Source organism: Pleurodeles waltl, chromosome 1_2 (assembly GCF_031143425.1).
Source record: "Pleurodeles waltl isolate 20211129_DDA chromosome 1_2, aPleWal1.hap1.20221129, whole genome shotgun sequence".
NCBI classification, from domain to species: domain Eukaryota; kingdom Metazoa; phylum Chordata; class Amphibia; order Caudata; family Salamandridae; genus Pleurodeles; species Pleurodeles waltl.
Window position 1 is genome coordinate 337,137,080 of NC_090437.1, and position 71,887 is coordinate 337,208,966.

The following is a 71,887-nucleotide window of genomic DNA, read 5'->3' on the forward strand; positions in this document are numbered from 1 at the left end:
TTGTCATGTAGTCTTGCTGTTTGAGCAGTGGGATTACGTCTTGTAATGTGACCATGTGAAAGTGGTCTGATTTGATGTAGGTATTTAGGGGGTCATTCTGACCCTGGCGGCCACCGACCACGGGAGCACCGCCAACAGGCTGGCGGTGCTCCAACGAGCATTCTGACCGCGGCGGTTCAGCTGCGGTCAGAAGCGGAAAGTCAGCGGTCTCCCGCTGACTTTCCGCTGCTCGTTTGAATCCTCCATGGCGGCGGAGCGCGCTCCGCAGCCATGAGGATTCTGACCCCCCCTACCGCCATCCTGTTCATGGCGGGAAAGCCGCCATGAACAGGATGGCGGTAGGGGGGGTCGCGGGGCCCCTGGGGGCCCCTGCCATGCCCATGCCAATGGCATGGGCACGGCAGGGGCCCCCGTAAGAGGGCCCCGCAAAGTATTTCAGTGTCTGCCTTGCAGACACTAATATACGCGACGGGTGCCACTGCACCCGTCGCACCTTCCCACTCCGCCGGCTCGATTACGAGCCGGCATCCTCGTGGGAAGGGAGTTTTTCCCTGGGCTGCGGGCGGTCTTTTGGAGACCGCCCGCCAGCCCAGGGAAAAACTCATAATACCCTCCGCGGTCTTCTGACCGCGGAGCGGTATAATGGGGGCGGAATTCTGGCGGGCGGCCTCCGCCGCCCGCCAGAATCAGAATCACCCCCTTAGTGTTCTGAGATCTAGTATTGGTCTAGAGTTTTGTCCTTCTTTGGTATTAGAAAATACAGTGAGTAAACTCCTGTGTTTTTCTGTAGGTTTGGTACTAATTCTATTGCGTCCTTTTGTAGTAATGCTTGAACTTCTAGTCCTAGAAGATCTATATGCTGTTTTGACATATTGTGTGTTTTCGGTGGGACGTTTGGAGGGAATTTGTGAAATTCTATGCAATAGCCATGTTGGATAATTGCTAAGACCTAAGTGTCTGTTGTTATTTCTTCCCAAGATTCATAGAATTGGCTTAGTCTTCCCCCCACTGGTGTTGTGTGATGGGGTTGTGTGACTTGGCGTGGTATCTCGGTGCCGAACATCTTCGGTGCCGCTGTCTCTGCGCCGAATTGTCTTGGAGCCGGTGTCTCGGCTCCGAGGTTGCTGTGTGGCAGTATCACGACTGGAGTCGGATGACTTCGACACCAGCATGCCCTTTTTCGGTGCCTTGGCTCGGTCACCTAGTTTTTGGGTTAAGCCATGGCCTGTTGGCAGTGGCGTCCCCTGGGCTTTTGTGGACTTTGTGAGTCCTAATTTTCGACGTCTTACTCACGGTTGTTATGTCTTCGGCGTCGGATTCCCCCGAATCCGACTCGTGGATTGAGAACGCTTCCTCTTCGTCCTCGAACCGATGTTGTCCTGTCGGCGTGGACGCCATTTGCAATCTTCTGGCTTTTCAGTCTCTGAGCGTCTTCCTCGACCGAAACGCTCGACAGGCTTCACACGTATCCTCCATGTGCTCCGGGGACAGGCACAAGTTACAGACCAGATGCTGATCCGTATACGAATATTTGTTATGGCATTTAGGACAGAAGCGGAACGGGGTCCGTTCCATCAGTCTTGAAGTCGCACGCGGTCGGGCCGACCAGGCCCCGACGGGGGACCGAAATTACCCCAAAGGGCCACCGGAGCTCTTCAAGATTCGGTGTCGATTTGTTCTAACTAACCCGATACCGAACGAAACAATACCGATGATTTTTTCCGAGATTCTAACTAACTTTCCGACCCGAAACACGGAGCGAAAAGGAACACGTCCGAACCCGATGGCGGAAAAAAAACAATCTAAGATGGAGTCGACGCCCATGCGCAATGGAACCGAAAGGGGAGGAGTCCCTCGGTCTCGTGACTCGAAAAGACTTCTTCGAAGAAAAACAACTTGTAACACTCCGAGCCCAACACGAGACGGCGGACTGTGCACAGCATGTGTATCTGCAGCTACACATGCCATCGAACATATATATATATATATATATATACATATATATATATATATATATATACACCCCCCCCCCCCCCCCCAGGTATGTAAAAATACTTTTCTATTCCAATAATAGACATTGTGCAATTTTCGGAGTCTTCAATATTAACCTACAGGAGGAAAAAAAGGATGCAGTTACACAGGTAAGTACTTGACTTACAGTCCCAGTGTTTTAGACTAGCAATGCGCAAGAATCATGTTGGTACAAAACGTGCACCCACTGTAGCACGTGGACAGCTGGGTGCAGAGCTCAAGAGAGAGTCAGTGCCCAATATTAATCAATGGAGTCTGGAGGGGATGAAGACGCGCTGTTCCCAGGTAAGTAAAAGCAATGTCAGACATTTGTCTCGGTGGGTTGATGTAGAAACTGGGTTTAGGGGTGTGGAAAATTTGAAGGAAGAGGAGGAGTGGGGGCAAAAGGCAGCACCAAACATACAACCTCAGTGGCAAAGGGGCGGTCCGGCTCCCAATGCTATCCAAAGGAGACTGGGTATCTGCTGAAGAGCTACTTACAAGTGACTAGAGGGAGGTCATGGGTCGATCTGCTGCAGTTGAGTTAAGTACTGGTGGGGGAGGGGGGTGGCACAAGGTAGCACCAAACCTTCACCCTCAGTGGCAATGGTGTGGAGAGGAGCAAAGTGCCAACACACGGTCTGGCTCCAATGTTATTCAAGGGAGGAGATGACTTCCAGTAACAGGCTGCAGGCTCTGGCCAGGAGCCCAGAAAGAGGTCAACCCACAGCTGCTTAGGTAAGTTGAGATGCCAGGGGTTGTAGGGACATCACTGGTCCTGCTCCCTAAAGTCCAAGGACTACGAATGCAGGTGTGCTTTCTTCTGGGGGCACATTTTTTGAAGGTACAGACCAGTAGGACTGGGACCAAGTTTGTTGTCTTCAGACTTCTCTGCTGGGAGACTTGCGTGTTGTCCAGCTCTTCTTAGGTCAACTTAAATCATGAGTTCTAGAGTTCATGGTTGCACTTAAATATAAAATTTTGCAGCATTTCAGGGGTACCAGGTGGTAGCCAAGGGCTGCTCACCTTTAGGGCGACTACACTCCATCCTATGACAAATTTCTTTGGGAAGTGTGAATAACACAAACCTGATTGGCCTAATTCCTTCCATCCAAGAGGGAGGAATCTGAAAGAAGTGTCCACTTCAGCTCGTCCACTTTAGGGGTGGGCCTTGCCTGAAGTGGGCACTCCTCCTAAGCTGCCTAATTGTCCTGCCTCCAAAAGAGGGTCAGGACTGGGGGAAGGAGGGGGTCGCCCAGGCTTGGGGGAACAGCCTCCTCCTCTACTTGGAGAGGCCTGGGTCGTATTTCGAAGACAGCAAGGACTTTGAAGCTCCCCACCCTAGAATGTCCATCCGGCCTGGATGAGGTGTTATCACCTCCACACAGAGCAGGCCTTTGTTTTGTTCCCTCAAGAGCGTACTCACTCACCATAGGGGGCCATAACTCTGTCTAAGGTGTTGCACTGTTGTTGCAAGTGTTGATGCTAGCTTTGATTAGCAGTGTGCTGGGATCCTGCTAACCAGGCCCCAGCAACAGTGTTCTTTCCCTAAAACTGTACCTTTGTTTCCACCATTGGCACAGCCCTGGCACACAGTTAAGTCCCTTGTAAAAGGTACTCCTGGTACCAAGGGCCCTGTGGCCAGGGAAGGTCACTAAGGGATGCAGCACGTATTATGCCACCCTCAGGGACCCCTCACTCAGAGCATGCACACTGCTCTGCAAAGACAAAGTCGACATAGCACTCCCTGTGACATAGTAAGACACCCCTCTAGCAGGCCTTACATCCCTAAGGCAGGGTGCACTATACAATAGGAGAGGGAATAGCTGCATGAGCACTATGCCCCTACAGTGTCTAAGTCAATTCTTAGACATTAAGTGCAGGGTAGCCATACTGAGTATATTGTCTGGGAGTCTGTCATTGCGAACTCCACAGCGCCATAATGGCTACACTGAATACTGGGAAGTTTGGTGTCAAACTTCTCAGCACAATAAATGCACACTGATGCCAGTGTGGGATTTGAGAAATACACACAGAGGGCATATTATAGATTCCCTCTGAATGTTAGCTCAACTACTAGTGCAAGGCTGACCGGTCTGTGCCAGCCCGCCACTTCCAGATGACCACAAGGGGTGAGTGCCTTGTACACTCTGGTCAGAAACTAAGCCTGTCCTGGGTGGAGGTGCTTCACATCTCCCTCTGCAGGAACTGTAAACACCTGGCGGTGAACCTCAAGCCTGGTGTTGCAATGTCCCAGGGCACTCCAGCTAGTAGAGATGACCCCCCCCCCCCCCCCCCCCCAGAGCCAGCTCTGGACCCCCTTGTGGTCCAGTGGTTCTCGACTGGGCGCACAGGGCCCGGGTGGCGCCGCCGTCTGGCACCCTCGACCAATGGGTCTCTCCTCCGAACCTGGCTGCCCAGAGAGCAAACCGCCGTCCTCTTCCCCCCGGGTCCAGCCAGCACCATACACCGATCAATTGGGCACACTTGGTCTGTTTGGGGATGGACTGCTTGGCCAGCCTCGGCTGTTGTTTCAAGCAAAGAGCTTCCACCCAGCCAGGGACCGTCCAACTCGTGGGCCTGCCGTTTCTCGGAGGCCCTTCCTGGCAGACCGAAGGCCAAGCAGCCCGCCAGTTTGCGCCCCCTCCAGTGGTCCGACCAGAGTGGAATGGGGTCGGGTGGCGCCAGGTCCAAGGAAGCCGCCCCCGGCGGTCCGAGCACCCGAGTGCCATCGCCCGCCTCATCCACCCAGCGCATTTTCCCCAGCAGGTCAGAACGACCGCTCCGTGGGGTGTCCCCGCCGGCAGGCACCCCTGTGTCCCCCGCTCAGGCTGCACTTCGGCCCGGCCGTCTCCCTCCCGCGGAGGCGGCCGGTTCCCGTGCGACCGCCCTGTCCTCCCCCTCCGGTGGGGTGCGAAGGACGGTCCGAGACGGGCACGCGGCTACCCCCTCCCCTCAGCAGGTGCGGCTACCTGGTTGATCCTGCCAGTAGCATATGCTTGTCTCAAAGATTAAGCCATGCACGTGTAAGTGCACACAGCCGGTACAGTGAAACTGCGAATGGCTCATTAAATCAGTTATGGTTCCTTTGATCGCTCCATCTGTTACTTGGATAACTGTGGTAATTCTAGAGCTAATACATGTCGACGAGCGCTGACCTCCCGGGATGCGTGCATTTATCAGACCAAGACCAATCCGGGCTCGCCCGGCCGCTTTGGTGACTCTAGATAACCTCGGGCCGATCGCACAAGATATATGTACACAAACCAACATTAGGTAAGTAATAGTAATGCAAATAGTGTAGAATTACAATAGGAACACAGAGGTATAGGGGCAACACAAACCATATACTCCAAAAGTGGAATGCGAATCACAAATGGACCCCAGACCTATGTGAGCTTGTAGAGGGTCGCTGTGACTGTAAGAAAACAGTGAGGGTTAGAAAAATAGCCCACCCCAAGACCCTGAAAGGTAGGTGTGAAGTGCACCTACTACCCCCAGAGAGCACAGAAGTAGTGATAGAGGGTTTCTACAGGAAGAACAAACACCAGCAATGCAACATCAGTGGATTTCCGGACCTGAGTACCTGTAAGACAAGGGGACCAAGCCCAATAGTCGTAACAGTGTTAAGAGTGGGCAGGAGCCCAGGAAATGCTAGCTGAGGGTGCAAGGAAGCTGCCACCTGTTGGAAGAAGCTTGGAGTTCTGAAGACAGACAGAAGAGCACTAGGAACTTCGCCTTTGGAAGATGGATGTCCCACGTCGCGATGAAGCTTGCAGAGGTGTTCCCATGCAGAAAGACCGTAAACAAGCCTTGCTAGCTGCAAGGGTCACAGTAGAGGTTTTTGGGTGCTGCTGTGGCCCAGGAGGGAACAGGATGTTGCCACTTGGAGGAGGAGACAGAGGGGGCACCCAGCAACTCAGGGAGCCCTCACAGAAGCAGGCAGCATCCGCAGAAGTACCCGAACAGGCACTTGGAAGGAAAGTGAACCGGAGTCCACGAAAGTCACAAAAGGGAGTCCCACGACGCCAGAGGACAACTCAGAAGGTTGTGCACTGCCGGAAGGAGTGTTGGGGACCCAGGCTTGGCTGTGCACGAAGGAAATCCTGGAGGAGTGCACAGGAGCCGGAGCTGCTGCAAATCATGCAGTACCCAGCAATGCAGTCTAGCGTAGGGAGGCAAGGACTTACCTCCACCACACTTGGACTGAAGAGTCACTGGACTGTGGGAGTCACTTGGACAGAGTTGCTGAGTTTCAGGGACCACGCTCGTTGTGCTGAGAGGGGACCCAGAGGACCAGTGATGCAATCTTTCGGTGCCTGCAGTTGCAGGGGGAAGATTCCATCGACCCACAGGAGATTTCTTCAGAGCTCCTGGTGCAGGGAGGAGGCAGGCTACCCCCAGAGCATGCACCACCTGGCAACAGTCGAGAAAGCCGGCAGGATGAGACGATACAAGGTTGCTAGTAGTCGTCTTTGCTACTTTGTTGCGGTTTTGCAGGCGTCCTGAGCAGTCAGCGGTCGATCCTTTGGCAGAAGGGGAAGAGGGAGATGCAGAGGAACTCTGATGAGCTCTTGCATTCGTTATCTAAAGAATTCCCCGAAGCAGAGACCCTAAATAGCCAGAGAAAAGGAGGTTTGGCTACCAAGTTAGGAGGATTGGCTACCAAGAGAGGTAAGAGCCTATCAGAAAGAGCCTCTGACGTCACCTGCTGGCACTGGCCACTCAGAGCAGTCCAGTGTGCCAGCAACACCTTTGAATCCAAGATGGCAGAGGTCTGGGGCACACTGGAGGAGCTCTGGACACCTACCCTGGGAGGTGCAGGTCAGGGGAGTGGTCACTCCCCTTTCCTTTGTCCAGTTTCGCACCAGAGCAGGGCTGGGGGATCCCTGAACCGGTGTAGACCAGCTTATGCAGAGATGGGCAGCATCTGTGCCCATCAAAGCATTTCCAGAGGCTGGGGGAGGCTACTCCTCCCCAGCCTTTCTCACGTGTAACACCCTCTCTCTGAGGAAGTCCTTTGTTCTGCCTTCCTGGGCTAGGGCTGCCTGGGCCCCAAAGGGGCAGAAGCCTGTCTGAGGGGTTGGCAGCGGCGGCGGCGGCAGCAGCAGATGCAGTGAAACCCCAGAAAGGCAGTTTGGCAGTACCCGGGTTCTGTGCTAGAGACCCGGGGGGATCATGGAATTGTCTCCATGATCTTAGACATGTTACATGGCCATGTTCGGAGTTACCATTGTGACGCTACACATAGGTGGTGCCCTATGTGTAGGGCACACGTGTAATGGTGTCCCCGCACTCACAAAGTCCAGGGAATTTGCCCTGAACAATGTTGGGGCATTTGCACCCAACCTTCACCAGGTGAAGGTTAGACATATAGGTGACTTATAAGTTACTTATGTGCAGTGGTAAATGGCTGTGAAATAACGTGGACGTTATTTCACTCAGGCTGCAGTGGCAGGCATGTGTAAGAATTTTCCGAGCTCCCTATGGGTGGCAAAAGAAATGCTGCAGCCCATAGGGATCTACTGGAACCCCAATACCCTGGGTACCTCAGTACCATATACAAGGGAATTATATGGGTGTACCAGTATGCCAATGTCAATTGGTAAATTTAGTCACTAGCCTGTTAGTGACAAATTTGGAAAGCAGAGAGAGCATAACCATTGAGGTTCTGGTTAGCAGAGCCTCAGTAAGACAGTTAGGCATCACACAGGGAACACATACATATGAGCACTGGGGCCCTGCCTTGCAGGGTCCCAGTGACACATGGACCAAAACAACATACATACAGTGAAATATGGGGGTAACATGCCAGGCAAGATGGTACTTTCCTACATGCTGGTACTGGGTGCTAGGGGTTGCCTTAAACCCCCAATGGTGGGCTACCTATGCCCCGGAGATTGAACCGGTAAGTGTGTTACTTACCTTTGAAACTGTACTGTACTTACCTCCCCCAGGAACTGTTGAAAATTGCACTGTGTCCACTTTTAAAATAGCTTTTTGCCATTTTAATGAAAACTGTGTATAATATTGAATCTATTCAAAAGCTCACCTATTACCATGCAAAGTACCTTTCATTTAATGTACTTACCTGCTAAATAAATCTTGTGGCTATAAAAATAAATTAAAATAATATTTTTCTATATAAAAACCTATTGGCCTTGAGTTAAGTCACTGAGTGTGTGTTTTCACTTAGTGCTTGTGGGTGTACAACAAATGCTTAACACTATCATCTGATAAGCCGAACTGCTCGACCACACCACAAATAGAGCATTAGTATTATCTATTATTGCCTCTGTCAAGCCTCTTGGGGAACCCCTGGACTCTGTGCACAGTGTATCTCATTTTGATATAGTACAGACAGAGCCAGCTTCCTACAGTAGGTTTGCAGGGGGCACTCCGAAGGCTCCCTCTGGGTGCATTTATTATTACATTCATCACAGGATTCAATGAGGGTTTATCAATACAAGATGTTTGATATCAAACATCCCTGTCTTCATTGAAGCCATCGTGTAGCTGGGGAACTCGTAATTACCGGTGTAAAGCACATGTACCTAAAACGGCTTCCCTGGTCACGTGCTATGTCCGAGAATCAACGACATAATTGGGGCATATCTGCTCATGCAATCAAGCGGTCACATTCTATATAATGCACCCTCCCTAGGGATATAAAGGATGCTGGAGGGGTGGCTTAGATATAGTGCATGCAGTGTTAGGGGACATGGCACATAGGCTGTGTGCCATGTCATCTTCTCATTTTAATTCCTCACCAAGCCACCAACCTGCAATGGCAGTGCAGTGTGCACTTGGTGAGAGGGTCCTCGAGGGTGGCACAATCTGTGCTGCAGCCGTCAGGGGCCGTGCTTTAGGAACCCATGCCCAAGGTTCCAGAGGTAACGTTTACTAGGGGTTTAGAGTGATAGTGAAAGGTTCTGACAATTTCAAAAACAACTGTGCAGTTTTATGACAAAGAACACTGGCACCGAGGATCTTCTTAGCAGGAACATAGAGCACGTCAGTCTAAGTTGCATCTAAAAACCAGGCAAAAATTTGGGAGGGGTGGGACGGAGAATACAGCAAACAGAACACAGCATGGTAGTCCCAGCCTCTACTTTACCAGGTGCATTCCCTTCTGCATCCCCGGACAGGGAATCCAAGATGTTGGACCAGCTTGTGAACCAGATGTTTACTTACATCAGCCTGGCATTGAGGTCAGTGCACACCTCATACTTATTGGCCAGTTTTTAAGATACCTTACAGGATATGGTGGCGCAAGGACTGCCACAGGTCACAGAGGCGGCCAGGGCCAACCTCCCACAAGCAGTGAAAGACTGGAGAGATGCAGCAAAGTTCAAGATTAGGTGTGGCCTAGATACGACTGACTCTCTGGGAAGAGCAGTTTCAATGCTGGACTTAAGGTGCAATGCCAGGCTGACAACATCTGGGTTTCCGAGGGATGTTCAAGCAAACCTTATGAACATGCCCTTCGACTGGACTTGCTTGTTTGGCGAGAAGGCTGACTCAGCGCTGGAGCGCTTCGAGGACTCTCGGGCTGCGTCCAAGTCCTTGGGCCTCTCAGTAACCCCTCATGCACAGTCTGCCTTTCATCCCTCATGGAAGGGGCGTACCACCGCACCAGACCTATGCCAGCCATCATCCTGCGCAGGCTCTACATGCTAAGGGTGGACGTTGGTGCTGTTTGTTCAGAACGAGGAGGTCTGGAAGACAGAAGCTGTCTGCCACCATGCCCCTGGCACCTGCAACCTCCAAGTCCTCCTAGTTTGATTCTGCATAACCATGCTTGTCCAGTTCGAGGTAGAATTCAGCATAATCTGCTCCACTGGCAGTCTGTTACATGGGACGCTTGGGTTCTGCAGATCATTCGGAAGAGATATACCCTGCCTTTTCAAGCCTTCCCTCAGCAATAAAACTGGCAGATGAAGGATCATTTGTCTATGCTCGGACATGAAGTTACAGGTTTTAGCCAAGGGATCTAAGGAAAGGGCCCCATATCAGAAGTAGGCAGTGGTTGTTATTCACGCTCCTTTATGATACCCAAAAATAACAAGGGTCTTCGCCTTATTCTAGACCTACTAATCGTCAATCTCTTCCTCAAGAAGGAGAAGTTAAAGATGCTCACCTTGGCTCAGGTCTTGTCTGCCCTAGACCATGAAGACAGATTGGTAGCACTGGACTATTGGGATGCATACTTTTTTACATTCCTATCCTGCCTGCCCACAGACGTTAACTGTGGTTTACGGTAGCTCCTCAGGTGTTCACCAAGGTGATAGCGGCTGTCGCAGCTCATCTGCGCAGGTCAGGGGTTTCAGTCCACCCCTACCTTGATGACTGCCTGTTGTAGGCATCTTGCCGCAGACTGTCCTCTCCCACTTACAGACTACGGCAGGCCTCCATGCAGTCACTGGAGTTCACTATAAACATACAAAAGTCACACCTGACTCCCTCTCAAATACTCGTTCATTAGAGGTGTGCTGGACACAGTGCAGTTTCGGCCTAATCCTCCTGAGCAGCACGTCCAGGATATTCAGGTTATTATACCGATGTTTTGGCCTCTATCTTGGGTTCGGTGAGACTGACTTTGAGGCTGCTGGGCCCCATGCATCCTGCTGATAAATCATGCAAGAAGGCATATGTGGTCTCTGCAGTGAGACCTGAAGTTCCAGTAGGTGCAGCATCAGGGGAATCTCTTGTATGTGGTCCGGATCTCGGAGGGAACTGCTTAAGACCTGCAGTGGTGGATTATGAACTATGATTGGCTCAAAGGCACACTCTTCTCCCTTCACCAAACAGACCTCACAGTAGTGATAGATGCGCCACTTCTGGGATGGGGCGGCCATCTCAGATAGGTGGAGATCAGAGGACTCTAGTGCCTGGCAGTATCCAGACTCCATATCAATTTCCTGGAGCTCCAGGCAATCCGGCTAGCATTTAAATCACATTTTCCCTCTGTAAAGGGGAAGTTAGTGCAGGTGTTCATGGACAACACCACCGCCATGTGGCACTGCAACAAGCAAGGCGGGGTGGGGGTCATGGAACATGTCAAAAGGCCCTGCGTCTCTGAACATGGCTGGAACAGTAGGGCATAACCCTGGTGGTTCAACAATTGGCAGGTTCCCTGAAAGCCATGGCAGACAACTCGGCCATTGATGCCTAGCGGATTATGAGTGACATATCCATTCGGAGGTGGCGCAAGAACTCTTTCTGCAATGGTGAGAGCCATGGTTAGAGCTGTTCAACTTCAAACAGAACGCGCAATAACAGTATTGCGCATTGGAGTTTGCAAGACCGCAATCATTCAGCGATGCAAGCGGAGATCAGGCCGTCTGTATGTCTTTGTGCCCATTTCACTTCTGACCAGATGTTTCAAGAAGATCAGGGACGACCAGACACAAGTAATCCATGTTGCTCCAGACTACACAGAGTCTGGTATCCTGATCTTCTGAAAATGAGCATCCATCCTCCGATCAAGCTGCTCCTACGGGAGGATCTTCTGTCTCAGCAGCAGGGGAGGGGTCTCCACCTGAACCAGTCAACTCTGCACCTTTATGTGCAGAGATGGAGGGAGGACAGTTGACAATCTTCCTCCCAAAGTCTGAGATGTTGTTTCAGCAGCCAGGCGTTCTTCCATAAAAGTGGTATATAACTGCGGTTGGCAAAGCTTTGTAAAATATTGTACAGAGAAGTTACTAGATACTCTTTCTGCTCTTATGTTTGATGTTCTTTTCATTCTTTCCCTTGCCCAGCAGGGCTCGGGTCTGGGCACTCTTTATCAATCAATCAATTTCTTAAGCGCACTACTCACCCGGTAGGGTCTCAAGGTGCTACGGGAGGGGTGGGGGGGGTGGAGTAGTGGCCAGTTACTGCTCGAAAAGCCATGTTTTTAGGTGCTTTCTGAAAATTAGTAGGTCCTGGGTCTTGCATAGGTTGGTGGGGAGGGAGTTCCAGGTCTTGGTGGCGAAGTGGAAGAAGGATCTGCCGACGGAGGTGGTGCATTGGATGCGGGGGGACTGTGGCGAGGTCGGCTGAGCGGAGTTGGCGAGTAGGTGTGTGGAATTGTACTCCTCCGTTGAGGTAGGCCAGTCCGGTGTCGTGGAGGGCCTTGTGAGCGTGGACGAGGACATTGAAAATGATCCTTTTGTTGATGGGAAACCAGTGTAGTGATCTGAGGGGGTTTGTGGCCGGGGAGGTTGAGGATGAGTCGTTCGGCTGCATTCTGGATTCGCTGGAGTTTTCTTTGAAGTTTGGCTGTGGTCCCAGCATAGAGGGCGTTGCCGTAGTCCAGTCTGCTGCTGATGAGGGCATGGGTGACTGTTTTTCTTGTTTCTAGGGGTATCCATTTGAAAGTCTTGCGTAGCATGCGAAGGGTGTTGAAGCAGGAGTATGATTTGGCGTTGATTCACTGTGTCATGGAGAGGGATGAGTCCAGTATGATGCTAAGGTTGCGTGCATGGGTGGTGGGTGCTGGGGTTGGTGGGCCACCAGGAGGGCTATCAGTCTGCTTTATCTACTTTTCTGCAGCCGCCTGATCAACCCTCTTTGGTTAAGTCCCCTATTGTAAATATGTTTTTAAAATGGCTTGTACAAGTTTTCCCCCTACACCCCGTTTGAGCCACTCAAAAACCAAGCAAGATCCAATAAGCCAGTGAAGGTCACTTCTCTGGCTGGCCGGTATGTCCACAACCGGAAGTTGAAGCCGGTTCCCACAATACACTAACAACCATCCGGACGTGCCCTTCAAGTGTGCCAAGATTGGTGGCACTGTGCCCTCCAGTGGCTGAGTTATGCCAATACCCTCGGTACTAGCTAGCGGACTTCAGACAACCACAAAACCAGCTCCCCAAGAGCTGAAAAAGGATCAGGAGGAAGCCCCCTTCAAGGGACTTTAATAACACCCTGGACCTGCCACCAGAGTGCTCACAGTGTCCCGTAAGCAGCCATCAAAGAGCCTCACACCTCCAGCTCCAAAAGGACTCAGTTGCGCACAGCCCCTGGATCTCCAACTCACCCTGCATCCGGCCGCTCAACAAGGAACCAGCTGTGATCTGCAGATCCCCAAATCATAACGGCCTCGACAGCCCAAGGAGACCCCCAGAAACCATCTTTTCCAAGTGGCCCCTACAGGTGGCCCTGTGCCAAAAGTGTTTCCAACACTGCTCCAGCCAGAAACGGGAGCCGCACAAGGCTCTCCAGCTGCCACAAGGTGCACACTGACTGCGGCGACCACCCAGAAAGAAAAAAAAAATAAATAAAACCTGGTAACTTAATTGTACTATTTTGAATGGTGACTGTACATTGATTCCAATGATGCGTAATTACGTGCAGAAAGACAAATTTTATTAAAACTTTTAAAAGTAATATCTAAAAAAGTTCTTCAAAGATCTTGGTCTTAAAAATTAAATAAAACTAAAGTATTTTTATAAACTCTGGTCTCGAGTTATTCATTAAGTGCATGTGCTGCATGATTGGATTTGCGAGCACACCAAATTCTTAGCACATCTCCTGGATTAGCCTAACTGCTCGACCAGCTACCTTAAAAATTGTAGCATTAGGTTGTCTAATTTTTGCTAATGGAAACCAAATTGTGGTCGCCTGGACCCACTGCCTAGTTTTGCACAATGTATAGAACGCCAGCCTCCTACAGATGCCTAAAAGACCACTGCACCCGCAGCCCCCAGAGAACCACGACCTCCGGCACAGATACATTCAGCAGGCAGCCCTCCTCCCTGTCCAGCTTGTGGTTTTCTCCAGGCGACCCCGTGGTCCTCACATGCAGCATGTGTGTGACCCCCGGGGTCTCCTCATAGAGATCCATTGGAAACCCAATGTCTTGTTTGCAACCTGCACCCAGCTGCCATAGTGCCACTGAGGGTGTGCGTTTGATGCCTCCTTGTGGCCCCACCAGTGCCCCTCTAGCCCCCCCACACCCCCCACCTCCCAGGTCTGCCCACCAAAGAACAGGTACTTATCTGCTGGCAGATCTGATTCAGAGTGCACCCTGTCTCCGTAGGAGCCCACTTTAAAATTGCTCAACTTTGACCTCTGCACTGACCAGCCCAGTGTTGCTGGTGGTGGGTGCTTGGGGTTCACTTGAACCCCCGCTGGGGACTTCCTAAGCCCCCGAGACTGAAACTGTAAGTCAAGTACTTACCTCTAAAACTGTGCTTTAGTTCCTTTCCCCAGGAAGTGTCCTGAAATTTACAGTGTCAACTTTTAAAACAGCTTTATTGGCATTTATTCAAAAACTGTATGCTTTATGAATTTCATTCAAAGTATTATTATTGATATGTCTGTACAGGAGGTCTGCTGTGATTCCAACATAGAGCGTGTTTCCATAGTCCAGGCTGCTGGTGATGAGGGCCTGCATGACGGTTCTTCTGGGGTCTGTTGAGAGCCACCTAAAGATCTGGCAGAGAACATGAAGGGTGTGGAAGCAAGCAGATGAGACAGCGTCAACTTGTTTCTTCATGGATAGCTCGCTATCCAGGTTGGTGCTGAGGTTACGGGTGTGGTCCGTAGTGTGTGTGCTGAGCTCTAAGGACCATCATATGTCAGTCCATGGAGAGGTGTTGTTCCCAAACATGAGGAGTTCCATTTTCTCAGTGTTGAGTTCTAGACAGTTGTCCTTCTTCCAGCCCGCTACGTTCATTATGCATCTGTGAAGTTAGATTTTGTGGGGAAGAGATCTTCAGAAGGTGAGAGGATGAGTTGTTTGCCATCAGCATAGAAGAGGATGTTGAGTCCGTGTGCTCTGAAGGTGCTGGCCGGGGGGGGTCTCATGCAGGTGTGGAAAAGGGTCGGGACGAGAGACAATCGTTGGAGGACTCCACAGATCTTCCTGGTCTCCGAGTGACCAGTGGGAGACTGATCCTTTGGGTTCTGCTGGTGAGGTACGAGGCAATCCATCTGAGGATGTTTCCCTGAATCCTGATGTGGTGAAATCTGTTGATCGGGATGTGGTGGGAGACGGGGTGAAAACGCAGCAGACAGGTCCAGGAGGGTGAGCACTGCTGTCTTCCCACAGTCCAGAAGGGCTCTAATGTCATCTGTGGCTGCAATCAAGGCTATCTTGGTGCTGTGGTTAGCTCGATAGCCAGACTGGGAGGGGTCCAGGAGGTTGTGGTCTTCTAGGTGTTGGGCGAGTTAATGGTTGACCTCGTAGCTGATGGTGTTGCTTCCAAGATTTCGGGTGTGGTGGGGGCAAGGGTCTATTGGTTCTCCCAAGTGGACAGAGCACATGAAGATGACAGCTTCTTACGTGGTGAGGAGTTCACATTGAGTGAGAAGGTTTTCTAGGTTGGTGTTTGTGCATGTGAGCTGGTTGATGCTGTCTGCTGTATGCATTGGAGGGATGGCATATGAACGTTTTGTCTGCTAGTGCGCTCTTATTGGTTTCTTTCATGAGGCAGTGGTATTGGTTAAGGGTGGTCCTGAATGCGGTGCAGTCTTCTGTGGTTTTTTTTTGCCGATGAGCCTCTTCCTTTCATGTAGTCAGCAATTACATTTGAAGGAGTGCAGTTCCTCTGTGAACCAGCTTGCTCTTTTGCTGTACGCTTTGACCTTGGCTGTCTTGGTGGGGGCGATGGTGTACGCGCATTCTGTGATCCACTGCGAGAAGCTCTTTGCTGCTTGTTCCAGGTCGTGTGTAGAGTCTGGTTGGTGAGAGCTGAGAGTGTTGTTCCACTGTCCTGCGATGTGGGTAGGGTTTCCAGGAGGTCCCTGGAGTTAGCATCGTTGAGGTGGAAGTCGATGTTCCCTAGGGCTCAGAGTAGTGTTTGCACTGTCATGAGCTCTGGGATGGCGTTGCAGAAACTGGGGTGCGGTCTTGGTGGTCTGTAAGCAAGGGTGCCTCGGATGTTGCTTTTTCTGTCTGGGTGGAATTGGAAGTTGAGGTGTTTGGTTACCGATGGTGGGTCATCAGGGGATGTTGTGCAGCAGATGGTCTTCCTGTAGATAATGGTGTTTCCGCCTCCATGCTTGACAAATCAGTTGTGGTGTGTTACCTTGTTATCTTCAGGGATGGCAGTGGCGATGTCTTTTGCAGAGGCAGGGTTGAGACAGGTTTCAGTGAGGAAGATGACACCCAGAGTGAGGGATGAAGATCGAGTCCCAGACCTCGGTGGCGTGTTTAACTATTGAACGTGCATCGAGTAGGATACACTGCAAAAACCCACTTTACCACACTATACATGCATCATAATTTCCTAACACGTTCAAGCAAACACTACCTTTAACACACTTGAACCACAAGAACAGGATATTCAAACACAGAGATAACATACCTAAGAACATAGGGAAGCTAGACGATCTGGAAAGTTTTGAAAGCAATTCTAAGAAACCTGCACATTTGCAAGAACGAAATTGAGTAGGGCTGCTGAAGGCATACAATTTTACTCTCAGCACAGAACAAATGGAACTGAAAGTTTGACAAATTGAAGCCCTCACGCCAAGTTAAGAAATCCATTTTTCACATGCATGAGGTAGGGGCCCTAGCACTGACCCTGGTCCAGACACGGACAGGCTTCCCTTCAGCACGCCAGTGGTGCACCAGCTCTACACATCCGCTGTGCGGCCTCCATTAAGTAGGTCCTCGGAGGAGTGCTAGGAGGCGGTGGACGAGGCTAGACAGGAGGTGAGAAAGCAGGCAAAAATGGGGGACAAAAGGAATAAACAGAAATTGGATTGGTTAGTGTGAACTGAGTGGCCTGGAATGGATTGAGTTGAACTGGACTAAGGTGGAGTGGATTTGGTCAGATTGGAGCAGGAAGATTGATTTGGATTGGTGCAGATTATTTGGGATTGGATTTGGGCATGCAATTTTGGATAGAAGCGGGGCAGATTGTTGCTGAGCTAATTCAGTTTAATAGAAGAGGGCATATACAAACCATTGCATGCCTGCACACGGAGTGTTTCTGCTTTATTAACTGGTCTGTCCACGGGTAGACAAACAGCTAAAGTCATAGCCTGTCCATATGTCATACTCAGCTCAATACTGGGAAGAGTATGCATTCTTGCACTTACCAGAGGCTCCAATGTGTTGATGTCCTTTATTTTGTTGCCACTCAGGTTAAAACGTGCAAGGCATGCCATCTGCTCTGCCAAGACTTCAAGACCCCAGGAGGTCCCATTATCACTTAGTTCCAACTAGTAAATAAAAAATACACCACAGTATAACAGCCTTGCTACATCCACATTACAGAAATAAAAAGTTGCAGGTACTTGTAAATTGCAAATTAGGATAACCTAACATTTCAACGCAAATTATACAGGTTAGCACTGCAGAACCCATATGCCATTACAGGCGTTGCACCACCCATCACCGAAAACCTAATGTTCATTGTACCCCTGTATTTACATTCTGCAGGTTGGGGAGTATGGAGAGGTCCGCTACTGACACCAGATTAATGTTAATCATGCTGAGGAACTCCAATTTTTTCAAAGTCTGAAGTGAGCTATGTGATCTTTCTGTCATCTGCTGACAGTTGTCCAGCACCAGGCGTTTAACCTGATAGTTTTTTTTTTTGGAGGGGTGGAGCTGGCAGAAAAGATAAAGAGAACATGCCCTGAATGCCCCTAACTTTACTCACATTGGTAGCTGGTTAAATTAATTGCTGGCCAAACGTACTCTTGTAATTCATTGAGAGGAACGTGCAGGGGGCGAGCGCATACACGGGTCTAACATAAATTGCCATGAGCAATAGGGTAAAACAATATGGAATTGATGGACACAGTAAACAACCGGACACCCCAGGTGAGGTGCAAATGATTAAAGCAGTCCCGGCATTATGCAAATAACAGTTTTTTTTTTTTAAGTAGAAAAATAATTATTGCATTCTTTAAAAAGGTAACAGAACTTAACTGCAATGTTTAAATAAATCTAGACATATTTAAACATTGCACACTTAATAGATTAATTGTAAAAAAAAATTGGGGGAGGCGGGCTGATTAGCTGTCGGAGAGAGAGTGCATGTGCTGCCCAGGCGTGACCGGAAAATGGGGAGAAAGCAGTGAAAATGAGGCAGAAAGCACTAAGAAAACAAGGGGAAAGGAGGGAGAAAGCAGTGAAAACAAGGCAGAACGCAGTTGAAAGCATTAGAAACATGGGGAGAGGTGGTCTAGGACCTGCCTAGAATGTGTTCACTGAATCTACTACCTACAGGGTAGTCTCAGACTTTTCTGCCATTTTGTGTATTCCTAACAGGTGTTTTAATACCATGCTCCATTTTTTTTTGCAGAAAACAGAACAGCTTGGTTGGTACTGTTCATAATGAAGGCTGTGGGTTACATCCATGCACAATGAATTATGCTATTTTACAGCTGTGGCATGCTTATGCATATAGATTTGCTGTATTTTCCACATAATCCATTATCAGCAGCATAATCCACAGATTTCATTTTAAAAATGTTGCTTCTAACACAAACGATTCGCAAGTTACCTAAAAAGCAGCAACACATCTTGCTGCACAGTATATGGCCCTTTTAATGCTTAAGTTAAAAAAAAAAAAAAAGTAAACGCATTACACCACATAATCTACTTTTCTTCCCTCATTTCCTCATAATTTACTCAGCGATGCAGCAATTTGGGGCCCTCCACTGAAACATATCTCCTGTGGCCCTGGTTATATCAGAACACCACATAGCAGACAACACATTAACAAAAGTGCTGTCTTAATTAAACAAAAGGTGCGCGGACAGTGCTTAATTTGAGCTTGTTGTTTCCGGTGCTTAACACCAGCACTTATTTTTCAGGGCCAGGGCTTATACTTTTGCCTCAAGCATTTGCTGCGAGCAAAAGACACACGTGGGAAAGACGGAGGAAGGGAAAAACGAAAAAGCGCCACAAAGGGAGAAAGTAGAAAACTGCCAGAGTGAGCTGAAGGGGCAGGGAGAGGCTTTATATGGATTGAAGAGGCCCAATATGGCTTCAGGATTACACTGCCTCACTATTCAGTGCTGGCAGATTTAATTACAGCAGCCTCGTGTTTTAAAGACGGGCTTTGAGCACCAGCACCTCTTTGTTACAAATTAAGCACTGTGCGTGGATGTTTGTTTAGGGCAGGTGAGAGGGTTAACGGTATCTACAGTTACAGCATAAGGTAGCTGGAGTAAAATATAGTCCTGGGCTGGATGGGAAAGGGTATTGTGGTGGCTTTGAGGGCCGATTGCCCCAGGTGAGGGCTAATGCCCCGCAAAGCATGATGTTTGGTTCAGTGCTAACGTAATGAGCTCGTTCAGACTTAAAGTGTTTGTTAGAGTGGAGCATCATATGCATGAACGGGAAGTACCAGTCCCAGTGCTGTTCCCCTGCATCAACCAACTGCAGACTGAAATGGATAAAGGCTACATCCGATCAGGAAATGCTTGCAAACTCTGAAAATGCTGCCTGCAGCTCCCTTTATACTAATTTTCACGTAGCAAAAGGGGCTGTAGTGTGCCCTTCAGAAAGTAAATGCACTTTTTTTTACTAGTTTTAATGCCATCGCCATCTGCTGCCTTCCAGTACTGTGAACAGCTTTTTCTCTATCACTTATAAAAAGTCCCACAGTACCATAAGAAACCATATTACTGCTTAGGCGACCCTTATTTGTTAAGAAAGGCCCTCATTTTTAGTGCAAGCAGCAGGGTTCCTTGTGCGACAGGGTCTCTCCACTGTATGCAGCCTAAGGCGGTTGACTGTAAGGTTCTAGTTGCAGCAACATATGCGCAGCATTAATGAGCAATTCAGCGCAGTCACGTTCTACCCCCATAAAAATGAAAACCCGAAGAGGTTTGTCTCACCGAAGGAGATGGCGACGTCTATTCATTCGAATCGGGAGGACTTCGGCTGCTGCTGCTCCCACTGGGAGAGGAGGACGACGAGCCTGGGCAGTGGGCCGCACAGACCGAGAACCCTGGCCGGGTCCTGGTCAGGATCTGGCAGTTTTTATTTAATTTATTTTATTTAATGCGTTTTTATATAGCGCGGACTTTACCCGAAGGTGTCAGAGCGCTTCACAATAGGCAAAGTAAAGATACAAGAGGAGAAGAATTACAAGTGAGCCTGTTACAAAAACAAGCGTTATATTACAAGAGGCAATCGTGATAATTGTGCACGTATCAAGAGCAAAAAATAAACGAGGTAGCAAACGATACGTTATGAGAGGAAAAAGTGACGTGTGCAGGTTACAAGAGCAAATAGAGTACGAATAGAGGTAAAAAAGTTGCAATCAATGGTAGACACTCAAAACACTAAAACTATAGTTACGTTACATGAGGCAGTGGTGGCCGTTGTGCATGTATCAAAAGCAAACAAGATATAAGAGGTAGCAAATGATACGTTGAAAAGGAAAGGTGCCGTGTGCATGTTACAAACGAGTACAAGATACAGGTAGAGGTAAAATACTGCACTACATGGCAGACACTCAAAACACAAAAACACCCTGGGAAGGCACTTCTATAGGCATGGAGAACAGAATATCCTATAATGGAAGGACTTCCTTCTGAAAACAGAGGGCTTGAATTAACTTTGGAAGTGTCTTTGAAGGAGGAGAGCTTTGAGGTCAGCTTTGAAGGCCTGGGAAGAGGTGGTGGTCCGAAGCTGAGGCGGAAGTGAGTTCCAGATTCTCACCGCGTTGCCTGAAAAGGATTGGGCCATCAATCTTTCCTTCTTGAAAATGGGAGGTTCAAGCAATAACTTTTCTGCATTACGTGATGGTCTGGAGCCCCCAGAGAGTTTCAGTTTATTCACCAGGTAGCGAGGGGAGGAGGAGTGCACGGCTTTGTGGGTGATACATGCAGTTTTGTAGATAGATCTTGCCTCTATGGGAAGCCAACGGAGGGTGGATAAAATGGGTGTGATGTGGTCGCTTCTTTTGGCCCCATATATGAAACGAGCTGCTGAATGGAGAATAGACTTCAGGGGGGAAAGGTGGGATTTGGGAAGGCCAGTAAGAAGAGAGTTGCAGTAGTCCAATCTGGAGAGAACCAGCGCTTGGACCAGGGTTTTAAGGTCGTGCTCCGGGAAGAAGCGACGAATCCCCCAAAGAAGGCGCAGTTGGTGTCGAGCAGACTTTGTAATGGAGTTAATGTGGGAGAGTAGATTGAGTTTTTTGTCGAGAATGACACCAAGGGATTTTGCGCTCTCGACAATGATGGGCTTATTGTTCATTAGATTGATCTGATCCATCCATGTTTGCACTGGGGGGTGAGAAAGGGAGGAGGAAAGGAGGAGGAATTCTGTTTTGGAGGGATTCAGGATCAGTTGATGAGTTACCATCCAGTTTTGAATGGAGTCGAGAGTAGAGCTAAGGAAGGAGAGATCGTGAATGGAGGCCACCTTAAGGTAAATCTGAGTGTCATCCGCATATAGATGATAGTGGATCCCGGATTTACTCAGCAGATTTCCCAATGGTTCTAAATAGAGATTGAACAGTGTGGGTGAAAGTATGGAGCCTTGAGGAACACCTTGACTGACTGCTACAGGAGCTGAAAGACTGTTCGCTATTTTGATCATTTGGGATCTATCAGAGAGGAAGGAGGCAAACCATTTGAGCACAGTGCCCTCCATGCCCATTCTCTGTTGAAGTGTTAAGGAGAGTGTTGTGATTGACAGTGTCAAAGGCTGCAGAAAGGTCAAGAAGAATTAGAAGACAAGACTCCCCTGAATCGAGTATCCGCAGCGCGTCAATCACTAGCAGCAGGGCTGTTTCAGTGCTGCAGTTTTGAATGAAGCCAGACTGGAAATTGTCAAGAAGATCATTTTCCTTGATATGGCGAGAGAGTTGTTTCGCTACACATTTTCCTGTGATTTTCGCAAGAAAGGGTAGGTTAGTGATGGGACGGTAGTTGTTGATGTCGTTCGCATCAGCAGTGGGTTTTTTTAGCAGAGGGGTGACCTGCCCAGTTTTGAAGGACACAGGAAGGGAGCCTTGACTGAGGGAGAGGTTGACCAGAGTGGTCCAGTAGGAAAGAGAATTAGTATAGAAGTCAATGGCAATGGCACTAGGGATGGGGTCAAGAGAATGGTTAGAGGGCTTTGTATCGAGGATGCATTTAAGGAGAGCATCGTCAGAGATGGGGTCAAAGTTTTGCCAAGTGGTTAAGGATTTGCACTCCTCTGTGGGGGTAGGATGAATGACCTGATCTACAAGTGATTTTACCTTTTCGTCAAAGAATATAGCGAATTCCGCTGCTTTCTTTGTGGAATCTTCCAATTTGGAGGTTGGGGGAGAGCTGTTAGGGTTCTTGATGAGGTCGAATAGTTTTTTGGGTCTATTTTTGGCTGAGTCAAGGAGGGATTTGTAGTGCGACGCTTTTCCAAGGAAGATGAGATTGTGGTACTTGGATCTTGCTGAACGAAGCGTGGCCAAATTTTCAGTGGAGGGTGCTTGTCTCCATTGTTTCTCAAGGGCTCTTATGAACTTCCTTTCTTCATAGAGGGATTTGTTGAACCAAGGTGCTGAGGGAGTGGGCCTTTTCTTTTTGCTTTGGAGAGGAGCGACATTATTGATTTCGGCTGCAAGGACTGTGAGGCATTGGGAGGTGAGTTCGTTGACATCTAGGTCCGGGTCTAGCCTTGGAAGTGATAGCAAGGCAGAATTACAGAGGGTACTGAGGTCAATATTTTTAGTGTCACGGAACCAGGAAGTAGCCCTCTTAGGCTGGCCCAGAGTTATAGAGTGTGATAGGTGAAGAGAGAATGGGATGAGGAGGTGGTCCGACCAGTCTACATGAATAGGGGTAGCGATAGTCAGCAAGCCTGCTTTAGAAATGACAAGGTCTAGGATTGAGCCTTTAGAGTGTGTTGTTTCTGTGCAGTGTTGGATAAGATTGTTTGCAGAGAGGAAGGTGGCCAGCAAATTCGCATTTGTGTCTTGAGGCGAGCCCCAGTGGACATTGAAGTCACCCACGAAGATCTGATTGTCACTTTGCGTGAATTGGTCGCTGATGCAGTCCGTGAGTTCCTCCATAAACGAAGGGCTGCTACCAGGCGGGTGGTAAATAGCATGGAGTCTGAGAGGTGAGCGGTGGTGCAATTGAAGCTCAAGTGATAGGCATTCAAAAGTGTGGCAGGAGCTGTTAGGAAGAGCCTTAAGTTGAAGGGAGTTTCTAAAGATGACCGCAACACCTCCCCCCACTTTGTCAATTCTGTCATTTCTAAGTATAGAATAGCCTGTGGGTACAAGGAGATCAAACATAGAGTGAGAGGTATCGTTGAACCAGGTCTCTGTGAGGAAGAGCATGTCAATATTGTGCAGGTTGATGGTATCGGAGATTTCAAGTTTGTGTTTTATTGCAGATCTGCAGTTGTGGAGCAGACAGCGCAGCTCTGACGCAACTGTTTTGGTGACGGGGCACTTGGGCTATGAGGGGTGATAGGGATATTGTGCTTATATGAGGGCGCTCGGGAGCATTTAGGTGGGCGAGTGGTTCTGACAGAGGAGATGGTCGGAATAGTGTAGATTACAGGGTTACTGGGAAGTGGAAGTGAAGGAAGGGTGGCGTTCGAGCGCTTGTGTGGATTTGCAGACGACTGGCTATGTTTAGCTATAGTGGGGTGTGGTGGTGAGGTGCATCTCGTGGAAGGGTGAGTGTTAGCCAAAGGAATTGAGGTGTGTGGAAAAGTCGAGATCTTGGAGCTTAAAACTAAAATGGTAGCTTCAAGTTGGGAGATGGCGGTGATTAGAGAGCCTAGCTTTTTTTCCAGAGAGAGTAAGGAAGAGCACGGCGTAATGGGTGGCTCGATGGAAACAGGAGGGGGTGCACTAGGCAGTGTACGGCAGGAAGAGGTGGGGGAACGGGAGGGGAGTAGGGGTATAGGGTTCAGAGGTGGGGAAAGGTTTAGGGTGAGAGCAGGAGTTGGTGCACCAGGGGTGAGAGGAGAGTTGTTGTTGTTGGCGTTGCAAGAAGGATAGGAATTAAGGGCAGAACTAGGGGGCGATAGTAGAGGAGTGGGGCGGTGGGGCGATAGGAGCGGGGAGGAGTGTGAGGAGTCATAGGGATTAGGGAGGTATGAAAGGAAGGGGGGGGAGGGAGTTGGATAGGTCCTGGCAGCTAAGTGAGGTGGCTGTGATGGAGCGGGTATCGGGCAGAATGGGGGGGGATTGGGAGAAAGGGAAGTTGAAGAAAGGAAGTGATTCTGCTCGGTCCGAGGGATGGAAGGGGTTACCAGGGGAGGAAAGGGGGTAGCACAGCAGTGCTGGAGGAGAGTGGGGAGGGAGAGAGATGGAATGTATTTGCGGGGAAATCGGGGTACATAGTGAGGGGAGGAGTGGGCGGAAAAGCAGAGCGGAGGAGGGAACAAGGGGAGCGTAGGGAACATAGACAGGGGTAGAGGGCTGGAGGAGAGGTAGTCTAAGGAGGGGGGTGGCCGGAAGGGATAGGGGGGAGGAGATGAGAATGGAGTGCCGGGACGGTGCGGAATGGACGAGGAGCGTGTTAGCTAGAGGTAAGGCTGATGTGAAGAGGGGAGGGGCAAACTGTGAGGGGGGAAGAATGCGAGGGGAGGTCCGAGGGGAGAGAAGAGGGTCGACCTGTGCCTCCCCAGGGTGCAGCCTGTTGGAGAGTGGGGGGGTCAGGGGAGGAGAAAGGGAGTAATTGGTGGAGCTAGAAGGAGAGTCAAGGGATAGCCCGGTAGCAGAGGAGGGGAGTAGGGAAGGGAAGAGGCGGTCAAAGAGAGAGAGACAGGTGTCTTTGGCTTGGATCATTGCAGTACCGTTGTTATAGAGTGAGATAGTGAGGGAGCCGTTAAAACACGCAGAGGGGGAAATTTTTAGCTGTTTCCCATGAGGGATAGAGGAGGAGGAGGTGACGTTAAAGGAATTGTAAAAACTGGTAGACCAAGAGGGTATGTCGTGCGTGAAAAAAATTAGATCGTTTTTGAGCCCCCCATATCGACCATTGTAAAACTGATCGACAAAAAGGGAATCGGGGAAATATTCAATGGTGTTATGTTTGAAACGTTTTGTTGCAGCTTTAGACAGGTTAGAAGGGTAGATGATTTTGTAGCAATTAATTCCAGACTTAATTCGAGCGGTGGCCATGTTGGGAAATTGTGGAGGAGGAGGGTAGTGGGGAAAAGGGAAGGGTGTTACTAGGACGGTGGTGGTGAGGAGAAGTATGAGGGCAAGAAGGGGGCACGTAATCCAGACATCGGGTGAAGGAACCAGAGTTATTGTGGAGACAGGAAAGTGAGGCGATTAGGGATAGGTTGTTACTTCAGAACAGGGCTGATTCAACAAGGTAGGACTGAAGATGGAGTGGTGTAAGAGGAAAATCACTGTACTTATCATCCTGAGATATAAACCACATAAAGCACAGCATCACAATAGGTATCAAAGACATTGTACGCCCAAAATCTCAACAGTCTAATATTAGATACTTATCTCCTAAGTATCGGCAGCATTATGGGCAAAAAGCACAGGGTGGAACATAATTCCACTAGCATAACCCAAAGTATGCCAGAACCTCAAAATCATAAAACACAATTTAGAGGTAGCCAGAACAGGGTCTGAGAATCAAACTACCAGAAATACATTTCCTAGCACCACAAATACACAATGGGGCTTGGCGCCCTACAAACCACCAGGAACCCCTAGTCAGCTGGCCAACCCAAAGGGGCTCAAATGCCCTGTGTCCAGAATGTTGGGGCTGCTGCCAATACAGCGAAAGACCAGCGTGCGTACTTGCGCAAACCTAAACGTTGCAACTGGCACTAAGTGCTGCACAGCTGTGAAGAAATGGTGCAAGGAGTGCATCTCACTCCTACCTCAGACAGAACTACTTCCAAAAGCCCTAAGAGTCTAGAGGACTGTACTGCACGGCGTTGGCCCATTTTACCCATTTTGCGGTGATGTGCATGTGCCAAATGTAGGTGGTTTCCCTACAGATCGTTGTAGTTTGCTCGAGTGATGGGGCAAGGTGTGGAGTTACTCTCAGAGCCCGCAATCCATAGTTGGGGTCAGAAAGAGACTGGGTGGATCGCTTTTACTCTTGCTTTGGTCTTGATACCCCCCTCTTAGTGCAGAGTCTTGGAAATAGTCCCTGCTGGGATCTGGTTCAATTCAACTCCCCAGGTGATTCCCAGGACCAGGGGTGTTTCCATTATATTCCCAGAGGCTCTCACCTTAATGCTGCGTTTGTACAATCTTGTCTTCAGGTGCCTCCAGTGGTGCTCTGTCGGACCTCCGAGTAGGGGTCTCTAGAGTTAGTTTTCCAGGGGCCCCAAGTCAAGGGGCCTCGCCAGTTTTGTTCCTTGACCCCGATCAGGTCACCGGTGTTCCGCTTTCCTTCTCTCCGCAGGGTGTCAGAGGCAAGCACGGCTCAGCTCAGCGGAGTGGGGCCAGCCGCTTCGGGTCCTCCCTGGGGACTCGTCTATTTTACGGGCTCCGTAGTCCCCGGGTGACGGCTCCAGCGCAGGAGGCTGGAGATGCGCCGGGGATCCAGCACCGAGCGCGGTGCAGGCAGCCCTTTCACTTCGCTCTATGCTTGCAACAAGTTCGCATGCAAAATGGCGGCCGCCATCTTGCGTCCTTCCATAGAACCGCTTTTCACTGATTCGGGGCTTGCTGTAGAGAAGTTAAATCCAGGAGGGCCTTAGTGCTTTCTTAGTATGCTGTTGCTGGTACTTACAAATCGCAGAAACTGACCGTCATGAAGGACATCGTTTCTTCTGTTTGTCAAAAAATTAGCTCTTCGGCGATTTTCATAATGAATATTCCATTTCGTCCCCTCTTCGCCCGTCAGTGATTACAGAGAGCAACGTGTAGCCCCGGCACAGGGACCTCAACCTGCAGCATTCAATGCAGCCCCGTCCGCAGCTCGGCAGACTCCTGGTGTATATTTAGCGGGCCCCTTGGCGTCTCAGGTGCACGGAAAGAGGTGCTCCCGTACCCCAGCTACATGAAAGAACACCTGCTTTGCGGGATGGTCGACAGGCTCGGGTAGGGAGAGCCTGGGGAGACAGACTCCGAGGAGAAGGCACTATTATTAGTGGGACGGCAGTCTCCGAGGCATGGGCAGTGTTTGGATGATAGTCTGAAGGGCATGTTCCCGTTTTGCGGGCGGTGAGCTGTGAGTGAACCGGGCAGCAGAGTTTGTGGCGACAAGGGGTCCTTAGTAATGGAGGCCGATGGCAGGCAGGCCCAGGAGGCTCTCCTCTGTGGCAGCCTCCCGCCGCTCGTCGTTCTCATCCCCAAGCCGTCCGTCTGTGCCCTAGCAGGCGGGGCGGGCGGAAGGATGCCGTGGAGGAGAGCCTTCTGGAGGAAAAGGGGGCTTCTGCTATGGTGGCGGAAGGTGTCCAGGACCCAGCCTCTGCGACATCCTCCCGTCCGCCCGCGCTGCTCCGTCGTCCGCATACCCGCCACAGGAGGCTCACCTCTGCGGCATCCGCACGCCCGCTGCTTCTCGTCCCCTTCGTTCGTCAGTTTGTGTCCTATTAGCGGTGCGTGCGTGCGGATGCCGCAGGGCACCCTCCTGGGGTGAGACGGGGTTCTGCTTTGAAAGCAATTCCTCTGCAGTACCCGTCCGTTGCGAGGCAGCCTCTTGGGGTGAGACGGGGTTCTGCAGGCGGACTAATGGGGATGGCGCGCTTGAAATGGCTGAAAGTGCGCATGCGCACAATTTTGCATGTGCGCATGCGCACAAGCGCATAAACCGCAGGCGGACTAGCGCGCTCGAAATGTCTGAAAGTGCGCTTGCGTACAATGTTACGCATGCGCACAAAGTACCTGCGGACTGCCACGGACGGAATCCTGGCACATACGGTACACCGGCTACAGTGACGCCATGCACTGTCACAGAGTGGGTTGTACTTGAGTAGAAGTCTCGCGAGAAGCACGGGATCATAAATAGCGGTCGCGCAGCGTACGCTCCAGCAGAAGTTTGTTCCTTGTTTGTGCTGTCGGTAAGGTTAGTTTTTGGGAGGGAGTGTTTGGTTTCGAAAGTCTGCAGTTGTTATATGCATCTGCTGGTTACATATTGTGAGTGTGTGAACTTCGTCTTCTTCGGAAAGTGTTTTTTTTTTTCTTCTTATGTATGAGCTGTCGCTCTTTCTCTTTTTTTTTTTTTCTTCTGCTGGGAGGTGGTGGGTGCGATCGTTTAACTGTAAGCAGATAGTAGTTGCATTCTATGGGTTTTTTAAGTGTATGTGGAGTGACAAAGGTCTCCACATGGCTTCTTGGTCTTGATTTCCAGCGGTTTTCGATCTTCGGTCAGATAGTGTAAAGCGTATATGCCGTTGTGGAGGGGCTTGTGCTCCTTTTGAAAATGATTGAGGGGCTAACGCTGCTTGGCACATCTATAGCTATAGAAAACGTAACATACCACGAAAGCGCTGTTTTACTGGCGTATGTTGAAAATGTGACTTCTTTAAAATCAGTTTAAGTAGTAAACTTCGGCTTTTAATTTTGCTGTACACCTTAATTTTCAAAGCTGGGTGCTTTCTTGTAAGGGTGTTGCGTTGTTTCACGCCGCTCCAATATATATTCTTGCTCTGTTCTGGGATCAGATGTGGAAGATCCTTGTTCTGAATAATTAATTTTAACCGAGTAGAATATTTTTCAGTGACCCAAGGGCATGTTTTTTTTGTTGCCTGGTTTCTTTCGTTCCTTTGCTAATGTTTATTAGTTGTAATAAGTAGTAGTTGATTTATTACTTTGTGATTCTTCTTACTTTAATAATTCTTATCTGTCCAGTAGGATTTTCCAAACCACGATGTCTTCGGTGGCAGTTGAGCATCCACAGGTAATTTCTGTGCGGTCTTTTGTGAATGAGCTTATTTTATGTATCCTGTGAAACTCGCGATTTTTATTTGTTTCCTCATATGACAATAAGTGTTTACTTCTTAAACAGAATGTGGTCTCACGCGTGATCAGCCTCCCCCTTATTAGCTCCACCTATGGCATGGTTTTCTCTGTCTACGCCAACACGAAGGAGAACCATCCCTACCTGAGGTCTGTCTGTGAAGTGGCAGAAAAGGGAGTATTGACCGTCACTAGTGTGGCCATCACCAGCGCCAAACCAATACTCCAAAAGATGGAGCCTCAAAGTAAGTTAAGCTTAATGTTGATTAGATGGGGGTGTGTGTGGCTCTTTAAGTAGCGATCATATACTTAAGAGATGGGTGTAACACGGCCATCAATATTCCTCTTGCCATTATTAAATTAAAGTTGTTAAAATGTTGCCAATATGATGCATGATGCTACAAAGTTAAAACTTTTGTTAAAAGCGACTTTTTTTTCTTTCTTTTTTGGGCGGAGGGTGGGGGGGGATACTCTGCTCGTTGCCAGTAGCAGACTGGTTAGGTTGAGGTGTCTGCTTCACTGACTGCAGTGCGTTAGTGAAGCCTTAACTTTAAGCCTTCCTGGATACCTGGATTGCAGTATTTAAGGGGAATAACTTGGTTGGTGGTGGGAATGGCTTGAGTCCATAAGCGTTAGTTAGCTCAGCATTAACTGAGTGCTAGAAAGTTACTACTTCATTAAAATGGGAAAGATTTAGTTTCTCTGAATCTTAATTTCTAATATTGGTGAGATCAGAAAAATTCCAAATCGCGTACCATCCCCAATCTTAGTAATTTGAGTAGAGGCTGGCTGTTGCATGTAACTGAGTGTTCATTGATACTGTGTACACGGAGTGATTTACACTGCATCAAATTTAAACATTTATTTTTTTCAGTTGCATTTGCGAACGACTATGCATGTATGGGTCTGGATAAAATTGAAGAGAAACTACCAATACTTTATCAGCCGTCAGACAAGGTAATAGCTTCAATAGAGATGCATTGTGGTAGATAAATGTATGGTTAGCAGTTTTGACTGTGCGACCTACAGAAGTTATCTGGGTCTGTACTGAACCTCTGCAACTTTTGCTTTGGATACTAAACTTCCATGCTGTACAGCTTTGGTTATTTTTGTCCTTATTGTCCATAATGTTGTAATTGAGCGCATTTACCTTTCATATGCAACTTCATTTCATGCTTAAACTGTACTTTGAATGTCGTCTTTCCTTTTTTTGTAAATTTATGCTGTTCTAATTTTCAATAGATTGTGTCCATAGCTTCCGATATGGTGGTTGGTGCCAAAGAAGCTTTATCCATTACAGTAACTGGTGCCAAAGATACTATGGCTCATACAATCACTGGAGTGGTTGACAAGACCAAAGAAGCTGTTCATGAGAGTGTGGAAATGACCATGGCTGTTGTACATGGCAGTATTAACACTGTGCTGGGCAGCCATGTGGTGCAAATCGTGAATAATGGTGTGGACACAGCACTCACCAAATCGGAGACTCTAATAGATCAGTTTCTCCCACTGACTGAGGAAGAGTTGGGTAAGTACAACTGAATTTTTTTCATTAGTCTGCCTTAACTTTTTATTATAAGTAGGCTGTATTGCTGGTATTTGACGAACTTGGGTCCTATCCTGTTTGTAGTAGCAAAGGCCCTAATGGGCAGGGCATGGGATGGATATAGCTCCTTAACGCTGGCTGCTGCTCACCTTACCATCACAGGAAATCTATTGGATCTCATGGGGCCCTCGGCTAGTACTCACTGCCACAGTTCATCTGGGAGAAAAGTATCTTCTGACGCATAGACTACTCCTGATCTAAATAGTCTGCTGGTCTTACTACTGTGCTAGTGCTTAATTGATAGACTCTCTGCTGGGCCTCAGTTTTCCTGGACCTCGACTTGCTCTTGTCCCTTATGTCAACCTACCAGTCCTCTGCTTGCCCTAATCTATAAGAAGCCACGAATCACCTCTGCAAGCCCAAGTTAAATGGTCTTAATTGAACCCCACTCCTTTGTGGTAGCACAATCCATGGTTTCCCGTCACTCCAGTTAAAATCCCAGATGTGTGCAGCAAGACGTTTCCTTAATCTGAAGCTCCTAGGGTGCCACCCAGCAGCATAGTATTGTAGGCTCCCTCTGCAAAATGGAGGCCTTGGAGTGTTCAATTTCCCCCACCCAACTCTTCTCCCAGAGGTCTACATTACACTGCTGGGCGCACCATTGCTTTAAGAAAAACTGATTTTAACTATAGACCTTGAGTGGTGGAGTCCTTGTAGCGCTGTGCATTACACTTTGCAAGCTGCCCTGTGGTAACCAGGTACATGTTAAATAGTGTGTATAAACTTGTACATCTTGAGTCTCGCGGCTTAGGAGCCATGTTAAAATCTCCTGCACTAAATGACAACCTGCGTTTTCCATGTTCCGACTGTAGTAAGTTAGTGGTGTTTTCATGTGGCTATTGCGGAAAGCTGTGTAGCTTGCAGATTGTACTTTCTGGTCCTGGGTGGAAAAATGTGGGATATGGCTGCAACTAAGATGCCCTTGTGAAGTACCTCCCGTATGCTTGACCTTTTGTGATTAATGCAGACCATAATTAAGACACTTCTAAAATGGCTCTGCCAACACTTCACAGAACTTGGTCAAGTTAACAATAGTCTGGGTATTTTATTAAAGGGATGTGAAGCTAGTGTTCGTTTCCTAATCGTGCTATACTACACTCAGCTTCACTGAGAGGAGCTGGAGGGGCAGGTACATAGTTTCCTTCCCAGTTAGTAAGGGATGCTGGAATAGTTGGAAATTCATCTTTTCACTTCTCTTAATGCAAAAGTGTGGACTATTTTAGATCTAGTTGGTTGTGGGTGAGGGCGGTGGTGTCAGGTCGAGGTGCCAATTGAACTAAATAGTTTTTTTTTTTTTGCAGCTGCCGAAGCTGCATGTGTACAAGGCTTTGAAGATGGGGCTCAGAAGCCAAACTACTATAATCGAATAGGATCTTTGTCTAGAAAAGTTCAGAAGCGTGCCTACCAGCAAGCCATAGCCCGGCTGAGGGATGCGAAATCCAGGAGTCACGAAGCGATTTCTCATCTACACCATGCAGTTGCCCTGGTAAGAAAAGAATGGTCACTGCTCTTAATCCATCCTGTAGATGTGTACTCGTATCTGCTGTTAGGAGATGAGTTTGTACTTTTTTTTTTTTTTAAATATATGTATCTACCGCTTCTGCTCGATCTCGGTGGGATTTGCAATGTCTGTTAAACATTTGTAGTATTTAATGCCGGTTGGGGTTTCCTTGTTAATCTGACCTGTTTGGATTAATAGCATTCATAATAGAGTAAACCTGACTCCTATTAAGGGGATTTCTGTGCTGTTGCAGTAGTAAACTGATTGAATGCACTCAGGTTACTTTACTGGTTATCTATTAGCTACTTAACTGATTCGGCATCAACACTTTGTTTTTTTTCTTGTAGATGGAATACGCACAGAAGAACATGGATAGTGCCAACCAGAAGCTGCATGATGCTCAAGAAAAGCTTTACCAGTCTTGGTTGGAATGGAGCAAAAGCACGGGCCAAAACGCTGGCGAGGAATGTAACAGCACAGAGGTAGATTTGGACTTGTCTGACATACATTTTTCCAGATTACTGCCTAGTGTTTAAGAAAACTAAAGCAGAAATGTGGTGATAAAGCTTGTGTGGATGCCTGCTGCAACCATATAACCAGCCTTTAAGATTTCATCTTATTTTAGCATCACTTACGATGTTGCTTTGGCCTGATTGCTGTGCTTAAATTCCTTGCATAGGCGGCGTGTCCGTTCTGAAAACTTATTGCCTGGTAGCCTTGCTGTCAGTTCAAGTAATCATATATATATTTTTTTTTTCCCTCAACAGGATGTTGAATTTCGCACCCTGACGATTGCTCGTAACCTTACAAAACATCTTCAGACCACCTGCATCACTCTGGTGTCTAGTATACACGGCCTGCCTCACAACATCCAGGAACAGGCTCACCACATGAGTACAATGGCTGGTGATTTGTACCAGAACTTCCACTTAGTCTCCTCTGTAAGAGAGATCTCCGACCACGTTCTTGGCACTACTAAAGGACAATTGGACAAAATGAAGGGTTCCCTGGATAATATGGTGGACTATGTTGTTAACAACACGCCACTCAACTGGTTGGTGGGTCCGTTTTATCCACAGTTGGGTGGTTCTCCACATACTGAGGATCAGGATGAGACAGATAGCCAGCATGCATGCAGAAGTTAGGTTGTAGAATATACACTGCAGCACTCAAATCTGCATATTTATGACCAGTTCTCTGCCTCCTGTGCAGCATGGTTTAATCCAGTTGTGATGGATAAGTTGAACATGAAAGGCTAAATGCTCACAAGCTTGCATAGTGCACTTTAGTTGTAGCTTTAATTGTTTACATTGAAGGTAAAGGACTGATCTTACCAGTCACTGGTCTTTATTGGGCACTTTTCGTATTGCACAAGTTTCTGGTGAACATTCTTCTGTAGTCCAGTGCTAGGGTGATCTAAATCCTACTTGGTTGCGAAAGATTTCATACTGTGGCAACATGTATTGCATTTCTACTAATAAACACTTCTAGCATCATAACTGTCTCCAGTGAGCTTTGTGTCATGTTTGCTCAAAAGTCCTTGAGTTAGCAGGGGTGGGAGGCAGTGGATGGCACACCTATGAAGTTCTGATAGAATGACTCGGTGTACATTCTTATAACTGGTAATCGAGGGATGATTGGATTTAACCAACCCTCCAGTCTCACCCGTGAAACCTAACTGGTTTAGTATGTGCCTCCTCACGTTTGTAAATGCCTGAAACCATTTGTTGGCCTGTGCTTGGATTGTAAGTGTTGGGGTGACATGGCTAATATTAAGCACACCAGGCAGAGCAGAGACCACCACAATCTACGCCTCTACTAACCATAAACGGTTTTTCACAAACGCTCACTTTGCTAGTCTAGTTTTGAAGATAGATAGATAGTGATAGAATATGGCAACATTTCTTCCAAGAAGGCTGGGCACTCTTTTAGCTACTGTGCAACAGTCTCATTAGAAGCAAGACAATCAAGGAAAATTGCTTCAGTGCAAGCAGACCAACAGGACCCGAACTCAAATTGGAGGTTGGAGACCAGCCTAGATGTCCTATTTAAAAAAATAAAATAAAAAATAAAATCACAATCTACGGCCTTGCAGAAGGGCACAAATCACAACGCTTGAGTGGTACACTACAGCCCTAAAGATAAGCTGAGAACGCTGTCCCGGCTGATAAATATTGAGGGCTACAGCAGCACTGACCGCCACGCTGCACAATCAGTGGCCTACCATGTAAAGGGTTAAAGGCACAATTGCTCATGGCCCTTATACTATTCTTCCCACTGTTGCTTGACAAACCACACCCTTCAAAATAAATCAACTTGGCCGTGATCTTGACAGTACCCAGAATTGCAAACAAAACGCCAATTAGTAACTGCTTTATATAGAAAAGTTTCCTGGTGAATGATTGGTAATGGTGCTATAATTCTGACAAGTGGTTTCAATATTTGTATTATGAATTTTAGTACGGTGCCAAGCTTGATCACTTAAGACCTGCATAGCTGGGCTGGTACAGTTTTCAGTATATTGCCATCGCTCTCAAGCACTAATCCTATCGCAAGTACGATTTTTCTTTTATCTTAATCGGTACTGGTACCGAAAAATGGCAATTGAGTTTATGGTAACAGCATTTGTGCGGAGCATTCCTAACACTATTGTGGTCTCAAATCACTTTTGGAATCTGTGGACCCTTTTGGTTAATTGGAGCCAGTGGCCTATTGAGCTTGCATTTGTTTTGTGATTTCCTATTTGATTAGGACCCATATTGCCGGGTATACGGTTTGGAGATGAATTACTTGGCAGTGGAGCAGCTAGAACCTATTATGTTAGTTTCTGGGGGATAGTGTTGCTTGGCTGTAGGTGGGCATCGGGTATGTGCCTTTGGTGAATAAGCAGGCTATGTTGTTTAGGTCTCCGTTGAGCGATTTAGTTTCGTGTTTTTATTTTTATGTAATCTACGTATAGACCTATGGAGTTTGGTTTTTGTCTGCCCTATTCATCCTTTGTCATGTTCACCTGTTTAGTCCACCCACCACAGTGTAAAGCTTGTGGCAGTGGTTGAGTCTGCTTCACCCATTGCTTTGCTAGTACAGTAAATGGTGTTTTACCTGCTCACTTCTGGCTAAAACGTGCATTTCAGTGCTATCCTTTTTTTTTTTTTCATTTTTTTTTTTTTTTTTTTTTTTTTTTTTTTTTTTTTTTTATCCTCCCGTCTTTAAACGATGCCCTCATGTTGCAGTAATTCAAGCACATTTGTTTTTCACTATTAAGAATCCTTGTTAATGGGCATACCTAAGGGTATGTGCAGCATTGGATTTGTTCATTTTGTGGGGCCCTTGTAATGGAAGGTAAGCAGGGACCCAGGTCAGAGGACCGATTCCCTGGGACCTTGTGCGAGAGCTGATGGATGTCACAGGCACACAAGGCAGTGGATGCATTTGGACATTAAGAGGTCATAACACTCTGGGCACCACAGAGACTGAAAGCGACATGTAGATCATGAAAACTGGCAAAGGCAAGGACAGCACTTGTAAGATTGTCTAGAACGGGGACGCAAAGGTAAAGAGCAGTCAATCTTACACAGCCCAGAGATTGTCAATTGCAGTAGGAGGGTGCCTCATTGGAGGCTAGGGTGACTACCTGCCATCGAGGCAAAATGTGGACGGTGGGTGTGCTGAAGTTACACAATATATTAAATGGATGCCTAACAAGTACAGTTCAAAATAGGTTTATTTGGTCTGTATAGTACTTAACTATTGAATGCACATTTATATGTAATTGTACATATTTAAAGCTTTAGAAAGAATCCAACCTGGACACTAATGAAGGTTTGACCACTGATATAAACGGCAACCTTTTTGTTAAACATGGACTGATGTGGAGTGCTTCATTCGATGTACTCTAGGGTGGAAGTACAATGTGAAGAATAAGCAAACGGTGGCTTTCAAGTGCTGGTTGAAATGCTTATTTAAATAGAATATCCATCCTATATACCATATTTCTTACTCCAGATTGGTTTTTAGTAGCTTAGACTCGAGCTATACCGCATTGGTGGCCATGTTATGGGTGTATTAAGTGATGGATTTTTAGCATTACCATAATGCATAGGGTCTTGAACTGTACATGTTCCACTGGGATCCAGTCTCTCACGACCTGGCATACGCTTTGCAATATTCATAGTAAGTATGCAGCAGCGTTTTGTACTGTCTGCAGCTTCCTGGTGAAATAAGAGAGCCTAAGAACCGGGCATTACCGTAGTTAAGCCGGGCTAACGCCAGGGCCCGCCCGGCTACTTGTCTGACTGGAAGAAGGTGGACCTTCCGCAGCACTTTCAGCTTGCCATAACAGCTGGCGACGAGCTTCGTTGCGTACTGACCCTTGGTTAGACCTCCATCGGCCTATGGCCGAAATGCACTTTATACATCCCTACATAAAAGCACTCCGCACACTTTCTGTGCGTCTTTATTTTTAGTTCTACTGTCTAGAAAAATGCTGTAGGAGCACTTTCAGGACTCGCACAACTCTTCTGGGCACACTGTTTTAGGAAACTAACAAACGACTTAAAACTTTTCCAATATCTAAATAAGTTAAGAGCACACAATGTGTGTTTTGAAGTGATTCCCCCATTAAATTAACTACTCATTGCAGAATCTCTAAAATAATTAGATGTACAAGGTGTAACAAAATAATATGTGAAGGGGAAATACAGGCTCTGGCTCAGCTAAAGGTCCATGTGTAACATCGAGCCCAAAACAATCCGGGCTTTCATGTGGATTCTGCCTTCCTTCCACCCACATTCTTCTCAACTAAGAGCTAAAATCAAACCATTAATGTTTCGAGAGGCAAATAAATGCCGTTTAATGCCTGATTTTCAAATTTAAACCAGAAATCTAAGAATTAATCCTGGCTTTCCGCTCAACCAAATGGTGTGACATTAGGCTGCAGAACCTTAAGTGTCCCGGTTACCCTTTCTTTTAGCAGAAAGGCTAAAATTACAGACCAATGCTGTCTGTTTAAACATGAGACACTGACAGTGGACAAGCACGCTAATTTATGGATAGTGTAAATTACGAACGGGTGGTCACCCTGTTGGAGGCCTGCATAACATGCTTATTGATGGAAGAACATTTTCGAGGTCTGCAGAGCAGGAGTTGAGGATAGACGTGGGTAGATGGTGTCTGCCTGCGATAGCGAGGCGCTGTAGTAGTTAGAAAAGGGTTCGGAGCCTGGCCCATGTCACATCAGTGTCTTTAATTGATTCGTGGGCTTGCCTAATAAAATCTGCTTGCTTTCATTAGTCAAAGGCATGCATAAGTCATGCCTTTTACGGTGGCTAGCCCTCCTCGAGCGTATCGACCAAGTACAGAAAACATGCGAGGCTTGCTGTTTTCTGTCTGGCTCGTGGACTACTTTTTCTCGAATTTACTAGCGCGATTTCACTTGGCAGAAATCAAGCGCTTTACATAGTTAATTGCTCTTTTTCAGGTTACGTACATAAATGCACTTTTGCCGATAGGTGAAAAGTCGGGTTAGGAGTTTACAACGCAATCAGCTCTAACACGAGCAAACACGAGACCCCTTGCATTGCAAATGCTTGCTAAAATCTGCTTGCTTTCATTAGTGGAAGCCATGCATACATCGTTCCTTTTCTGGTGGTTAGCTGCCCTCGAGCGTAGCGACCAAGTACTGAAAACATACGAGGGTCGCTGTTTTCCGTCCGGTTTGTGGACTACTTTTTCTCTTTTTTTTTTCACAGCGCGATCTTTCTTGGCAGAAGTTGAGCACTTTGCATGACATCGACCCTGAGACTGTTTCTATTTTTTAGCAGCGCGATCGTGCTTTTTTTTTTTCTCTCCACTTAATGAGCCAAGAAAAGTCCGGTTGGGCGTTCACAACTGCTAATCGCTCTAACTCTGCGAAATGCAAGACCCGTTGCATTGCAAATGCGTGTTTTCAGAGGTTGTACGCAGTCTATAGTGCAAAGATGTTGGGCCCCATTCCTGGCTGGGATATGATGGCATAAAGATGGAGCGGCGTTCTGTGCTAAGCAGGGCTAATTGAAAATATGCCAAAGGGCAGCACTTTTTTTCTTTCTTTCTATACTGGATTGGACCAACTCCTTCCAGGCCATTTTCCTTAAGACCCCCTTACTTTTTAGCTCATCTTTATAATCGCTCTGATACTTAGTCACATATACCCTTTCTCAGGGGTACGTTTTTAGGGCCTTTTTTTAAGTTATGTTAAATTCTTGAGCAACAAGGATCAAGCAGTTTTTGGGCCTGATTTGGGGATTTAATACTGGCTACCGACAGAAGGGCTCTTGCCTTCTCTGCGATGGCCATAAAAAGGCACGTTCTGGGGAGGAGAAATCTAGACGAGCTAATTCCTTCACACAGTTGTAAAATATGGATTCCACAAAGGGTTCAGGCTCCACCAACGACCACCTCAGTGTCTCCCCTGACTCTGTATCTGGGGGAAATGTGTGATTAGGTAAATTATTATTTACAGATGAATTAAGGCCCCTCATTGCCAATGTTAAAGGGTCACTGAAAGGTTGACAAATGATATTAAAATTAGAAATCAGAGGCTATAATATAGTTGATACAAGTGATCAAATGAACTACCAACACTGGATGTAGCCACTAACAAGACAATACCCAAAGAGTCTGACAATGTAATCTTGAGAGCTTGTAAAGTAGGTACTGCCGAATTTAGCTCTCTTATGTGCCCATTTATTGCGAAGGAAACAAAAATAATCATACCCCCTTTGGCCCTACCTGTGGCTGAATGAATAGCTGGGGTAAAGTATGTTTTAAAGCCTTCTAAATTAAATGAATTCAAACATTCCCAAGTCTCTTGAAGGCAAACTGAATCAAGTTATCTACCTTAAATTTGGTATAGACCCAGGCAGTATTCCACCTAATCATTCACATGTCCTCCTTTGACCCCAGGAGAGAGCTTCCACCCAATGGTATTGGGGGCTTAAACCGCAAAGAGGCACTAAGAATCCCAAAGTATCTGCTGCTATGGGTCTCATGTCAATCACAGTCATCAAACTCAAAGGGGTAAACCTATTATGACATTTCACCTGGTAGGAGATAGGCTGCATGTGGCTGCATCTGTTTCAGAGAGGCCCATCGTGGGTCCAGAGGAAAAAACAAGCTGAAATAGGTCTATAAAACAAAAACAAAAGAAGCATTTGCAATGCAATAGGGTCTCGCATTTCTCCAAGTTCCAGCTATTAGCAGTTGTAAACTCCCATCCGGATTTTTCTTGCCATATTGAATGAAAAAAAAAACAGCGTGATTGCGCTGCTACAGTTCACTCGTAGTAAAACCTATCGGCAAAAGTGCAATTATCTACGTAACCGACAAAAGTTCAATTAACTATGTAACAGGGTCGATGTTATGCAAAGCGCTCGACTTCTGCCAAGCGAGGTCGTGCTGCGAACGAAAGACTACCCTAAAAAGGGGAAACGTTCAAAATTTAAGTATTTTCAAATATAAAAACTGACATTAAATATGAATTTATTTACACTGACACGATGACTGAATAATACACATTTTACTATGTTTCTGATAAAGGCTTGTTGAAAACATTTTAGTTAAATTTAAGAGCATGCTTTTTAAATGTGATGTTTTTATTCCCCATCATTCATCTGGAGTGTGAGAAAACTTGGGCTTGCCCAGGACATGGTTACCGTTACAATAGTCTTAGTCCACGGCACAGGCATATTCAGAGTCAAACTACAGTGTAAACAAACTCCTTTCGACATAAGATGTTATCTTTACTTTATATGGATAGATATTGAAAGCGTCCTATCCAAAAGTTAACATGTCGGAACTATCCGTGGTAAATGTAGTATCTCATTCAGCAAGTAGCAGTTTTCCAAAGCGCTTGAATCCCGAAGTGTCTTGGTGCTTGCGACATAAACCATGTACGTAACCGGAAAAAGTGCAATTAACTGTATAACAGGGTTGATTTATGCTAAGCGCTCGACTTCTGCCAAGCGAGATCGCGTTGTGAAAATAGAGAAAAAGTAGTCCACAAACCGAATGGAAAACAGCGAGCCTCGCATATTTTCTGTACTTGCTCGATCCTCTCGAGGAGGTCTAACCACCGGAAAAGGCCTTCCACTAATGAAATCAAGCAGATTATAACCGGCAAGCCCACGAACCAATGAAAGCCACTGACGTCACGTGGATGGGGCTCCGAGCCCTTATCCCTAAGGCGTCTCGCTAGCAAAACGAATGCACAAGCGCATGCTACGCAGGCTCAACCCTAAAAAAAGCCCAAGGGAAGTACCTGAATTCTGGAAGAGCTGTTGGCTCTAGAAGACCCTGCCAATGCAAGCACATGTTCAGCCATATGAGCCTGGTTGAAATTTACAAATATGCAGTCCCCCTTTGATGACAAACCCTTACCCAGTCAGTTAACTCTTCTAACCATGTTAATGCAGTCAAAATGGCTGGGCCCAACTTCAAATGAGAACCCAACCAGTGACCTGCTTTATTTTTTAGTTGGTTATAAGATTCAAAGGAGGAACCAGGTAGAGGTGGAACACTGCTTAGAACAACCACGTACAGTGTTGCTTTAAGGGGAAGGTCAATGGTTGGATCATGTGACAAACTAGGTTTTGCAGCGGGCCTCACTTGAGGTGATAGAAACCTCCTATCTGAATGACCTGGCTCCAAGGGTTTTTTAACCAAAGTGCCTTTAAAGACCCTAACCGCCTCATCCAATACTACTTAAGCTCTGGATTGATTATATTTTTTTTAATCAAAATAAAGATATCAATCATAAAAGAATAAAACCAGCATAAAATATCAAATGCATCAAGCAATAAAAACAATAAAATACATAATTCATAAGGGCCCCAACCCCAAACAAGTTAAGAATTCGTAACATTATTCCAAAATAAGGAGCTTTTTAAACAAGAGCAAACGGCGTAGGCCACTACTTGGTTGTCCAACAATTGCAGGTGAAGAAGTGCTGGTCTGTTTTGGTAAAAGCCCCTTGCCTTGAAAATGGACAGCAAAGACGGGTGGGGAAGATGAAGATTAAGATGGAGCATACTGTCCAGCTGGAAAACAGAGATGTGAACGGATAGAGCTCAGGAGATAGCTCGTAAGGAGCAATCTCTCCCAATGGCGTCTAACCCAGGTGAGTTAAGGTTCAAGGCCAAATTACGTTTTCAAAAGTGGGAGTGCTGACAAAACTGGCCTTTCCAAAATAATTTTCTCTCTTCTCTCCCTTGCATAGGAAAAAAATAATTCCTTGGCCCTTTTGCCAACCCCTTTGCTAAGCAGGCACACAGTGGAAAACAATTCAGGCAAGCTCAGGGTCCCGGCCATGCTCTTGACGTGGCTAAGCCAGGGGATTCTATGGCCATTGTTGCAACCCCACCAGTCCTCGATCACAGCCCTATTAAATGTTGTGAACTCTCCACACCATACACTAACCTGCAGAAGCAATGGAGCAACAATAGCATGATCCTCAGCATAATCCAGGCCCAACTCTTCATGCACAAAATGGGAAGCAGCGGCAGGACCCACACCTAGCAACCTCCTGCAAAAGCGGTTCTCCTGCTGAATTCCAGAACAGTCCCTATTCCCTCATATTGCAGCACCCTACATCAGCACGGGTCAGCACTTCATTTTATAGATTTTTAAAAGGGGCTCAGCGGGTTTTCTGCCTACTGTGGTGGCAAATCTAAAAAGGGAGGCACAGGCTTGATCAAACCGTAAACATTGGTTCACAGGTCAGGGAGCCCAAGTGTTAAGATGGTCAAAAGTTACCCCTAAATGAGGGAAAGTGGCCACTCTTGCAATGGACTTCCCCTCAATGGTAATAGGTCTTGGCTTAACAGAGCGTTTCCCACATACCATGTAATCTGTTTTTTCAGTGTTGGTATCTAGTTGTCCATGAACTCAATAAATAGATCAACCAAGAGCTTGAGCGCTTAGGTGTATGGGAAAGGAGGACAGCATTGTCGGCATACAATAGGGATTGTACAGGTGACAATTTTACCCTAGACATCTCTCCCATTCTCTATCAAGAAGTAACTTAGTCCATTAATGTAAAGAAGAAAAAGAATGGACACTAATACACGTCCCTGACGAACCCCCCCTGGGAATAATGAAAGAATCTGTACATTCACCTCTCTGCCTGTATCTGACACACGCATTAACATCACTATAGAGGGCCTGCAAAACATCCACCAGTGGAGTGGCTGCGGCAAACCAAGGTAGGACAATACACCCCATAATTTGGACTTGATAACCTGGTCAAAGGCACAGCTCAGGCACACAAATGTCAGGTTAAGCGCTCTCTTTGTGGCAACCACGTATTTACCAATTATCAGGTTAAGGCATTGCTCCATAGTGCCTCTCCCTTCCCTGAACCCATTTTGGGCTTGTCATAAGATCTTATTAGTTTGCACCCAGTCGTCTATACATTACAGGATGACAGACCCCCCAATTTTGACCATGGAATCAAGTAAAGAAGTAGGTCTGTAACATGCCCTGTCATGCCTGTTGCCCTTTTTAAAAACTGGGACAATTACTGCTGACTTCCACAAAATGGGAATATTTACTACTGAGATGGCATTACAAATATTAGTTAAAAGTATTATACCTGCCTTATAGAGGTCCATAGGGACACTGTCTGGCCCAGGTGATTTATTAGAGAGACTAGCCAAAATGGCTGAATGAACTTCCTCTAGCTCAAACCAAATACTAGGTAAGGGCATACCACCAGAGTATCAGGCGAGCCACTACTCTTTCCTAAAGCATATACAGAGGTGAAATGTGCCGCCCACTGAAAGGGTGTAATTTTAGAACCAATGTCATCATTGAGGCATAAGGTAGACTGTTTGCTATTTACAATTTCCCAGAAACCCTTGTTATACCTAAAACAGAAGGTAGATATAAGGCGCTCACACAGATCCTCTTTCAGGGACATTTTCCTAGCCCTCATAGCTTTCTTATAAGCAGCTCTGGCCAAAGAGATAGCCTGTGGGTCTCTGGGGATGGCGTGAAGGGCATCATGCAATTGTTTTTTGTGCAGCTGTACAATTTTTTATCAAACCATCCCCTCTTGGGAGGTATACTAGTTCCAGACTGCTCAAACATAATAGAGTTAACAGAAATAATAAACAATCGAGAGGCCTCTAAGATGCTGCTAGCTGAGGTTCCTGGGTTCAACAAAGTCTCCATAATCACTGAGAAACTGGAGATAATAATGGCCTCCAACAAGGCGAGGATAGAAATATGGCGCCATTTAACTCTATTGCCCAGATCTTTAATAGCCAGGTCCTTTAATCCTGGCAAAGGGTCAGTCTGACCACCCCCTGCTATAGCCAACCTAACTTCAATAGGAGTTTACTATCTAGGAACCTAGTAACAAAAACATAATCAATAACTGATCCTCTGCCCCCACCCAATAAATGTTGGTCATTGGCTGCCGGAGATCACCCCCTCACCAAAGCTTTAGACAGGACAAGTATTCCAGCAGCCTGGAAGAGCTGTCTCCCTCTAGCATCTGATGACAGGGAGCAAAATGGAGTATCTTCAACCAAAAAAGGGTTTGGGATGATACAGTTAAGGTCCATTTTACCATTAAAATCCCCCCAACAACACATTAAAAGATTTAGGTTTGGAGAGTGACCTTGACTCCAGGACTGAATGCGTTAAACAACGTTTCGATCTGACATCCTACCTCGCACCAGCATTATAAAAATTGACTAAAAAAAAAATGAAGCTCCTTGGCAATAACAACCCACAAAATTTGGATTCCATTGTGCCTTAAAGGAAAGGAAGTTACCAAAAGTTTAAAGTCGGAGCAAAGGTAGCAAGACCTTCTCGGGCTTGTGAACCATGAGAAGGAAGGGCTAGTACAGCAAAAAATGTGTATCCATCCACGGCAAAGTGCTCCTGTGCCCAGGTCTCCAGCAGCAAGACTACATCAAACTGGGTAACAAACCTTACCACCTCCGGATCCGATGGTTCAGCCTTAGTATCTGCTACGTTCCAGCTAAGAAACCTTGTGATATTGTTATCTAAACAGGTCACATCCTCAAATATACCTGAAGGCCTCCTAACCCTGTGGGAAGACAGACAAGGAGTCACAACAACTCGCATTCAGTCACTGACATCCAGACCTGACAGGGGGAAAGAACCTGTTGGATGTAGGAAGAGCTTGTTGGACGACCCCCGCAAAGCTCACGCACATGCCCTGCTGTGTTATTACATGGCTGTAAGTGCCTATAAAAAAAACAAGGTGCCTGATGATTATACCAGGACCCGTGGGGTGACAGTGAGTTGAACTGGCAATCAGGTGCTTACAACACTCCCTGTTAGAAGACTTAACAACGGGGCCTACCCACCTAACCCTTCTCACAAACAGGATATCATTATATTCATTAACATAAAAATCAGAATTGATACACAGCCATTGACAAACTTTGTTTTTCAAGGTTTCCGTGGACTCCATAGAGGAGAAGGGATATTGTGGGACCCTCGTCATGACAGTAACATAGGGACTACATTTTGGTGGTAGGTTAAGGTGTGGCAGCCCGTTACCCTTGCTACTGGTTCCCTCCAACCCTTTACCCCCCCCTCCCCACCCCCAACTCGCCCCGTGCCCCCTGGTGAGCTAATTGAGCACGTTTCCACATGTCCTCCAGGGACCAGCTGAAGAGGCTGCTGTACAATACCTTGAAAGACATTGGCCACGGAAGGTATGTTGATATAAGTATGACAAACAGTGTCAGCAGTCCCAGATAATCCCAAAGAGCCTGACTGTTCCGCAGCAGCTTCGGGGGTGGCAGATACACTAGGGGGCATTTTTAACAATGATAGAATGGAGGTTTCTAACTTACACAGCCTTTTCACCAATAGTGCCATGCTCTGAACAAGCACAACTTTGAATTTGCCCATTATCTGTTCCCAATCTAAAAATGGCACTTCCCACATTGGTGCAGGATCTTGGTAAGTGGACATGGCACGTATAGGAACAAGTTGCAGGCCTTACATTAGTGGCACACTTAGATTGAAGCTTTCTTTTAACAGCTGGGGCACAGTAGGTACTAGTGCAGTGATACTCAAAGTACGGCCCGGGGGCCGCATGCGGCCCTCCTGACCTTTACATGCGGCCCCCTGCTCAACAGCAGAACTGGGTATTTAAATGTTAATCGGAGGCAAAGAAAGTAAGAAACTACGTTATCCAGCGCTTGAAGGAACACCTTTATTTTTAAAGACATGCTACACCAAAATTGTAAAAATATAATAAGGGCTCTTCAAAAATCAAAAACTGTTTATAATTAACATGCAGAGTCGTTTCAACATAGTACATCAGATTATATCAGTGCATGGAGAAGCATTTTCTTTTTAAGTGATGGTTTTCAAACATAAATCCAGAAACATTCATTCCCCTCCCCCCCCTTGAAAACAATGCCAACACTGAACTAAGAGGCAAGTTGGTTTTCATATTCACTCTTTGGGTGGCCTGGGTTCCTATTACACATGAACATTATTATAATTTATTAAATCAAACACAGGAGAAGGTCTTGTACAGCGCACATCCTGAAGTCATGTATTTTGAGATTCCCTTATATGAACTAATGAAGAAAAAGTAGGGAAAGTGAAATAAAAGAATTGTCTAGGATCACACATTTTGGTAAAAGGGGGAAGCCAGGATTCATAGCAGGTCTGTCCATTGACGAGCCCAAGCATGCATTCAGGACCTCCTGCGACCCTCATGCCGCGTGTAACACTGGGGCATGTAGTCCTGGCCTGTCGTCAACACGTCCCGCTGTGTGGCACCCAGGAAATCTCTTTATAGCGCCTCGAGATGCGAAGATATCGTGGTGGCCCTCCTGCAGTGTGTAACGCTGGAGAATGTAGTCCTGGCCCCCCACCTGTGGTCAACGCGTCCAATCCTTAGTCGATTGATGGCATTTCCTTTGATGTCATTGCCTGTGATTTCAAATTTTATGCAAATTAGAGGGGCCTCACACATTCCCTTTCTGCCCCGGACCCCAGGAAGCCTAGAACTGTCTCTGCCTGTAATCTCTGGGGCAAGATACCGAAGGTCCACATTTCTACCATTGTTTAGTACAGGGGAGCTAACCACCTCAGATATATCAATCAAACAAACCTTTCACGACTTCAACAAAACTCTATACATGGCAGAGAATGTCCAGAAAGATTTCACGGAAAATTCCCTGAGAAATGTCCATCTACCTAAGCTGAAAGACTCACAGGCAGACAGTCTAGAAAAGTCAGTCGAAATAGAGGAGTGTACCGCTGTTATTGCACAGCTAGATTTGCAGAAATCGACGGGCCTCAATGGATAGTCTCTCATGTTTTATAAACGTTTCTGTCACAAACTGGCACCCTACTTTGTGTGCTTCTTCAACATGATAGGCGACCTGGTGGCAATAATTCCATCTGTGCAAGAGTCCTCTATTAAGGTCTTACCTAAACCAATCAAGGACTCTCAATTAGGGATATCCTCTTGGCCGATTTCCTTATTAAATGTAAATGCCAAGCTACTCGTGTGGATTCTGGCTAATAGATTGGACATTCAGAAGAAGAGTCTTATCAACCCCGACTAGGAAGGTTTCGTTCCAGGTGGAGCTTGCTCAGGTAATAAAAACACATTTTACATATAATTAACAATATAAAACTAACTAATAGATTGGCAATTTTACTTTCGATCAATGCCAAGAAATATTTGACATGGTCCATTGGACGATCCTTAAATAAACATATTCCAAATGGGTTTGATGCCAGGTTTCTATTCAGGGGTTTTAGTAACTATAAGGATCCTCAAGCTAGAATCTGAGCTTCTATGCCACAACTAGGGTGCACAGTGGTATGAAGCAGGGGTTAGCCCCCTTTGCCCCTACTATTTATATTTTATATGAAACCCCTGTGCATACAATTGGCTGCACTGAGAATAAAATGTGCATGTATGCAGATGATGTCTTGATGATATCAGACCCGGAATGCTTTGTACTCGTGGAAGGGGAGGCCTTAAAACTGTATGGGCAGGATTCAGGCTTTAAGATAAATCTAAGGACGTCACAAAAACTCAGCCTCTCCCTACCAGCAGCACTAAAGGAAAACATGAAACAAAGATTCCCTATCTAGTAGGCTAGAGCAACATTCAATACCTGGGTGTAATACTGGCTTCTACTATGTCCAAGACAGTACACAATAACTACCCTGACCTGGCAAGACCACTGAAGGTGGCATATGGAGAGGCTGTCATGGTTAGGACAGCTAGAAGTGACCAAGATGATGTCACCACTCAGGTTCCTACATATATTGCAGACGCTGTCTCTACAACCAACCAGGGGGACCTTACACAATATACAGATGATGATTAACAACTTCATCTAGATGAAGAAGAGACCTAAGTTGGTATCAAAAATTATATATCGACCCATAGAGAAGGTTTGTCTGGAGCTGCCCAACATAAGTAGCTACTAGTATGCAGCCCAGTTCTGTTACATAGTGGAGTGCTGTAGTGGGAAACGTAAGAAATACTGGTGCTGTATAGACCAGATGATCACTGAAATGCATTTTTGCAAGGTTTCCATGGCTGCCCAAAAAACTCCGGGCATTAGATTTATACTCCTTCCCAAGCACAAGAGTGACTTAAGAGGTCTCTGACTCAGCCCATTTTTGCTAGCTATAGAACTCTGTGTACTTTACTCCTGTTAAGCAGTGGTAAAGTACTTGTGCCCCTCCTTTCAATATGGTAAGATTGGTATACTCCTGATTTGCATACTTAACTTACCTATAGGCCCCTAGTATGTTGTGCTAGGGTGTACCCAGTGCCTGTAACATAAATGTCACAGGTAGATTGCAGCACCCATTATGCCATCCACTACAATGACAATATAAAGATTATTGCAGGCCTCCAATTTGGACCTGTTAAAATAACATTCCTTTAAAAATGTATGTCACCTCTAAGTAGGCTTTATTGCCCATAAGGCAGGGTACATAGTATTCAAAAATAGGACATGTAAAAGTTTACTGTTAAACATGTCCTTACAGTGACGAGCCCCTCACTGTAGCAAGGTTGACTGTTCCATAGGGAAGCACTGGGATATTAAATACTAATTAAACACTAATACTAATACTTAAACAGTAATATTGTATCTCAGGAATGGGACTAGCTAGAAAGTAATTGAACAGCTATTTTTTACTAATTAGCAAAAATAAAACTCAATGCTGAAGCTAGATTTTTTTTTCTAGATAATACTTAAAAGTAACTTTTTAAAAAGTTACCATTGTTCTATCTTTGCCCTGCTTGAAGTACCTGGAAGCAAAAATCTACATTTTGCTCCCCAACCTCTGCCAATCATTAATTAGCATTACAATAGCATTCCATGAGGGGTAAACATGCGCCCAGGACAGGGAAAAAAGGCCATTAATGTGAGGAAGGGCCCTTGTTGGAATGGCCTGTAACATCTTAGGCATCCAGCACAACTGGTTTAATATAAAGAAATGCTTTCTTTTAAGGGAGGTAGCCTTTACTGAACAGTACAGAATTTTCAAAGATACTTGTCACAGTTTTCCAAGGTCTTGATTCGGCAAACACCACCCCTAAATTAAATATTGAGCTTCCATTACTGTTTTTTCCATGTTGCAAATTGCTTCATACCTTCTTGCCACCTCTTCTTTTTCAGAAGTGCCTCCTTGTGTATAACTTCCATTAATCCAGCATATCTTGGTGTACACTTTTTTTGTTTTAACCCAGGGTAAAAGTTGCACATAATGACATTTCTCCATTTCCCCATTGGTCAGTCTACTCAGATTGCCATATGAAGTCAAAGTAGCCCCCTATATGAGATCTCCCAACTTTTAGACCCCCACTTGCCTCAATATTTTGCAGATCTGACTGCTCATAAATTCAGGAGTGATGTGGGGAATCCCACACAGGTGATCTCTCACTGTAATAGTGGACCCCCCACTTCATCCTTAATTAATACCACAGTTCTGCGCTAGATCTCAAGGTTTTGAGCCGGACCTTCTTAAAATACTTAGGATGACCACATTTGTACAGAAGAACTCTATCATCCTCCGCTATCAACATGCACCTTCATAGCTGCCTTCTAGTTGTTCGTCCAGATACTCAAATAACACCCAGCAATTCTTAAATTGAAAAGCCTACAATACTTTAATAGATCTGGTAGTTGTAATCCCCATTTCTCTAATCTCCTCAGTTTATCCAGGACAATCTGATTCCATTACATGCTCAAACAAAGCTCAAAAGCTTACCTTGCACCCCTGCAAACTGCTTCATATCAAATTCCAGGGAGATAGTATCAACAAGAAATGTAATCTTAGGGAGGATTGTCATCTTGACCATGTTTAGCCTGTTTTTGATTGTAAATGGTAAGTTATTCCATCTCCTTAATGTGGCCTCAATTTCCCTTGTGACCTTCATCAAGTTCTCTCGTGGGATATCTTTTAAGTCCTGCATTATCTTGTCGTAGTTGGACTCTTGCTCTAGGCAAGACTGCTGGTTTAAGGATGACAGTACTTATGTTTGTAGGCAATTATGCCAATCCTACAACAAAACACGACTGTTCGCCCAACCCTTCTGGCTCACAAGCAGTACCTCACCAAAAACCCAAAACAGTCAAAGGTGATTTGTGGTAGCCTTTACGCATGGATTCAAAAGTGTGACATCTCAGGGAGTGTTGTGGTTAAACAGAGATTACCCCTTTCTCACATTAACAACATGTCTCAATCACACAAAGGCAATGAAGAAGATGCAGTAGAGTTTCAATAGGTTTTATTTTAATAATACTGCAATCTGCGATAAGTTGCATGGGCTGCAATGATTAAGATAATAATGAACAGTGCAAGAAATAAAATGGTAAAAACAAGAGTCATTAATACAAAGCCCCACCATCTTGCAATATCATGAAATAATCATGAAGTGTGTGATATGTCCTGATACCCTAGTATGTAGGCCTAACCCCTAACCTAGAAGAGAGCTAGGTATGTTTAACCTCAATCTGCCAATGCCATGTCCATGAGAAGAGCCCCCAACCCTCGTTATCTTGGAATGAGGTCTCTAGCCAAGACTCTGCAGGAACACGAAGACTTGGTCAGTGTCAAGGGGACGTGCCGCATCGATTGCAGCGATGGCATCTGGTCGGAATCCCTCTGACTATCTGATAAAGTGAGGAGTATTTATACAGATCTTCTTGGACCCTTGATGTAGGTTTGTTCCCAAACAATAGATAACAAGGCATGCTTGGGATGGTAATTAGTATAAACAATTTCCTCGACAGCATGAAGAGGGAAAGTACCTAAAGTGAACACCTACGGTTTGTTTGTATTTGTTGCCTGATCTTGATGCCTTAGCGCAGTGGCACTGATAATGCAAATCAAAACATGGGCCTAAGTCAAAACAAGGCAGCCTCTTAAAAGAATTAATTAAATAAATGCGCTAAAACAGAGCAAGCAAAGAAGGGTAAAAGTCACTGGGTGACGGGGGCATGAGTCTGCAAGCCGCATGCTAAAATAACTCCTGTATCCCATTAAAACAAACTAGGATTCACTACAATCTGTACTCCCAAGTACCTAATCCTACTTTTTTTTCAAAATACAGGAATGCTCTACAGGGATTTTCCATTCCATAAGCTCTTTTTTATCGTCATTCTGTTGATCCCATGATGGCCCCAAACTCTCTTGCCAATTTCTCTACTGGCTACTTAGCTCTCCGTGAATCTGATTTTTATATAACAATACCATCAGCATACAGGGCAATTATCTGTTCATAATCTCTAAATCTGAATGGCAGGATGAAAGCATCTTCTTTGATCAATTGCACAAAAGGTTCAAAATATAAGTTAAATACCAAGAGGGAGAATGGACACCACTGACGCAAACCCCTTTGTATCAGTGCATTATCTGACAGGGATTCATTAACAAGGATTCTTGTCTTTGGTGCCCCATAGCTGGCCTGAATTAGCCTTTCACCCTCTCTCGCAAACCAGATCTGTACAGGCACTCCCAAAGCAATGACCAATTGACCTGGTCAAATGGCCTGGCCACATCCAAAGTTATAACTTCCAAAGGTGTCTCATCCATTTCCGCCAGATCTGTTGTACCTATCAGAGTATGCCAAGCAATCTCGAAAAAACCTTGGCAACCATATCTTCTTTTTGTTATGGACTGTGATGCTATGTTAATGGCTCAGCCAAGCATACAAATATATAGAACACTTTTGATTATTCTTACACATTTTATTTCTTTGACTTTATTGATATAGCATTGATAACCATTTCACATTGCACAAGTTAAAAATCCTTATTTTCCTTACCTCAGCATTTGTTTCATCATACACTCCCTATGTCATTTATACCTCATACATACTTTTCTTCCATGTTACTAGGCATCATAAGGGGACGAAGACTATAAAGAAAGTTCTAATATTGGAAATAATAAAAAAGGGAGGGTGTGATTTGGGGTATATGGTGAATCCGGTGGTAGAAGGGCCTCGAACGGGCAACCAGAGATACCATCTTGGAAGATGGAGGACTCCTTAGGGGAGGGCGCTGGAGGGGCATGGGATGGGGAGCATCAGGGGAGAAAATTAAAAGAATAGTCCCCATTTACTTAATTTTTACTAATTTAGGATGGATATGACCATGAGGGACTCCAAGATAGGCCTCATTACATGGAATGTTATTGGGCTATGTAGGCGTATGAAGCAGGGGTGGGTCCTGGAGTATCTTAAGGAGTGTGGAGCTCAGATAGTAGTTCTACAAGAGGCACACCTCACAAAATCAGACTGTATAGGGATGTTTAAAAAGGTAAGATTGGTCCTGGATTTGGCGGTAACAGAACAGAAAAGCATAACTGGGGGGGTGACAATTATTATTAGAAAAGGATGTAGTATAAAGTTAATGGGGTCTGCGCAGGACAGGCAGGGAAGATGGGCCATTGCTAAAATTAAATGTAGCAATCAATACATAGTCTGTGCTAAGATTACATTTAGCAATCAATACATAGTCTGTGCAGGACGCCCAACCCCACTAAGAATTCTGCTGTCTGAATTAGTAGAATGTAACAGCCTGTTGTTGGTGGGAGGGTTGATTTAAAAATGATACTCAATAATGAGTTAGATAGATCATCAATCAGACTAAAAATGATTTTGCCAGAGGTTTCAAGGGTCATGAAGCCGAATATGCAGGATTTGGGTTTGTATGATGCATGGTGAGAGAAGGCAGGGACACAAATAAGTTATACTTTCCATAGTTGAAAATATGGCCACTTCTCACCCATTGTTCTCTGGTTAGTAGATCTTACTTTAAAAGATAAGGTGGTCTACGTGAGACATATTCCCACCCAGTTGTAAGATCATGCAGCTGTCTGGCAGCTGGAATAAAAAATTTAACAAGAACAGACCCCAAGGTGGTGGACAGTGGCACAGAGTCTTGTGCAGTATCAGGGTTTAATAGTTTGGGTTAAGAAAGAAGCAAAGTTGTTCTTTGAATACAATTTGCTGAGCTGCACCTTTGAGGTTGCATGGGTTTCTTAAGAGGGATATTAGCTAAATGGTCCAAAAGAGCAGTGCCATAACCAGTGGTCGCTTATCTTCGAGGGTGGGGGAGCGTCTCCCTCTCTGTCCCCGTCGCAAGCCGAGCAGGAAGAAATAGAATGGCAATGAAAAGATTTCATTGCCATTATATTTCTTCCTACGCAGAGCGCACCAGCCCAGAGGCATGCTGGGCATGCCCTCTGCTGCCGGAAGCAGAGGTAGCAGCGGACTGCCTCGGCTTCTGGCAGCAGAGGGCTGGGGCGGTGCCTGGACTGGATTCTCCAAAATACACCTCACTTTGAAGCTCTCCACCCAGCTGCGGAGACCAGACATAGGCCTCCAGGGCCTGAAGGAGCGTCCAGCCAGGATACTTCATTCAATCCAGGCGCTTCTTTCATGTTGGTTAACAGTATGACAGCAGTGTCTGGATTGGTTAGGGGAGCTCTTCCTCCATCGGAGAGCAGAAGTACAGAAGCAGGACATGCAACCCGTGGGTAAGTACTTTTTTAAATGTATGATGGATGTGTGTAATGTATGTAAATGTTTAGTGCATGTAAGTGTAGTGCTTGTTTTACTTTGTGTTATTTGGGGTTTTTGTTGGGAGGGGTGGTTTACTTTAGGGTTTTGAAGGGAGGGCTTTTTTTTTCTTTGCAAAGTGGGTACAGACCGCCACTGCTCATAACCCTTCTGAGCACAAGTGGGGAGGATCTGATGGGCGGAAGCTTACGGCGCCCTTTTTTCTGTCCTAGTGTTATGACTGTCACAAGTAAGAGCACAAGAAAGGGAACTCTAGCTGTCCCAGGAAACCACCCAGAGGTGGGCACTCCACAGGGATGGGCAGTGTGGCTGTGGGGGAAGATTGTCCCCCAGAAGCGAGGGTAGAACATGCCCTAGTGTCCCTTAGTTGAGAGAGATAGACCCAGAAAGTAAGCAGGTAGTCATAGAGGGTGATAGTCACCACTTTCACCAGATCACAATGAATGGGGTCCCTGTCACTGCTTTGAGGGATCCCTGTGCCAGCCAGACTATGGTGGTGTAAAAAAACGGTTTCCCCAGACCAGTATCTGCCAGGACAGATATGTAGGTTAACCTTGGCAGATGTTTTTCCACTTTGTTGCCCTCGTATCTGTGCAATGGGGTGGGGAGAAGTGTCCCAGAGAAGGGTCATTTTCAGTTCTCAGATGTCTATTGACTACATCCTTGGCAATTAACTTTTACTAGTGAGAGACTAGGTGGGTGGGGCACCCATGCTAGACACCCCATCCCAATAAATTCTTGGGGGTACCATCTCCAGACAGAGAGTACAGAGGCCCAAATGGAAAGCAATGGGTAGGAGGTGGAGGAAGTCCACAGTGAGAGGGCCAGTAGGTCAGAGGTTACATGGTCTAAGAGAAGAACATCCCAAGATTGACCCTAGTGAGGCCACATCTGACCGAGAAGGGCTGTCTGTCACAAAAACAGAGGACAGAAGTCCAGCCGCAAACAGACTCCTACATGACACAGACAGAGTGTCACCTTTGAGGGAGGCTGTTGTAGCCCTAAAGCCTTGTACTGTCAGGCACCAGTTCAATCTCAGGGTATAGACCCTGAACTGAGAGGCAAGTCTCAGTATCCCACCCCTGAAGTAGCAGAGGTAAGAGCGGAAGGGATCCTGTCTGTCGCCGGAGGGTGTATCCCTCTGCACTCTGAGAAACCTGGCCAGGCCAGGGAGACTTGAGAAGTAAGTGGGTGACACATCTCCAGTCCCATGGCTGGAGTTGAGGCCTGCCCAAGGCCCCAGACTTGAACCTCTGCCTCGTAGTGGATGGCCAAAAGCCTAGCTCTTGACAATGACAGTGGCTTTTGGTTGATACCCTTGTGGGTAGAGGTCTTCCTAGGTTGGGGACAGAAGTCTGACCTAAGAAGCAGAATGGGGCACGTCACCTTGTTGGCCACAATGGTACTATCTGCATCCTGAAATGCATCTCTCAGCAGGGTACTGTTGGGAGCCTCACAGATGGGGTCGGCAGATGAGGAGGGTTCTTTATGTGCCAGTCGTGTAGCTCAGGAGGATGGTAACAGGTGGGTCCAGAGAGGTTCACAGGGGCATAGAATAGACAACTGCCACTGCAGACATGCAAATTTCAAACATTCTAGTGTCTAAGCATGGAAGTCCTTCAAGGTATTGATTAGTCTACCCTAGCTTTTAGCTGGGGTGGGAGAGTTTTGGGGAAATTTGCCCTTTCTGTAGGGTCACCCAAAATTTGTTTTGCCTTTTTGCTGAACCCTATATTTTTCCATAGAACTTTGCACACTTTATTCCTGCTATCCAGAGGTAACATGCTTGTGCTCTTCCTTTCAACATTGTAAAACTGGTATACCCCTTATTGGCATATTTTACCTATAAGTCCCTAGTACATCGTACCAAGGTGTACCCAAGGCATGCAAGTTAAATATAACAAGTTGACTGCAGCATCCCTTGTACCATCCACTACAGTGACAATGTAAACATGACTGCAGGCCTGCCACAGTAGCCTGGCTGTGCAGGTCTCAGATACAAATTCTACCTGTCATAATAACCCCCTATGAAAGGCCTACAACCTCCTTCTAAATATTTATAAGTCACACGTAAGTAGGCTGTTTTGCCCATGAGGCATAGTGCATTGTATTTAAAAGTAGGCCATGTAAAGGTTTAATGTTAAACATGTTCTTTCAGTGACTAGCCCCTCAAAACTAGAAGCAAGGTTGGCTGTTCCATAGCACTGGGATGCAATATTAAAGACTAATACTATATCTCAGGAATAGGACTAGATATAACACATTTAATCACCTATTTTTAATCATTATTAAAAATCCAATTCAATGGTGAAGTCTATTTTTCTAGCTATTATGGGAAAGTAACTTTTAGAAAGTTACCTTTGCCCTGCCGATAGTACCTGGAAGCTGTAATCTGCATCGGGGTCTCCAGCTTCTGCTAGCGAGTAATCAGCACTCCCGTAGACGTGAATGAGGTGTGAACTTTCTCCGAGGATAGAGACAAAAGGCTTTGGGTGTAAGAAGGTGTTGTTGACAAGATGGCCTTTGGGCTGAGCTCAAGGACTTGATTAACTTGAAAGTGGCCTACCCTGTCACAAGTGGATGTAGCTAACACCCAGACCCGCACTCTTCTTTTGCCCCCGTCCCACCAGCCAGAATGGCATTTATCACAGCGACCTCTTGTTGACATCACAGTTTTAGATCCTGCTGTTTTCATAAGACTTTTAGAGCACACTTTTCTTTTAACTCTTTTGTTTCTTAGCATTTCAGTAATTACATCAACACAGTATTTTGGGTTCTTAACTCAATACAGTGGAAGATAGTTTAGTAGCTACAGCCATGAAAGTCCCGTCTGAGCATACAGATTAATAATAGGTTAATTGAGGGCTCAATGGACATTTGGTAGTACTTGCTACTCACAGCGAGTAGGGGAGCAGTCACATTTTCAGGAGAAGCATATGCTATAGTAACAATAACAAGACAACATTCCATGTTACATATAACTTAGAACAGTGTTCATGTATGTCCCAGTCTCATGTTAGAGTGTGCAAGAAATGTCTGGAGAAGAAAGGAAAAGGAAAAAAGGAGAGGACGATCACTGTTTTGTCAGGGGGGAGGTCAAACAGAGAGAGGAAGAAAAACAAAAGGCACGTGGCCCCGGGAGTGGGGGGCGCATAGCACCCCTATCCAGGTCTCCACCTATTTCCTAACATGCCCCACCTACAACACCTGTATACGTATGCATTTATCTCCTGCAGTGTCAGGCTCTCTGCCGCGACCATCTCAAAGCTCCTCAGTTAATCCCTTCTTCACTATCTTCCATCAGTTCATCAGCCGACACAGGGAATTCCCGTTCGTCAACCATCTCCGTCCAAAGGGGCATGACAGGTCAGAGACGAACCGCCCATGCCTCTTGTCTCTGCAGTGCTCTTTCCTCGGCTTGAGGCCAGCGTGTGACATCATTCAGTCAGGTTTCCAGGCAAGGTCCTCTGGGTGACTTCTAAGCCATGGCCACTTGCTGTTTGGCCATGGCCACAGCTAAGTCAATAATTCTGTTCCCCACCTTCTTGGTAGCCAGCCCATGGAAGAGGCCCAGGAGGCAGAGCGCAGGCGTATTGTCAAGTGGTCTATTCAGGGTCCTAAAGAGTCTTGTCACAACCTCGTCCCAGAACCCCGTGACTCTATGGCATCCCCAGGTCATGTGGTCAAAATTGGAGTCCAGTGCCCCAGCATGAGGACACCCCTGGGGTCCTCAACATATATCCTAGTCCTGTGGGCAGTAGGGTAAATCCTATGGGTGTGGTTGTATTGTGTATATTTAAGGTGCGAGTTGCGAGAGACCTTCAGTGGGCAGCAAGTACCCTCCTCCAGTCAGTGTCCAACACGTCCCTACCCAGTGCGACGGTCCAGCAGGCTTGGAGTGCCTTTTGAGCTTTCAGGACTAGTCTATTTAATGCCCTGTAAAACCATGTGACCAGGTGGATGCTTGTTTCAAGTGTCAAGAGGAGCTGGAAGACTATAAGGGTGGGCAGTTCTGCTTCCATGGTGCCCCACAGGCCTCGCAAGGCATGAAAAAATGCTTGGTAATTAAGAAATTGTCCCAGTGATAAGCCACCTTTTCCACCAGGTCTCCGAAGTGGATTAGAGCATTCAACTGGAAGCAGTCTCCCAGGCGTCAGCAGTCCCCTCTCTGTCCATGAATCCAGTTGCCCTACATTAAAAAAGCTCAGAGGCTCAACATGGGTAAGGCCCTCCAGTGGGAGCTCGGGAGTGTGAGGAGTCACCACCCCAGTGCGCCGCAGCCCATATCTCCAGCAGGTCAGGGCAGAGGACAGCAGGCTACCTGGGCATAGAATTCACATCACTGGGCATAACAGCTTTGCCAGAAACAGTCCCTGATTAGGCTCAGCACCCATCTGGCCAATCTCCAAGAGGCCTGTTCCATTGAGCCACCTCACGATCCACTGGAGTTTGGGCTGCAAGGAAGTACAACTCAAAATCTGGTACTCCTAATCCTCCCTCCGGGGGTATGGGGGTGGAGGGTAACCAAGGCAATTCTCTGACATCCACCATTCCAGGTCAGTTCCCGAAGTGCATCTAGTCCCCGAAACCCTTCACTGGGATTCAGACTGGGAGGTTTAAGAAGAAATAAAGGAGTCACTGGAGCATGACCATTTTAGAAAGTGCTATTCGGGCCAGGATGGGCAACTCAAGGGAGCACCAGAAGGAAACACAGGACTTCAGGGACTAGAGAGCCTTCCCCAAGTTCCCCTCCCAGAGATCAGCTAAATCGTGGAATACCTGGATCCTCAGGTATTTAAAGGTACTTGGAACCCTGAGTATATTAGATGGACAAGAAGTGGGGCGGCACATCCCAGTGACCACAGGGAGCACGCAGGTTTTGCCTCATGTCACCCTAAGGCTGGAGCACAGCTGAAGTCCTCAAGGAGCTGTAACGCCCGGGGGATTTTATTCTCCCCATCTCAGAGATAAATAAGCAAATCATCCCCATATAGTTAAATGATGTGAGTAGAACCGTCCAGGATAATGTCCCAATCCAGCGTCTCCGTGCGGGACCTCTCCTCTCGCAGTTCAATAGCCATAGCAAATAAGAGGGGCGATGGGGACAGCCCTGACTAGTGCCCCTAAGGATTTCATAGGTTGCAGAGATTGTCTGCCCCGTTCTAACCCTCGCCATTTGGTGAGTGTAAAGCAGCTTGACCCATCTCACCCTGGCGGCGTTCAGCCCCATTCGAAGCATAGTGGCCTCCAAGAAATCCCACTGCACTGTGTCAAAAGCCTTTTCCAGGTCGACAGATACCATCACTGTGGTGGGGTCAGGAGGCTGGTTGCGAGCATAAAAGCTTGAGTAAAGCTTACAGAGGTTATGAGAGTTAATGCGGGTGAGTATAAACTTGTTTTGATCACCATGGACCATTCCCTGCATGTGAGGCAACAGGTGACATGCCAATACTTTGCTGAGTATCTTCAAATCGGAATTCAGCATAGAAAGGGGTCTAAAGTCTGATACTGTTCCGTTCTGAGAGGTGGACTTGGGCAAGGGGATTACCAACGTCTCCCTCGTTGTTGAGGGGAGAATTCCCATCTTGTAGGCTTCCGCATACATTTCTGCCAGTTTTGGTGCCAGCTCCCCCACGAACATCTTATAGAACTCCGAGGGGAGGCCGACCGCACCCTGTGTTTTCCCCGTCCCATTGTCCTTAATAGTATTCCTGACCTCTACCTCCATCACAGGAGCACCCAGCAGTTCTCGTTTCTCCGGTGGGAGTGTCGGCAGTGCCAGATTCTCAAATAAGGGGCCCAATGTCATCAGGAGGTCTACCTCTGGTGGGTGGTATTGGACACATAGTGGGTCCTGAATACCTCATTATTGCGTCGAGGGGAGAAGAGGATTGCCCCCTCTGAAGTTAGCAGGTGACTGATAGGGGTGCCTCTGCTCTCTGGCTAGATCAACCAGGCAAGGAGTCTGCCCGATTCCCCTTCCTCTCCATGGGCCCTGTTCACATATTTTTTATAGTCATAGCATCTAAGCCATGCCAAAGCCACATTATATGATTCGCCTGCCTCCAGTAACCGTGGGAGTGGCCCAGGGCTCCCACTTTCTTTGTTGTCCCGCATGTGGAGCTCATCTTCCAGTTTCCTAAGATCCTGCTTCAAGTCATGTCGAATGCCCACCGACTGCGCTGATAGAGTGTGAAAGAATGAAACCTGATCTTGGCTTGGCGCATAGACACTACCCAGGATCATGGGTTGCCCACACAGTTGCCCCTCTACAAGGATGTAGCATCCCTCCTTACCAATGTTAATTGTAGTAGCTTCAAAGGGAACCCCTGCCGCACCCATATCAATGCCCCTCTTGCTAATGCCGAATATGTGGTAGCATGAAGTTGTCCACTCCACCTCTGTCGAAGGCAGTGAGCCTCCGCAAGAGTGAGGTTTGTTTCTTGGAGCAGGGCCACATGCACACCACGTATTTTAAGGTATGTCAAGATCTTGTGCTGTTTGGTCACTGTACCCAAGCCACATATGTTCCAGGTCATCAATTTGTAGTTGTGTACTGTGTTAGCCATACAAGCTGTTAATCAATAAAGCGGCAAAAGGCATGTCCTCAATCAATTCCCCCCACCTAGTAATCCCCCCATATTTTAGCTGCACTCCAGAGTCAGAAAAAGACAACAAGAAAAACTAAACATGCCAATTCCCCATCCCCAAAAAAGTGTAGCAACGGCCGGCAACCCAAACCATGCAAGTCAAAAAAGTGATACCACACAGCATTCTCACCGCTAAACTTCCAAAGTGACAAGAAGGTGTGGGAAAGTCAAAAGCAGTCAACAATTCAGGCACCTGCAGATGCATTGGTCCAGGTAGTAAAGACACTTCCCACACGGTAGGCCCACTGTGTCAACTAAGAGGAGTGACACTGCTCAAATTATGGGGGTCATGATGAACATTGACGGTCCAGACCGCTATGCCGGCAGTGGCGGAAATTATCACCACCGGCATGGCGGTCCGACCACCATACAATTTTCATGGCGTGACTGCCACAGACATAACTCCACCACTGCCAGGCTACCGCCCCCAGACGGCCTGACGATGGCAGAGTTACTTATCTGACAGGGCAGCGCTGCAAGCAGCGCTGCCTGCTAGATAAAGAACTTGTGTCCACCAGCCTTTCCCTGGCGGGGTCCCCCGCCAGGAAAAGGCTGGCACAATGGGGGCCCCTGCACTGCCCATGAACTTGGCATGGGCAGTGCATATCACTGCCCGATTTATGGGCAGTGATATGTGTGACGGGTGCTCCTGCACCCGCTGCACTGCGACATTGACGACGGCTAAATGTGGAGCCGTCTGCAATGTCCAGGCCCAGCTGAATGTTCTTTATTGGGCCGGCGGGGTCCTCAATGGGCTGGCGGTCTGTGATTAAACTGCCAGCATGAGGGCCTATGTCTTCTGCAGTTTGACGAGTCACCTCCAGAAGCCCATCTCCCTCACTGTGAAGTGAATTGGAGTTAGTGGCATCCTCCTGGTGGTCTGAGCTATCTGAGCTACTGTTGTTCTCACTGTCAGAGGTCCCATTTTAGTCAGCAATGCCACCACTCTTCCCATTTAGGATTGAGCCAGCTGGGCTTTAGTAATGGTCTGTCTTGTTCGCAAGTGATCTCTCCATCTACATTGCTTCCGGTGGTGTGGGGGTCCCTTCTGCATCAATGTGAGATTTGTCTGTCCCAGATTTGTGCTTCTCCCACCAGGCCCAAGCCTTGTACGGGCTCTGGCAGAAGTGAGAGTGGCTGTCAAACAGTAACTTTAGCCTAGCCTGGAATATAAGAGAGCATTGAATCCCTTTCTCTCGGAGCGCTCATTTCTCTTCTAAGAAGGAGGCACGTTTGGTCTGTACCACTGCCATGAAGTCCAGGAACAGTGTGACGTGACCATTTTCAACTTGGAATGGGCCCACTTCCCTTGCTGGTTGTAACAGTACATCTCTGACTTTGTAATGTATCAACTTAGCAACTACAGTTCTGGGTGGGCTGTCTAGGACTGGTGGTCGGGCCGGCACTCAGTGCGCCTGTTCCAGGGCAAAGAAAGGCATGAGCTGGGTCGGGGTCACCACCATTTTTAGCGAGGGTTTCAAGTAGGCCAACATATCCTACCCCTCTGTTCCCTCAGAGAGGCCAATGATTCACACATTATTGCACCTAATGCATCCCTCTGCACCCTCCGCCCTGTGTTCAAGTTGTTGCACTCGACCTGTTAGGTGAGTAAATTGGGTTTTGATGGCTTGGTGCGAGGGGAGCACATCCACCAGTGAAGACTCTGTATCTTTCACCCTGGTAGTCAGGTTTTGGTGGTCTGCATGGAGCAGGCCTAGTTCAACGGGCACTTTGCCTGATGAAGGGTGATACCCTGAAACTGGTCCCAGGATGCTTGTTTCTGGTCAAGGGAGGACCTGGCCTGGCAGTTCAGGCTGGACTATTCCCATGAGGAACAGGGTCAAGACTGATTTGCATATGGTTGGGTCCAAACTGGAATAACATGGGAAGCAAAATATCTGACAGATTAAACCCAGTTCTGTGACTGGGGGGGGGGGGAATGTTTGATTTGTTCTGCATTCTGTCCATTATCAGTTGTTTTTGCATTTTCCACTAGGTATCCAGCACGCACCACTCATGAGCACTCCTTGTGTCTAGTTGTCTCTCTCTGGGGTTGGGGACGGCCTCTTGCCAACAATGTTAGCCGCCTTAGTGTGTCTGTGGCCCTTCCCTCTGTGGTCCCCCTTGTGTAAGGGAGCTCTGTCGTAGTTGCACTCAAAATCTGTCTGCCTTTTATTACCCCTGCGGGACCCACCTGTATCGCTTTTGGTGCTGTCCCCTGGGGCTAGCACCCTATAAAGGAGCATAGCCTCTAAAGGTCGCCTGGGATGAAAGGTGGTGGAGGGGGAGGAAGTGAGACCCACCCAGTGAGGTGTGCCCTACAATATGGCCTATCTTCATCAAGCGTCCACAGCTCCCAGGGATCACAGCCTCCAGCCTAGCAGCGCCGGCAGCACCCAGGGCCACTTTCCCCTTGACCGCAGCATCCTCAGGTGGAGCGAGTATAAGGTTCCACAGCCTTCCAAACAGTCTCGCCGCCGGGGGAAACATACCACACACAAGGCGGCATCAATAGTAGGAAGCTACAATATCATCCAACCAGAGTACCGAGCCAAATAGTCCAACCGTCATGCTTGTGTGAAGTTGATATGATTGGAAGATTGAAACATTATGAAACATTAATGCCCTGAGGAAGTTCACATGTGGTGAACAAAACACGTTGGCTGTTGTTTGTTTTATAGAAAAAAACAAAAGATGCATTGGAGCAACTTGATTGGATGGCTTAACCCTCCTTTCAAATATTGTTGGTGCTCCTCCAATTGTTTTAAATTGTAGGAAGCTAATAGGTGAGGGGAGGCAGGAGGGTGTTTACAAGGTTGCGGGCCGCAGTACATCAGCCACATGCCGCCCCAGCATCCGCACTCACCCATGCCACCGTCATCTCCATTCGGTCCCCCTGTAGCTCGGGTCCCCTCGTGGTTAGGTATGCAGCACGGCATCCAAGTTGGGATGTCCAGCCACAAGTCGCACCCGCACTCCAGCCCGAGTGCTGATGTTGGTGCCAATCAGTGGGCGGTTCGTCATGTCCAGGCCGCTGCTGAATCAGTTAGGCCTGGTCACCATGTTTGCTAGCAGGCTCGCAGCCAGCGGGAAATCTCTGAAGCTCAGGGGGATGTTTGGGATCACTCATCCACATTAATGACCCCCAAAGCCCTTCCGACATTCCTTGCCTGCAGTGCGGAGAGCGGATGGTGCCCAACGTGGGGAATTCAACAGGAGTTATTGCGGACCGATGTTGAGCTGGCAGTCTACACACCTGCCATCATGGTCAGCTAGTCATTTAGAGCACACTTCAAAGGAGGGAAACAGAATGCTAAAACACTTTGCATGTATCTACTATCTGGCTGCTGAGAATTCAGCTTTTGTTACACTATATTTCTGTCTCTGAATTTGTTAGGGGTACATGGACTGACTATAACTGGATTTTAGTGTTAGATGTGGGAGGGCACTGGAGGTACCATAGTTTACTTCCCACACTCACACACACTCACACACCCAGCGCCAAGGTTTAGTGTGGCCAAAGACTTTGGCCGTCTTGATGATGCCCAAAGTGTATAGGATCAGCTCCAGGAACCTTTACACCATAGCGTCCCACTGGGTCATTTGCACCCAGTAGCTCATGTCAAGCATAAATGTGGCATCTCCAGACACCCACTTCAGAACACTCCTAGACCCATGGAGGATCAGAAGAGGACTGAACCTGCTGTCAGGGACCTGAGAAGAGCACTGGAGGATTGGACCTGCTTTCTCTCCTATACCCAGGATAAAAGAATTGGTTCCAGGAGTCATAGGGATGACCTACTGTTTACCTTACAGGGACACAAGCTTCAAAAGTCCTTTTCCTGCAACAGCCCAGCTGACCAGTGGTAAGTGTCCGTGGACTGGACTGTCCTGTTGGCCTCTGCTAGCTACCCTTTGAGTCTCTAAGTGCCTACACTGAGGCCCTAGGGGATTTTAGAGGTGTACTCCTGTGGTAGATTAGGGCTTAAAAACTTGGTTAGTGTAGCTGACCCGTGTTACATCATGGTCAGCATTAAATTGCCCCTATGTCCTGCTCTACAGCGACCAGTGAATATTACTGGTGCTTTGTTCTTGGTGCAATTTGTGCTTCAAACTTTACAAATCCACATCTTCTATTCCCCTTATTGGATTGTTGTCATTTTGGTGTCATTCTGTTGGTTAAATTGTACCCTATTTTTCGTTTTTTGGGGGGATTTTTATCATTTTGCATTTCGGTTTTATTACTGATTTAGAAATGCATAAATACTTTACACATTGCTCTAAAAAAGCACAAACTAATGATGGCAAAAAGTACAAATGAGAAGTCAGTCATTTTGAAGGGAATACATTCTTATAGAAGTCGCCAAGTGGAGGCTGCTATTTTGGAAATTAACTAATTCAGTGGATTTTCTTCTTTGCTATTCTGTCTGCAGAAATCTATAATTTATTTAGTTGGTTACTAAATGTAGGTCTTATACACTGTTTACACATGACCAAATGGATGCTCCGTACTACAACGTATGCTGGACTATTTTTTTAAATTAAATGCAGTGATTAGTTACTCTTAATTGAAAGGGGTATTTATTATCATGGATAATGCAACAGAAGAATTATGTGTTTTCTGCTTAGTAAGATCAGCCATTATATAATGCACCTGTGGTGGGTTCTCTTACTGTGACCAAAAATTAGGCTTCAGGCGATAATGATATAGCAAGGTTTAATATATTTATTTTGTTATAGTTCAACAAATGCTTCTTATTAGTCTTTTATCTTTGTTATTCTTAGGTCCTTTCTTCGTCCCTTTTGTTAACTGGTCTTCTTTTCTCTTTTCTCTTTCTTTCACTTGTTTCTCAGGTATGGAGGGGTTCGTGGAGAAGAGCGGCGTTGGCGTTGTCCCCGGGAGTGGAATAGAAAAATATATATAATACAGGTAAGGGTCTTTTATTTCAGACCTCTTAGTTTGTGGGGTAGGGTATGTGGGACATATCACCAGGAAGTCATGAAAGTGTGAGCCCAGTGAATAGTTGTCCCAAAAGAAAATATATAGGCTTTTGGGAAAACTCAAGCAAAATGAGCTTTTTGAATGTAGACACTATAGGACCCTCAAACTTATAAGACCTGGTTCTGTTCCTGCACTCATGTTTCTTTGAACCCGACAGCCATAGACAAAAGGAGAACAAAACAACCAAACTGCAACAAACAAAGAATAAAAGAAAAAGGAAGAAGGAAATTTCCCAGTATCTCAAAAAGGGAAAAAAAGAGGATAAAATAAAATGCACACAGAAGATGAAAGGACGATAAAAACCCTTTCACCAATAGTATCCTGAAGGGTTTAGCATGCAGGCACGTACCTGCGAAAGCCACGTCCCTCCAGGGACATGGCTGGCACTGCGGCGTTGCGAGGTGCTCTGCAAAGATTCTCCTCAAGGGGTCGTCCTCCGTGTCGGCATTCCCTCTTCTATTCTTGGCGGTTCGTTGTCTTCCTCCTCGTCCGGCGTTTTGGTCGGGCCTCTATCCACCTGTGGCCGCGCTGTAATTTCCCCATTTGCCTGATCTTTCCGGATATCCAGGTTGTCGTCCTGCGACGTGGCTTTCGGGTTCTGGAAGGTGCCCCCGGGGCACTGCCCCATGCCTCCCGGGGGATAGATTTGCAGCGGGGTCGCGTCGGCTACGTTACATATCCCTCCCCTCGAAAAAGGCTGATAGAGACTTTGACCGATAGGATGTTTGGAAAGGTAATCCGTGGTTACTAATTGGTGTCCCGGGAAATGCTGAACCTGGAAGATAAAGGGTTGTAACTCCATAAACCACTGTAGAATTCTTGGATTCGTGTCCTTGTGGCGAGACAACCAAGTAAGGGGTGCATGATCAGTCTGTAAGATAAAAGGATGACCCAGGAGGTAATATTGAAGAGTCTCAATGGCCTATTTGATGGCCAGACATTCCCTCTCTATGATGGGATAATGATTTTCACGTGGGAGCGTTTTTCTACTGATAAAGACAATGGGGTGGCTATTATCATGATCATCTTTTTGATATAAGACGGCTCCTATCCCCACATCAGAGGCATCGGTTTGTAACAGGAATTGTCTTGCAAAATAAGGACAGTGTAATACGGGCTCAGTAGATAGACACAGTTTGAGAATTTCATAGCTATGTTGTTGTGCGGGGTGAGTTTTGTTATTTTAGATTGCTTATCTTTTTTCAAGAGGTCCGTTAAAGGGGCGGCTATGGTGTAATAATTTGGAATGAATGGTCTATAATACCCCACAAGACCTAGAAATGATTGTATCTCCTTTTAGGACTTTGGAGTAGGTACTCCTAGTATGGCCTCTACTTTACTCATTTGGGGTTTGATTTGTCCATTCCCTATATGATATCCGAGGTGCGCTATATTATTGTTTGCCATGGTGCATTTTACGGGGTTGACTGTGAGCCCTGCTTCTTTTAATGTACGAAATACTTCATCTAGATGGTGGAGGTGATCAGACCATAACTCACTAAAAATTACAGTATCATCAAGGTATACAGCCGCGTATGGATTATGTTTTTGTAACAGTCTATCCATTAATCTCTGGAATGTTGCAGGAGCCCCATGTAACCCATATGGGAGAATAGTAAAATGGTATAACCCTGAGGGTGTGGAAAATGCTGTCTTTTCTCTATCTGGGGGATATAAGGGAATTTGCCAATATCCCTTGGTGAGATCTAGGGTGGTCATATATTGTGCTTTGCCCAACTTCTCCAATAGTTCATCCACTCACAGAATAGGATAGGTGTTGAAGTGGGATATCTTGTTGACTTGTTGGAAGTCCATGCAAAAGTGAACTGAACCATTGGGTTTGGGAACTAAAACAATTGGGGAACACCAGGGACTATTGGAGGGTTCTATGATTCCCATTTGTAATATGTTTCGAACTTTCTGTTCTACGAGGGTTCTTCGGGCCTCTGGGATTCGGTAAGGGCAAAGTCAGACAACTTTATCTCCTGGGGTTCTGATGTGGTGTTGAATTAATGAAGTTTTCCCTGATGTGACTGAAAAAAGATCTTTATGGTTATACAATATCTCTGCAAGTTGTTTTTGTTAGATGGGAAGCAGTTTGGAGTTTAGTGGGGTAAGAGTTAGGGAAAAGTCAACGGCTTGCGGGCATAAATTGATTTCAAGGCTTTTGTCCCTATTAACAAGGAACCCTATTTGCTGTGGTTTGGGTGTTTCCTCACTTTCCTCCCATTTCTTTAGCAGGTTAATATGGCAAATCTGGGGGGTTTTGGGGGTCTTTTGATAATAACAATTCATATGTGACAGGACGTACTATTTTAAGGACCGTAAAGGGTCCCTGCCATTTGGCTAACAGTTTGTTCTCTGAGCTTGGTAACAGAATTAGGACTTTGTCGCCCGGTTGTAATCGTCTAAGCTTAGTGTTTTTATCATAATATTGTTTTTGTTTACCTTGGGCCTTCTCTAGATGAATCCTTACGTCCTCCCATACAGTATGTAATTGATCCTTCACCTGTTGGCTATATTCTAGCAGATCTTTCTCCTCACTCTCATCCTCTTCCCATTTTTCTGTGGCCATATCGAGTAGGGATCTTGGTTGATGACCGAACACCAACTCAAAGGGACTATGACCACTAGAAGACTGTTCATGGGTTCTTATCGCATAAAGGACTAACGGTAGCTTTTTATCCCAATCTTTCCCTGAATCGTTGATTACTTTTTTAATAGTGTTTTGAGCGTCCGGTTGTACCTTTCCACAAGTCCATCTGTTTGTGGATGATAGACGGATGTTCTTATCTGAGTTACACCTAATATTTGACAAATTTGGGCCACTAGGCAGGACATGAAGGGAGTGCCTTGGTCGGTGAGCAACTCCTTAGGAAATCCTACCCTTGAAAAGAAACCGATCATAGCATGTGCTGTGTTTTTGGTAGTCATACTCGTGAGGGGTATTGCTTCAGGATATCGAGTCGCGTAGTCAACCAATACGAGGATATACATATAACCTTGTGAAGAAGGGTTGAGGGATCCTATCAGATCCACTCTAGAGAACGGAATATCGATAACGGGTAAAGGGAAGAGAGGTGCTTTCTTTTGAGATCCGGGATTTACAAGTTGACAATGAGGGCACTGTTGACAGAAGCAATGTATATTTGAGAAGACCCCGGGCCAATAAAATTGGCGCAAAAGGTACTCTTTGTTTTTTTCCCTCCTGAAATGACCGCCCTCCATTAGACTGTGGGCCAGGTCTAAGGTTTGTATCCGAAAAGGTTGGGGTACTACCAATTGCGTTTGTTCTTGATCACAACGTTTAGTTACCGGGTATAATAATCCCTTTTGTATTATGAAATAAGGGCCCACCTGTCTGGTTTTCTCTGTTACCGCGACCTCCCATGCATGATTTAGAGTTGGGTCTTCCCGCTGACTTATTCGGAAGGAGGGTATGGTAGCTAGCACTGTCTTTCCGGCAGAATCAGGATTAGGACACTGTTCTTGTCTCTGATAGGGCTTTCTTCCTTCCCTTTTTTTCTCTCCTGCTCATTTTAGGTTTATCTTTTCCAGGAGAAATATCTATCTGGGAAAAAGGGGCCTCTTCCCACCATGATTCCTTTTGAATACTATTCAACAATTCTGGGAAATTGTAAAAGTCTGTTCCAATAATGACATCTTCGACTAAATGGGCAATAACTCATCGGGATAATCTCTTTCTGTTCATTCCACTCTATTGACACAGGGACTAATTGATAAAGTTTTTGATCACCGTGAATGCATCAGGTAGATACATATTCCTCCATTGGGGACAACGTTTTGTCTACTAAATCAGCCCTGGTGACGGATTGGCTACAGCCTGAATCAGTGAGTGCCCGGGTGGTTTGTCCATTGATGCACAAATCTTTGGTGTATCGTGGTGCGTCTTTCCCGGTATAAAATACCCTACCTCTTGTAACCCCAATTTCCATAGGTTTTGAGTTGTCGGCTTTATGGGGACAATACCGCGCAATGTCACCCCATTCAGCGCAGTTGTAGCATTGTGGTAATTGATTGGGGTTCTTTTCTAGGCTTCTGGGTAGGGGTAGATCTTCAAGGGATTTAATGGGCTTCGCTCGATATACTGAAATGGAAGAACGGGTACTGCTGATTGTCCTTTTGAAATTCCAGTCTTAAACTCAGGTGCTCAGTGGTATGCTCAGACGAGATCTATTGCGGTGGCGGTATCTATTTTGGGATGCTGTTTAATCCAGTTTCGAGTAGACGGTGGTAAGGCTTCCAGGAATTGTTCTAATAAAATAATTGTAATTATTTCATCCCTATCTGGGCTATTAGGTGTTAACCACTTAAGCCCCAGGTCTTGGATCTGAAAATATAGGGCTTGTGGATTCTCCATAGGGGTCCATTTGGTTTTGCGGAACCTAATGCAGTAATATTCCGTGTCATGTCCGACTCTCTCCAGGATTCCCTTTTTGATTTCAGGATATGGAGTAGTGCCGCCATGGTTTATAGCCTGGTAGGCAGCTTGTATGATCCCTGACAGAAGAGGAGCCACGTATTGGCCCCATTGATCTTCCGGCCAGGTAGCAGAAGTAGCGACACGCTCAAAATTTGGGAAGAACGCGTCAGGATCTTTGCCATCTTTCTATTTTTGGAGGACTGAACTTGGTACATTGGGGTGTACCCGAGTTGCTGCATTTGTACTTCTGTAACGCAGTCTCATGTACTAGTTGGTTGTTGGCTATTATGGTAGCCTGACTTTTAAGAGCGTTCTGAAGTGTCTCCCTATCCGTTTTTGATTCTCCTTGTTGTTCTTCCCATACCATCTGGAGATGGCACTGGCCTTTGGCCAGTCTCTGTATCATGTCTTCTAGTGTGGGTCTCGTTGCCATTTCGTTGTGTAGGGGATCAACACTCTTTTTGTTTCAAAATCCCACTTCTGACACCATTGTGGTGGGTTCTCTTACTGTGACCAAAAATGAGGCTTCAGGCGATAATGATATAGCGAGGTTCAATAGATTTATTTTGTTAGAGTTCAACAAATGCTTCTTATTAGTCTGTTATCTTTGTTATTCTTAGGTCCTTTCTTCGTTGCTTTTGTTAACTGGACTTCTTTTCTCTTTCTTTCTCTCTTGTTTCTCAGGTATGGAGGGGTTCGTGAAGAAGAGCGGCGATGGCGTCGTCCCCCGGAGCAGAAAATAAAAAAATATTTAATACAGGTAAGGGTCTTTTCTTTCAGACCTCTTAGTTTGTGGGGTAGGGTGTGGGGGATATATCACCAGGAAGTCATGAAAGTGTGAGCCCAGTGAATAGTTTCCCAAAAGAAAATATATAGGCTTTTGGGAAAACTCAAGAAAAACAAGCTTTTTGAATGTAGACACTATAGGACCCTCGAACTTGTAAGACCTGGTCCTATTCCTGAACTCCTGTTTCTTTGAACCCGACAGCCATAGACAAAAGGAGAACAAAACAACCAAACTGCAACAAACAAAGAATAAAAGAAAAAAGAAGAAGGAAATTTCCCAGTATCTCAAAAAGGGAAAAAAAAGGATAAAATAAAATGCACACGGAAGATGAAAGGACGATAAAAACCCTTTCACCAATAGTATCCTGAAGGGTTTATCATGCAGGCACGTACCTGCGAAGGCCACGTCCCTCCAGGGACGTGGCTGGCACTGCAGCGTTGCGAAGCGCTCTGCGAAGATTCTCTTCGAGGGACCGTCCTCCGTGTCGGCGTTCCCTCTTCTCTTCTTGGCAGTTCGTTGTCTTCCTCCTCATCCGGCATTTCGGTCGGGCCTCTCTCCACCTGTGGCCGCACTGTAATTTCCCCTTTTGCCTAATCTTCCCGGATATCCGGGTCGTCGTCCTGTGACACGGCTTCCGGGTTCTGGAAGGTGCCCCCGGGACACAGCCCTATGCCTTCTGGGGGATCGACTTGTAGCGGGGTCGCGTCGGCTCCGTTGCAGAACCTTAGATATTTCAAGTATTTTATGTTTTTTTAATATGATTCACAAGCTATATTTTATGAACTTGTTACTGCCAAAGTATTGAACTGGTAGTATTAATGTATAGGGTTTTAATTAACTGAAATACATTTATGTGCTATTTTAATAACCAAATTCCTTACAAAAGATTAAGAGGTACTCTCAGAAGTGGATTTGGGAGTCATAATGGCACCACAGCTAATCATAGCACCCTTAAAGAAGAAGACCATAGGTAGCACCTCTTTCTCCATGCCATTTACAAAAGTCTGGAACTCACTTCTACAAGAGCCATTGACAATCACTTGGATTTCAGGAGAATGGCAAAGCCCTTGATTTCCTTACAGAGGATTACACAAATGGGTGGACATTACCTACTTGATACAATTCTAGAAGATGTGGAACAATAGTGTATTTACATGTACTGATGAAAACTATGCAACACACATACTTCAGTTTCTAATACTATAAAACCCACACAGCAGAAAATGTTATGAAGAACTATGAAGCTCCGATTCCCATAATGAGCCACTCAATAAGTAATATCTGGCACAGATGAATAGTTGGAATCACTGAGGCTGCAGACAGAACTAAATGGATGATATAAAAATATTGGCACCTCATTACAAGGAAAAGGTCGTCATTACATACACATTATGGATTTACAATTCCAACAGCTCAAACTCCTTCAAATATGAGACCTATTGCATTGCAAAAGCTTTTTTTTTTTTTTTTTAGCAAGAGTACAGTTGGCTCAATGGAGTGGCAGCTGCCCTGTTAGTGGCCCCAAAACTCCCCTGATAGTGCTCTTTAATCAAAATTATTGCAGGGACTTGAAACACAGAAATATAGGGCACAATGTTGCACTGGATTGCATCCTTCCACTAAAAGATCCTTAATCACATTGTCTCCCTTCTCAGAATGATCCCCCCTCCAGAGCCCAAGCAATAAAAGGCTCTACTTTTGGTTTTCTCCAAATGTATCTTGGCACTATATCTGACCTCATTTCCGCTTTCATGTTTACTGCCTCCAATAATTACCATGATCTCCCAAACAACTCTACAAAATTTTCTATGTTTTATCTCACCTTTAACTCAACCAAAACCCCTCCTGCTACTATGATCTCCCTAACCCTTTCCACAGACTCTTCCCTCCTCCATCCCCCCTTTACTCATCCCAAGCCTAAATCCTATTACCATAAACTCCCAATTAACACTTCTGGATTCTTCCCTCCTCCACCCCTCCATT

At 46.4% G+C, this 71,887-nt stretch overlaps 1 protein-coding gene across 4 annotated transcripts; it reads left to right on the forward strand.

Annotated features, from left to right (window-relative positions):
- The first annotated feature begins 27,778 nt into the window (after window positions 1-27,778).
- On the forward strand, window positions 27,779-33,414 carry LOC138300248 (perilipin-2-like). Of its 4 annotated transcripts, none has more exons than XM_069239411.1 (8): window positions 27,779-27,915; window positions 28,701-28,749; window positions 28,858-29,053; window positions 29,683-29,765; window positions 30,051-30,336; window positions 31,716-31,900; window positions 32,263-32,397; window positions 32,683-33,414. In XM_069239411.1, the coding sequence occupies exons 2-8, from the start codon at window positions 28,720-28,722 to the stop codon at window positions 33,058-33,060; spliced, it is 1,293 nt and encodes a 430-aa protein (XP_069095512.1). In that variant the 5' UTR covers window positions 27,779-27,915; window positions 28,701-28,719; the 3' UTR covers window positions 33,061-33,414. The 4 variants fall into 4 exon arrangements, with proteins under 4 accessions (XP_069095512.1, XP_069095485.1, XP_069095494.1 ...); XM_069239384.1 differs by having other exon boundaries at window positions 28,704-28,749; XM_069239393.1 differs by having other exon boundaries at window positions 27,779-27,910.
- The last annotated feature ends 38,473 nt before the right edge of the window (window positions 33,415-71,887 follow it).

Coding starts and splice junctions, on each gene's coding strand:
- LOC138300248 (XM_069239411.1), top strand. CDS start 28,720: ATGTCTTCGGTGGCAGTTGAGCATCCACAG. Junction 29,054..29,682: donor CCAAAAGATGGAGCCTCAAA/GTAAGTTAAGCT, acceptor TATTTTTTTCAG/TTGCATTTGCGAACGACTAT. Junction 31,901..32,262: donor TACACCATGCAGTTGCCCTG/GTAAGAAAAGAA, acceptor TTTTTCTTGTAG/ATGGAATACGCACAGAAGAA.